Source organism: Brassica napus, chromosome C4 (assembly GCF_020379485.1).
Source record: "Brassica napus cultivar Da-Ae chromosome C4, Da-Ae, whole genome shotgun sequence".
Taxonomy (NCBI): Eukaryota; Viridiplantae; Streptophyta; class Magnoliopsida; order Brassicales; family Brassicaceae; genus Brassica; species Brassica napus.
The window spans coordinates 9,230,796-9,294,288 of NC_063447.1; the positions used below are offsets into that span (position 1 = coordinate 9,230,796).

The window sequence follows — 63,493 nt, forward strand, 5'->3', positions numbered from 1 at the left end:
ATTTAACAAATTCGGTGTAGTTGATGTCAATGGTGGACGAAGGTACAACAAATTCGAGCCTTTCATATTAGCTTCGCAAGCAGACCAAGTCAGCTTCCTTCCATACCCTCGGATGAGAGAATCAAGAATCAATTGGTTTGCCGTTGTCAAAGTTACACCTCGTGGACGAATAATCGGTGGAGAAGAACAACCATTGCAAGAAGAACACATCAATGAAGTCGAGGAACCTGAACAACAAACTGATGACATCCTTCATATTAATCCACATAATCTTGAGTACGAAGATCTTCCCGACGATACGACGGACGAAGCTGTTGAAGACGAGTTTAATGAAAATGATGATGTTTCTAGTGATGACGAGAATGTCAATGATGTATCTGAATGATGATGTAATTTTCTTAAATATGATTTATTTTTAGAGTTAATGCATGTGTTTAGTTTGTTTAATCATGAAAATTAAATTATATAATTTGATTTTGTATAACTCAATTGGGGGTTTGGGGTTTAGAAAGAAGAGATTAAGTTTTAGATGAAGTTAAGGAACTTGGGGTTTGGGGTTTCGGGTGATAGGGATTTGCATACCATCCTCGTAAAAAAAACACGGGCCTTGTTATTTTCTCGTAAATAAAAACACGGACCTTGTTATTTTCTCGTTAATTTACGACGCTTTTACGACGAAAATGAAAACACGGGCCTTGTTATTTCCTCGTAAATTTACGACGATTTTATGACGAAAATGAAAACACGGACCTTGTTATTTCCTCGTTAAATAACGAGGATTTTACGATTACAACTACTTCTATAAATAAGCACACCCCTCCCATTCTAAACTTGCACCCAAAAAAAACTAATCCATAGTTTTAAAAAAACTGAAGACAGTGCACGGTCACCGGAACATTTTTGATCAGTTTCAAATGCTATTTGGAATTGATAAGTATTGTTCTAGTGCCCGTGTCTTCCTTCAGTTTTTTTTTGTAAATTGAAACACTTTTTGTCGTAAAATCGTCATAAATTAAAACACGGGACTTTCTAATTCGTCGTAAAAAAACACGGGCCTTTCTAATTCGTCGTAAAAAAACACGGGCCTTGCTAATTCCTCGTAATATTACGACGATTTTGCGACGAAATTGAAAACACGGGCCTTGTTATTTCTTCGTTAATTTACGAGGACTTTACGAGTACAAATACTTCTATAAATAAGCACATCCCTCCCATTCTAAACTTTCACAAAAAAACTAAAGAATAGTTTGAAAAAACCTGAAGGGCGTGCACTGTCACTAGGACAGTTCTGATCAGTTTCAAATGCTATTTCGGATTGATAAGACTGTTATGGTGCTGGTGCCTTCCTTCAGGTTTTTTTTTTGTAAATTGAAACACTTTTCGTTATAAAATCGTCGTAAATTAAAATACGGGCCTTGCTAATTCGTTGTTAAAAAAACACGGACCTTGCTAATTCCTCGTAAATTTACGTGCGCTTTAAGACGAAAATTAAAAAAGAAAAATTTTTCGTCGTAAAATCGTCGTAAACAAAAACACGGACCTTGCTAATTCGTCGTAAAATAAAACGCGGGCCTCGCTAATTTGTCGTAAATTTACGAGGATTTTACGACGAAATGTAAGTCTGTATATATACCCGAACCGAATCATTTTCTCATTTCGTAGTCATTTCCTCTCCTTCTCCTAGCAATGTATCCCTCTCAACTTTCTCTCTAATTTAGCTTAGGTGGTTAGTTTAGGGAAATTAGTGTTGATTAGGTGGGTAGTGTAGGGAATAATTTGTAGATAGGTTTATGGAATTTGTTGATAATATAGGAAGATGATTTTTAAATGTTAATTAATAATCCCGTTCCAGAGCCATCCCGCACACAAAAAGATGAGGAAGAAGTACAGAGGAGGAGTCAAGACATCTTCGAGAAAATGCATAACAACAACAACAACAACAACCCTTAGTTTTTTTTCATCCTTTTATTGTATTATATTAAATTCTAAACTTAAATATTTATAAAATATTTTCGAATGGATTTATTATTTACGTTTTTAATATTTTTGAAATAATTTAAAAATATTTTTATTTCATTATATTTTTTTGTGAAAAATAAAGAATCGAACAAAATTCGTAGCTAAATTACGTCAATTTAACGAGGAAACTGAATAAATATTACCGAAGAATTTACTACGAAAGGCTTGGAGATTCCTCGTAAACATTACGTGTAAACAACGGCGAAATTTAGCGTCCACTTTACGAGAAAATGTTTACGAGGAAATACTTTACGTGTACTTTACGAGGAAATATATTACGTGTAGTTTACGAGAAAACTGTTTACATGTATTTTACGAGAAAAATGTTTACATGTCTTTTACGACGAATCTACTGATACCACTTTACGACGAATTATTTCCTCGTAATTTTACGATGAATTAGCGAAAAAATATACGTTACGACGAACGATTAACGAGGAAACAGGTTTCCTAGTTATTTCGTCGTAAACCATGTTTTACGACGAATTAACTACGAAAACCGTCTTCGTTATTTATGCGTTTTCTTGAAGTGTACCATGTTGATATCCTAATTTTCTTTAGCAAATTAGCTAAGATACTACTAACTTTTACCAAAATATTTTTAATCAGATAAACAGATAACTAATTTGTTTCATTGATGATAATATAAGAACGCGTCAACACTTTGATATTCTAGTAATGAATTTATTATTTGTAAAAATCCTAGCATTTGATTTTGTTGCGTAGTACCTATGTAACAACAATATGATTCAAGAAGAAGAAATATATATATCTAATAAACAGAAAATCAACAAGAAAAATAATATTCTCTTACTTCTATATAGTTCAGTTTTTCGATTCCATCTCTCTTCGTTCTCAAACTATTTTTATTAATCTTAGTCACCCGCCGTACATTAAGTAATGTTATAAATCAGTAATATATTAATAATTTAAATGTACATAAATTGAAATACGAAAAAGTGAAAGTGTGTCGGAAGAACTAAACAGCACCAAAACGAGGAAACGTCTCCTTCTGCTGAAAACCTAAATTATTGAGAAAGAGAGGAAGAAAGAAGATGATAACGAATTAAAGAAAATCGATGATAACGATAATGATACTCAAGCATGATAAAGAAAGAATGGGTCCATTACCATGACTTTATATCACACCATTCATTTACGATACTCACATAACTACCATCGTAAAAACTAGGACTAAACAAAATGACCGTAAATTTTGATCCATTTAGTTCTTTGTTTCGATTCGGACAGAAAAATATAAATATCCATAACTTCACAAAACAAAACAAATAAAAAAGGAATCAAATTACAAATATTAATATACCCAACGTTTAAGTTCACAAAAAAACCCCACTTCATTATTGATGTGCATTATTGTTGGTAGGGGTGGACATTCGGGTATCCGTTCGGGTTCGAGTCGGGTATTTCGAATTTTCGGGTATTTCGGTAGAGAGGTGTAGAACCCTTTCAGATATTTCTGTACTTCGGATCGGGTTCGGATATTTTTAGTTCGGGTTCGGTTATTTCGGATCGGGTTTGGATATTTAGATTTTGAAAAAACAAAATTAAATTTTCATTTCTCAAATTTCTTGTATTTAAAAATATAACTTTCATTTAACTAATTTTTTTTTAATTTTTAATAGATTAAATAGTTAATAGATTTCGACATAACATTTTGAAACTAAAAAGACATTAATTTGGTTATTTTTAAAAAAAAAAATTGATGTAATTTCTTGTTAATTCTTGAAATAAAAAGCTTGACTTGCATTTTAAGTGAATAGCAAATCATTTTCTTCGTAATTGTATGTATATCATATGAACTTAAGATATGTGTAGTATCAATATAAATATTATATATAAAATGGGATGGGAGATGTAAACTAGAAATATAAGGTTACATATGTTCGGTTATTTTCGGATATCCATTCGGGTTTGGATATTACTCGTTCGGGTTCGTATATCCAATCCAATCTCTCCTAATTTAATACCCGTTCGGATATTCTGCTACTTCGGTTCGGATTTCGGTTCGGATTTTTCGGATCGGGTTCGGGTGCCACTTCGGATATCGGGTAAAGTGCCCACCCCTAATTGTTGGTATATCAACTATTTACTACATTTTTTAAGGTATAGCTTTTACAAAATTTTACGCGAAATCAGAAAAATTGCACTGTAATTGAAAGCTCATCAGTTACTGATACTCTGTTCTCATAATTTATATGTTCTACCATGTTTTTATTCTTTTTGTCAAGGTAGACTAATTAACCTATTGTAAATATACAAACTCTTCCCATTTTAATGGAGTTCACATATTTGGCAAAAAAGTGAAAGCTCAGCATATCCTCTGTGAACAAAAATGCTTATTTCCCAAACTAATTAACATTGTACAACCTTGGATAGTTTTAGACTTTCACGCATCATATGCATTTGAGTCTACCAACGCACTATCCTATTCATTCCTATACAACTTAGCAAGTTCACTATAAAATTAGCAAATATATATAATAAGTTATATATTTTTGGTTTCAAACTCCATTTTTAAAATTAGCAAAAGTATATATTTTCTTTTAATTAAAAGATGCCATACATGAAAGATGTCTGGCATGCGTTTTAGATCGATAAATCGCCAATACGTATTCTCCACTTCGAGATTTCAAGAACTCTGCGTGTACCAACCAGTCTATTTTTTTTTGCTGTGTTTGACGTTGATTTAGTATATTGGTTTGATTATGAGAGAGTAACTAGTCATTGGTTTAATCATTGATCTTCTCCAATAAATTACTCAGTTTATGTATACGTACGATGTTAATAATGTTAAAAGTAACTTTTCAAATATAATAAAAGCGATCAAAATATATTACTAGACAATTTTAATGATGCATGTTAAGATATAAACAGAAGATCCTACAAAATTATCGTAATAATTTATGCTAAAACGCGATTTTATTTGATACTTTTGATTCTTAATATATAACCAATAAAGTTGATTTGACTTTGATGTTTAATTAGACGAGTCAGTTTAACCTAATTGTCACTTTAAGCCTTTGGTTTGATGGGAGTTGAAAAATAGATAAAGTGTTATATCAAAATCAAGTAAATGACCTTTTAGTGATCCCTTAATCTATTATTATTATTATTTTTTTTGTCATCGACTTTTACAGACTCATATTGACTCTGTAAACCAAACTGGGTGATCTACATCCATATGAACAACATACGACAGCTGCATCCTAGCTTTACGGGCTAGATTATCCGCCATAGTGTTTAGCGTTCGTGGAACATGGATGATGTCTGATTTTGTGAAACTCTCCTTCAGGATCTTGTAATCGTCCAAATAATCTGCAAAAGCTGGCCATTCTTCTGGTTCCGAAACCATCTTCACCAATTGAGAACAATCCGTTGCAAATGTGACCTGAAATTGACGTAGGTTCCTCATACATTCCATTGCCCAGAGTAGCGCTTCCATCTCCGCATGAAGAGGAGAGAGACTAGCCCGAACATTCCTCGCCCCCAATAAACCATTAAAACCCACTAGTGTACTAAGCCATCCTTGCCCTGAAAAGATATCATTATCTTTCCAAGAACCATCTATAAAACACCATCTACCCGGAATTCTCGGCAATGACGTAACCATAGATCGTGGTTCTGTTCTCTGCTCGTTTAAAACCTGGGCCTCCGCCCATAATTTAGATTCTGTTTCTGCCAACTTGAGTGTATCTATAGGGTCAATATCCAAATTACTAAACACTTTGTTATTATGCCCTTTCCATATGTACCATAAAATCCAGGCAAACTGATGATCCTCCATTTGTGGTAAAACTCTCCAAAAGAGATGATCTATATTTGTGAAAAGCGACTTTGTTGGAAAAACATCTGGGTTCGACGGTATCTTCGAAAGAGCCCAAACCTGAAGCACTGGAGGACATTAAAAAAAACATGATTTATCGATTCCTCATCGGCTCCACACCTGGCACAACAGATATCTCCTTTAATCCCTCTCCCTTGTAAATTTTTCCTAACTGCTATACTTCCTGAGACGAACTGCCAGAGGAAATGTTTTAACTTTGGTGGGCATTTTATTTTCCAGCAATAAGCCTTTAAGACATTAACCGTGGGCCCAAGCATAGAGAGTGGTCGTGCCCTATCTGGGTAAATCCTCTCCACCTGATATCCTGATTTAACTGTATATTTTCCATTTTTGGTAAAATGCCATCCATCCCGATTTATCCTATGAGTTCTACTCAGTGGCAGGCTTTCTATAAGTTTTGCATCCTGTGGTTCCACCAAAGCCCGAATTGCCTGAGAATTCCAAGTACGCGAAGTGGAGTTAATGAGTGAGTCCACTGTGAGGTCCGGATATAAATTATGTTGATTTTTATTAGCTGATCTCGGGCGAGTGGTTGGGAGCCATGGATCATTCCATACAGATATAGAAGAGCATGTTCCCACCCTTTTGATTAGTCCTTTGCTTACCAGAGATCTAGCAGAGACAATACTCCGCCATCCATAGGATGGAGAATATGAGCGAATCGGTTCCAGGGGTGAAGCATTCCTGTAGTACCGACCTTTAAAAACTCTGGCAAATAACGAGTTTGGTTTCTCTATGAGACGCCAAAGCTGTTTGCCAAGCATCGCTGTATTAAAATCAGTGATGTCTTTAAACCCCAAACCCCCTTCTTCCTTATCAAGACATACTTTGTCCCACGATTTCCAATGCAAACCCCTAGTACTTCCCCCTGGACTCCACCAGAATTGTGCTACCGCACTCGTCAACTTCTTTGCAGTTGCCTTAGGTAGTCGATAACATGACATCACATGATTAGGTAGAGCTGTGACCACTGATTTAATAATCACCTCTTTTCCTCCTTTTGTGAAAAACCGAAAAGCCCATCCGGTAACTCTACAATTTAATCTCTCCTGTACAAAGCTGAAAACTTGTATCTTAGATCCCCCCAAATTTTCAGGCAGCCCCAGATAAGAACCCATTCCGCCTAAATTTTGAATCCCCAGAATATCCCGTAATTCCTGTCTGGTCCCTTCCTCAATCTCATGTCCAAATTGAATTGATGACTTATCGAAATTTATAAGCTGACCAGATACATTTTCATATTCCGTTAAAATCCTAAGAATGGTTCGACATTCTTCTTTTTGAGCCTTACAAAAGAAAAGACTGTCATCCGCAAAAAGCAAATGAGATATTGGCGGACATGCTCTTGCCACCTTCATTCCCGTTAACTGTTTCTCTGCCTCTGCCTTTCGTATAGTTACGATCAAAGCCTTTGTGCAAAGAATAAATAAGTAGGGAGACAGAGGATCCCCCTGACGTAATCCTCTATGTGGAACAATGAGGCCGCGCTGTTGTCCATTTAGTAGAACCCGATATTGAACTGAGGTTATACATTCCATCATTAACTTGATCCAGTGAGAATCAAAACCCATCCTTCGAAGTAAAGCCTTAATAAAATCCCATTCCACTCTATCATATGCCTTACTCATATCCGTTTTTATTGCCATATACTTTCCTTTGCATGCTTTATTAGTTCGCAGCCCATGAAACATTTCCTGCGCTATAAGAATATTATCCGAAATCAACCGTCCAGCTACAAATGCCGATTGAGTTTTTGAGATGAGCCTGGGGAGATATAATTTCAATCTCTGGCATAATACCTTTGATATAATCTTGTATCCCACATTACAAAGACTTATTGGTCTCAATTCCGTCATCCTTGTAGGTCTCTCAGTTTTTGGAATCATACATATATTAGTAATATTTAATCTAGCATCCATTTCTCCGGAAACCAAAAAATCGTTCACCAGCTCCACCAAATCTGCCTTAATAATGTGCCAGGAGTGTTGGAAAAATAATGCTGTCATACCGTCCGGTCCAGGTGCCTTTTCTGGGTGCATCATAAAAAGAGCCTCTTTAACCTCCTCCTCCGTAGCTATTCTCAACAATCGTTGATTTATTTGAGGGGTGATAGTCACAGGAATTTCCATCAGAAAATCATCAAACTCCGATGGTGAAGAAGAGGTAAATAAATCCTCAAAATAACTAACAGCCACCCTTTCTACCCCATTTTCCTCGGTAATCCAATTACCATCTGCATCATGTAACCCAACAATCCTGTTACGTATCCGTCGCTGTTTTGTCAAAGCATGATAGAATTTTGTGTTGAGATCTCCAGATGAGTGCCACATATTCCTACTTTTCTGATGCCAATACTCTTCTTCATCCCTATAAGCCTCTTGTAATTTCCTAGACACTTCCATTATATCTTCTTGAGTCCTTGTGTTATCTGTCTGAACATCTTCCAGAGCTTGCTGTAATTCATTTATTTTTTATTTTCCATAAGGTGGATTGTTTTTCCGCCATTTAGCAATTTCATGACGACAATTACTAATTTTTGCCACAAAACTCTTCCCTGTACCCTCAGTTCTATCTTCCCTAGAATCCGACCATCCCATTGATATTGATTCCATGAAACCATCTCTTCCAACCCATCTCTTATCAAATCGAAATTGCCCTTTTCTTCTAGTAATTCTATCTTCTAAATAAGCTACCACTGGTCGATGATCCGATGCCACCATTTTTAAATATTCTGTATAAGAGCATGGAAATAAAGTATGCCATTCTTTATTTGCCAAAGCACGATCCAGCCGACACCGAACCATCACTGCCCCTTTCCCTTTTCCTCTTCTCCCATGCCATGACATTTTATTACCTCTCGCCGGAAATTCCAGTAGCCCACTATTTCTAATCATATTATTAAAAGGACTAAAAGAATCCGCATTTCTTAAATATCCTCCATCTTTTTCATGGTTTCCTGTGATCTCATTTAGATCTCCAATAACGAACCATGGTTCAAATCGCGAAATTCCATATCTAGTTAAGCGCTCCCATACATGGTCCCTCATTTGTTGATTTGGATCTCCATACACAAAAGTGATATAAGCCGTTTTCCCCATGACCTCTGTTTCCACATCTATCATCCGGTTACTAGAATATAGCACTTTAACTTGATACTCATCGTTATAAAAAAGTGCTAATCCACCACTTCTTCCCATTGGATCCACTGTGACCAAATTATCGAAACCCAAATGGGCCTGAAAATTCTGAACAAACTCTTTCTCTTGTTTCGTTTATGATAAAAAAAGAAAATCAGGTTTATGCTTATGCCTTATTTCCCGTAAATAACTTATTGTCCATTTGCTACCCATTCCTCTACAGTTCCAACTTAGTACTCTCATTAAAATCCGAATTTTATATGCTTCGAAAAGCCAAATTGATGGGAATAATTAGGCCCAAAATTCTCGACCCAAACCTTATCCTTATGTAGAACCTTGTCATACAATAATTCCATACCAATTTTCCAAACTGTACCATGAACAAATTCATGTATTTGCCAATCCAATATCTCCATCGTTCCTAGATAAACAAAATCTAATATACCATTCCCTTTATTGTGCCATACTAAAGGATAATTTTCAGCTTTTATAAATCCCATATATCCATTATTAGAACCGTTGTAACCCCAGCGCCCAATCCTATTATAGCTCGAATACATATAGTTCAGTACACAACGAAAAGTTAATATTGTGAAAGCCATCGAAAAAGTTTTTCCTATCAAATGGACTCCATATATTCCTCTCCGGACGTATAACTGTCCCACTTTATGTACCTTGTTCCCCAGCCCCATCTCATAAGACAAGGTCAAACGTCTCATAACCGTATTTAAAACCATCAACCTCAATCTACATTCTCGGCATAAACCCATTTTCTGCATTGTAAGGACTTTCTGTGTTGGGTTTAATGAGATCCAACAGAGTTAACGCATCCAGAAAATGATTCTGAAATCCTCATCCCGATATCCAAACCAATAAACCATTCCAAAGACCAACAAATTTGTCCCAAACATTGTCGGCAGACCCGCTTTCTGCAGATAACCAACTCGCTTCCTAACTCCCATCCATAGTACGAACGTACTGTTCCACTACCACCACGAGCCAACTCTATGCTATGACTATATATATTCTCATCATATGTTTGATGGAAAATACACATAAAATTTACAAAATTTAATTTTTGAATAATATGAAACACTTCAAATATTATCTTTTGAAAAAAGAAACATGTTTCACTTTTTCTTATTAGAGATATTGAGCTGGCTAAATATTGCTATAAAATTAGAGTACAGATTTTGATACTTTAGAATCATGAAAAAATCAAAATTTGTTTCAACTGATGTTGGTTGATACCAACATAAATATTAATTTAATTTATTTCATTATTGATTCACATTAATTATACGATTTGGTGTTAGTTAATTATTTTGAAATTTATTTTTTTAGGGAACTAGAGACTCATGCTTCTATTGATAAATGTTCTTTTGGCGACTTGTCTTTTGGTAATTTCTGATCTAAGTTATGTCAAGGAGATTATTTTATTCTTCATAATTTCACTTCTGGTGATTAGACCATAAAATATAAAATGCCTCCTCTGCTTTTTAAGATAAATTTCTATAGAACAACCAAAATCATACCTTGCGATGATTTTTCAAAAGAGTTAAAAAATAATTATTTCATGGAATTTAAAGAAATATGGGGACGTCAATATGAAAAGGAATGTTTAGTCGGTGAATTTTCTATATCATATTTTATTTTTATTGATGTAATCAATTTATGATATGTTTGTTCACAAAAGTTCTTCTTTCTAATGTTTTGTGTTTTAGATATTAATGGCGAAGTCGTGAATGTTGAATCTTTAAAATATATCATTGCAACATGTAAATGTTTAATTAAGTTAGAATTAATTACTATTCGTGACACAATGTGAATTTTATTTAGAGTTTAATTTAATATTGTTTTGTTTTTATGACATGACACTTATTTAAATTTTTAATATTTAGTTATACATGTTTAACATGCACATTCTTGGTATGCAAACCAAGTATCATATTTCTTTAAACCAATCCTGAAAATTACAGTGATATGTATTATTGAGTTTTATTCAAGTTCTCTACATAGTTCTACATTGTCAAGAACTGTACTACTAAATTAAAGATTTGTTCCTTCATATTGAGTACGCTTATAGTTAAGCCAAAATTTTTAAAACTAGACTTTTTAATATTAAAAATAACTTGGGATTCAATTTCCAGATAAAAGAATCATGTATAAACAATAAGAAAACTATTTTCACACAGTAAACAATTGAGATTTGGTTAATAAAGACCAAAAACACACAAAAAAAATATTTATATCTAATTAAATACATTAGCATAAAATAAATCTATACCATTATTTATGAAGTGATTTTGCTTATTTGTCATGTTTTCCATGATTTTAGGTCATTTTGCATATTTGTCATGTTTTCATTATTTAAGCTGAGTCATTAATTTATTAATATTTTTTTAGCTAAGTTAATAACTTATTAATTTAAATAATATAAATATGAAATTTGTAACTAGATATATAATTATTTTGATATTGCTTATGCGTGATGATCTCCATGATATTAGTTAATTTTGTTTATTTGTCATATTTTTATTATGTTATAGCTTAGTCAATAATTTTGTTTATTTGTCATGCTTTCCATGATTTTAGGTAATTTTGTTTATTTGTCATATTTTTAGTTATGTTTAAGCTGAGTCATTAAGTTATTAATAGTTTTTTCTGAGTCAATAATTTATTAATTTAAATAATATAACTATGAAATTTGTAACCATATATATAATTATTTGATATTTTTTATATGTCATGTTCTCCATGATTTTAGTTACTTTTGCTTATTTGTCATATTTTTATTAGGTTATAGCATAGTCATTAAATTATTATTAGTTTTTAGCTAAGTAATTAATTTATGAATTGATTTTGCTTATTTGTCATGATTTCAATGATTTTTGGTAATTTTGCTTATTTGTTATGTTTTAATTAGTTTAAGCTGAGTCATTAATTTATTAATATTTTTGAAATGAGTCAATAATTTATTAATTTAAATAATATAACTATGAAATTTGTAACTATATGTATAATTATTTTAATATTGCTTATGTGTCATGATATCCACGATATTAGTTAATTTTGATTATTTGTCATATTTTTATTGTATTATAGCTTATTGAATAATTTTGCTTATTTGTCATGTTTTCCATGATTTTAGGTAATTTTTCTTATTTATCATATTTTAATTAGATTTAAGCTGAATCATTAATTTATTGATATTTTTCTGAGTCAATAATTTATTAATTTAAATAATATAACTATGAAATTTGTAACCATATATATAATTATTTTGATATTTCTTATATGTCATGTTCTCCATGATTTTAGTTACTTTTACTTATTTGTCATATTTTTATTAGGTTATAGCGTAGTCATTAAATTATTATTACTTTTTAGCTGAGTAATTAATTTATTAATTCTGTTTTTAAATCATAGTTGTTACTGGTAATTTTAAATCATATTTGTTACTGGATGTGGAACATAATCTATCTTTTATTATATTTTATAATTTAATGATAATATAGATAATGTGTAAGTGATATGTATCTTAATATATGTTGTATTATAGTTATAGTAGTATGTAAATGCTAATATAAAGAATTATGATGCCGACTTTATCTTAGTATTCATCTTAATAACGTATTATAATTATTTGCCAACTCTATGCTATGATAGTATATATTCTCATCATACGTTTGATGGAAAATACACACAAAATTTACAAAACTTCATTTCACTTTTTATTAGAGTTATTGAATCGGCTAAAAATTACTATAAAATTAGAGTAAAAGTGTTGATACTGTCGAATCATAAAAAAGTCAAAATTTGTTTCAATTGAATTGGTATTGATGTCGTTGTAAATATATTAATTTATTTCATTTTTGATTCACATTAATTATATGATTTGGTGTTAGTCACTTATTTGAAATTTAATTTGTAGGGAACTAGGACGCATGCTTCTATTGAAAAATGTTCTTTTGGCGACTTGTTTTTTGGTAAATTTCTATATATGTTATCACAATGGGATTGTTTTATTTTGCATAATTTCACTTTCAATGATTATACCATAAAATATAAAAAAAACTCCTCTACTTTTTAAGATAAATTTCTACACAAATTGTGATGATTTTTAAAAAGAGTCAACAAATAATGATTTCAAAGAATTTAAAGAAATAGAGAGACGTCAATATGAAAATAAATTTTTAGTCGGTATATTTTATGTATCATATTTTGTTTTTATTGATGTGTTTTATTTATAATATATTTGTTCACGAGTTCTTCTTTTGTGTTTTAGATATTATTTGTGAATGTTGAACCTTTGAAATATCTCAATACAGAAGAAAGATCTTTAACCAAGTTAGAATTGACTATTCATGACACAATGTAAAATTTTCAGAGTTTAATTTAATTAATATTTTTCTATTTTTATGACATGACATGACACCAATTAAAATTTTTAATATTTAGTGATACATGTTAACATACTCATTGGATCTTGGTATGCAAACCAAGTATCTGATTTCTTTATTCAAGTTTTCTCCATTTTTCTATGCGGCCAAGAACAGATACTAATAAAATAAAGATTTTTTTTTCATATTGAGTACATTTGCACGTAAACCAATTTTTTTTAAAAAATAGACTCTTTAATATTTAGAGAAATTGAGATTCAATTTCTAAATAGAAGAATCATGTATAAATAATAAGAAAAAAATTCATACAATAAGCAATTGAAATTTGGTTAAAAAGACAGAAAAAACACAAAATAATATTTATATCTAATTAATTAGATTAACATAAATATAAAAATAATATTAAATTAAAATTATTAAAATATATATTACACACCTAGTATAATAGTAAAAAATATTAATAATATATATTAGCTCACACAAGGTGCGAGCCCACACCTAGGAAATCATAATTGCGACCTTAGTTCTCTATTTATTTCCTAATTCAATATTTTAATATTAAGATCTAAAACATTAATAATATACTTTAGCAGCTTAAATTTATGCGAAATGTGGTCTCACAAGACAATTGAAATGGCCAAAGTTAACGGGTTCATCAAATTGTAGCATTGAATTTAATCTTACTTGAGATTTTTTTTAAAAAAATAGCATACTTTTTTGAAAATAGCATACTTTTTTTTTGAAAATAGCATACTTTAAAGTTTTTTTTTGTTGAACTGAAAGTTTTTGTTTTAAACTTCAAAACAAACGATCATTATATAGAATTTATGCCTTGACAAAAAAAATATAGAATTTATGTAGGAATCTCCAAGAGAGAGTCAAAATCGATATCAAATATGCATAGCATTTTGCTTTATATCCATTTTCTAATTTGAACTTTAGGTTTCTCACTTTTGCAATTCCAACTTAAAAAACCTATTCATTTATCAAACTAACTCATGAAAAAGAAGAGTAAATGGGAGCTGTAGAGTTGACGGATGTACAGTGTTGACATGGACCCCACGCGTGCTGGCTCTTTCTCCTCGAGGTGGGCTCCATTTCCCAATTTAAAAAACTTTATGAGGGAACGCATAGTACCACAGATAGTAGGGCCACACGTGTCCTACATTAGGTCAAGGAAGCAGCCAATCATACTCTTGTTACAAATTTCTACGGCTCTCTCTCCCTCCTCACCTTTATACATTTATTTTCTCCATTTACTCCAAATACTCTATAAAATTCTCCACCATGATATCGTTTTCCTCACCAGCATAAATGTTTTAATGTAATACTCTTTTCGTTCATTTATCTGATATTTAATTGGAATAGATTGGAAACGAAAATCCTTACTATTCTTTAAAGTTTAAGGAAACTCATTTTACATGATTTACATGGTTGAAAGAAAACAACATCGAGTTTTGTGGATTGTGGAGTTCTTTCTTATAAATCCAGTGTCTACTCATTTCAATTCTGTGCTGGCCTACACTGCCACACACTTTTAGTATATATATGTTAAAATTTATTTTATTTTATTTGTGTAGACTATAAAAACTTTATGTATAACTTTAATCTATAATATGATTTATCTAATGTTAAAGTACTTCACGCACTATAAGATTATAGTTTTTTCAGTTAGTGTTATTAGACCCAAAAGGGTCAGAAAGAAAGAATACATTGGGCTCTTCTCACGACAGGCCCATTACGCCTTTGGTTTCTTCAACGGTCACCAAAACAACAAGACAAAACAAAGCTATCAGCCAAGTCAAATGTACGGCACAGCCAGCTAACACCTCCTCTTGCGCAACCGATTTGATGCTCTCCTAGGTGAAGGTGAATGAGCTGTCAAGACAGCTGTGACGTATCCGGATTGTTCTTTCACTTGTATAAAAGAGAAGCTAAGGCTGGAGTTTTAATCAGGTTTTTCAAATGAATAAACTTCAGTAAAAGTTCAGATAAAATAAACATCTTTCTCTCAAGTTCTCTGCTTACCTTTATGGTATCAGAGCACAAACGATGAATGGGAATCAAGACACCGTCGCTGTTACAGCTCTCACTCTCACTCATGTTGTTACCTTGAAGCTCAAAGAAGGAAACTGCCTCCTTTGGAAGCTTCAGTTCGAGCAGTTCCTTTCAAGCCAAACGCTTTTGGGTTATGTCACCGGAGATCAGCCACGTCCTGCTCCGACAATCACTGTTCGCAACGGAGAAGAAGAAACACAGGTGGTGAATCCGGAGTTCAACAAATGGATCCAGAAGGACCAGCTCATCCTTGCGTGGCTTTATGGTACTCTATCTGAAGATGATTTGAAGACAGTCTATGGTCTTCACACCTCTCATGATGTTTGGATGGCGTTAGCAAAGAAGTACAATCGTGTCTTGGCGTCACGAAAGATGGACCTTCACAGAGGTGTTCAGACCATGAAGAAAGGCAATAAAACCATGGCGACTTATCTATCTGAGATAAAGTCTCTCTGTGACCAGTTAGATTCAATAGGATCTCCTCTTACCGAGAATGAGAAGATCTATGGAGTTCTTAACTGTTTAGGCAAAGAATATGAAGCTGTCTGCACCGTGATAGAACACTCCATGGACACGCCTCCAGATCCTTGCCTTGAAGATGTTGTTCACAAGCTCACTGGTTTTAACGACAAGCTGCAGTCCTATGAACAAGTTCCTGAAGTTACACCACATCAAGCTTACTATGTGAACTGAGGAGGATACTCTGGACGTGGTCGAGGACAGAATCGTGGAGGTTACAGAAGACGCGGTTCGTACTCTACGCAAGGAAGAGGGTTCCCACAGCAGTTCGGTCAAACTGCTAACATAAACTCCAGCGGCCACAACAATCAACGCCCCACCTGTCAAATCTGCGGCAAGTACGGTCATGCAGCATACAAGTGTCACTGGAGATTTGATGATAGCTTTGCGATCAACGACCCTCCCCCACAAGCTAACGTTCTCACCACAGCAACAAACCAGAAAACTAGTGGCACAGAATGGTACCCTGACAGCGGATCGTCTCATCATGTGACGAGCTCAGCTCAGCACCTTGATGATGTTCATGACTACAACGGTGGTGACCAAGTCATGGTTGGCAATGGTGACTTCCTGCCCATAACACATGTTGGTTCTGCTTCGATCTCTTCAGGATCAGGTACCCTTCCTCTCCTTGATGTGCTTGTATGTCCTGAAATAACAAAATCACTGCTGTCTGTGTCCAAACTTACCGATGATTATCCATGTGAGTTTACCTTTGATGCTACAACTTTGTGTGTTAAGGACAAGCGAACCAACAACGTGCTCAGTCAGGGAAGCAAAACTAAGAGCTTGTATCGGTTAGATGACTCTCAGTTTTAAGTCTTCTACTCGTCACGACAATAAGCAGCAAGCGATAGAGTGTGGCACATGAGACTAGGACATCCGAATGATCAAGTTCTGAAGCATCTATCTACAACAAAAGCTATCTCCTTCAATAAGTTATCTCAGCATCTGTGTGAAGCATGTCAAGTTGGCAAGACATGCAAACTTCCGTTTTCTAGTTCAGTTTTCCGATCAAGTAGAGTCCTTGAGAGAATACATTGTGATGTTTGGGGTCCTGTACCTGTTGTTTCAGTTCAGGGATTTTGATATTATGTTATGTTCATTGACAATTACTCAAGGTGTTGTTGGTTTTATCCTCTTAAATACAAGTCCGAAGTATTTTCGATCTTCAAAGCTTTTCAACTACAAGTCGAAAATCAATACAACAAGAAGATTGCGATATTTCTGTCTGATGGTGGTGGTGAATTCATAAACAACTCTCTCACCGATCACTTTGCTGCGACGGGGATAAAACACATTGTGTCATGTCCACACACACCTGAACAAAACGGAATAGCTGAACGTCGGCACAGATACATCACAGAGCTGGGACTGTCGATGTTATATCAAGCACATCTGCCTTATGAGTTGTGGGTAGAAGCCTTCTATACAGCTTCCTTTCTTAGTAACCTGCTGCCTTCCTCAGTCAATGACAAGATGGTAAGTCCGTTTGAGCTGTTGAATGGAAAACCTCCTATCTACACTGCACTCTGAGTCTTTGGCTTTGCTTGCTACCCGTATCTTCGACCATATGCAGAGAACAAGTTTGATCCAAAGTCTCTCTTATGTGTCTTTGTCGGCTACAACGAAAAGTACAAAGGCTACCGCTGCTATTACCCACCCACTAGTCGTGTTTACATCAATAGACACGTTCTATTTGATGAAACAAGACTTCCCTATACTGATGTCTACAAACATCTCTTACCGTCTACAACTTCACCACTTAGCTGTGCTTGGCGCCTGCAGTATAAATCAGCCACTCAATCTGCACAGTCTGCTGTTGATGAGCCCACACAACATGAAGATGTTGGACAGACAGTAATTGTCCCGGTTCCAGTGTCACAATCTGCAGCCACACCAACAGTGCATGCTAATGTACAACAGCATTCATCATCTTCTGAAAGCAGCTCAGAATCAGAAGATGATCAACATGACGTTCCAGAAGTTGTAGTTCTTGATCCTCAGCCCGCAAATGCTCACAAGATGACGACCAGAGGCAAAGCTGGTGTGATGAAACCAAACCCACACTATGCTCTGTTCACAGTCAAAGGTCTTCCTCAACCTCCAAGAACAATCGTTGAAGCTTTAAATCATCCAGGGTGGAACGGTTCAATGGGGGAAGAAATAGAAACTTGTCATGAAACTGAAACGTGAAGCCTTGTTCCACTTCCTTCAGGAGTAAAACCGATAGGATCAGGCTGGGTTCACAAAGTAAAGCTCAATGCTGATGGTACACTACTGAAGCTTCGTTCTCGGTTAGTGGCAAGAGGAAATGAGCAGCAAGAAGGGGTCGACTTTCTGGAGACTTACAGTCCAGTCGTAAGAACAACAACAATAAGGATCATTCTTCACTTCGATGTTTTCAACCGATGCGACATGAGACAACTAGATGTAAAGAACGCATTCTTACATGGGGATTTGACTGAAACAGTCTACATGAAGCAGCCTCCAGGATTCGAAGACAAAGCTCACCCTGAATATGTCTGTCTTCTTCAAAAAGTAATTTATGGACTCAAACAAGCACCAAGGGCTTGGTTTGACAAGTTCATCTCGTTTCTTCTTGAGTTTGGCTTCAAATGCAATGTCAAAAACCCATCTTTGCTCGTGTATCAGAAGGAAAAATATGTTATCTTCCTTCTACTCTACGTCGATGATATGGTCTTGACAGGCAACAACAATGACTTGATTCAGCAACTTCTTCAGGCTCTTAAGAAGAAGTTTCGTATGAAAGACATGGGTCCGTTGAGTTACTTCCTCGGCATCCAAGCACACTTCACAGCCACTGGACTGTTTCTGAATCAAGGAAAATATGCTTCGGATCTGTTACAAGCTGCAGGGATGCTTGATTGTGCCCCCAATGCCCACACCTCTCCCTCTGCAACTAGACAGAATCCCAAACCAAGATAAATTCTTCGACAATCCCACCTATTTCAGAAGCCTCGCAGGCAAACTGCAATATCTCACGTTGACTCGACCAGACATTCAGTTCTCAGTAAACTTGGTATGCCAGAAGATGCACAAGCCGACCGTCTCAGACCTCAACTTACTGAAACGTATTCTCAGATATCTTAAAAGGACAATCAACATGGGAGTCTCCTTCGAGTCTGATACGAACTCACAGCTCAGGGCCTACTGTGACAGTGATTGGGCCGGGTGTCAGGACACAAGACGCTCCACAGGAGGCTTCTGCACCTTTCTCGGTTCCAACTTGATATCATGGTCGGCAAAGAAACAAGACTCAGTGGCTCGGTCGTCTACAGAAGCAGAATACAGAAAACTCTCAGACACAGCGGTTGAGCTTGAATGGATACTTGGTATGTTGAACAGCATTGGCGTAAAGCAACACACAGCTGCATAGGTTTACTGCGACAACCTCTCAGCCGTTCAGTTAACAGCGAACCCTGTGCTTCATCGCAAGTCCAAGCATTTTGCTACCCACTACCACTTTGCTCGTGAAAAGGTAGCAGACGGGTCTCTGGTAGTTAAACACATTCCCGCAGCTCAGCAACTGGCAGACGTGTTTACAAAGCCTCTTCCTCAACATAGCTTCTACAACTTGCGATACAAACTCGGTGTTGAGTTTCCACCCACCTCGAGTTTGAGCAGGAGTATTAGACCCAAAGGGTCAGAAAGAAAGAATACATTGGGCTCTTCTCACGACAGGCCCATTACGCCTTTGGCTTCTTCAACGGTCACCAAAACAACAAGACAAAACAAAGCTATCAGCCAAGTCAAACGTACGGCACAACCAGCTACACACCTCCTCTTGCGTAACCGATTTGATGCTCTCCTAGGTGAAGGTGAATGAGCTATCAAGACAGCTGTGACGTATCCAGATTGTTCTTTTCACTTGTATAAAAAAGAAGCTAAGGCTAGAATTGTAATCAGGTTTTTGAAATGTATAAATTTTAATAAAAGTTCAGATAAAATAAACATCTTTCTCTCAAGTTCTCTGCTTACTTTTAAGTGTAAATTTTAAATTTATTCAATATAATGCGAAAATCTATATTTAAAAATATACTTGTGTTTTAGCTTTGCTTGCTTATAATTTTCTTAAATTGTGTAATTTTAGAAAAAAAAAACATCTTATGTTTCTAAACCGACAAAACATAGTACATTATCTTTAGAAATTTCTTAATTTGATTAATTAATCACGATTATTGGTTAAATAACATTGATTAGGCGATTGGGTTTGGTCTTTTAAAGTTTTAATGCCAGCGATATGCATGTATCTCCGAGACTCCGACTTTTGTTTTTGTCGGTTTGGTTTATAAGGACAACGTGTCAATTCTTGGTACCACCCGACGTTGTCCCGCATTTTATAAACCAGTGGCCCAAGATCACCTGGACCCATCATCGTATGTAACTACGCATCTACGCTTTTTCTATAAACCGTTGTCTGGTTTTGATCGGAAGGTGGAGATTCGTCCCGACACGCGCGTAGAGTATTAATGTTTTATGAAGTTGCGTGTTAGGAGAGGGAAGTGGCGTTCGACGTAAGGCCTACGCAGCTTCAAAGAGAACAACAACAAAATATGAGTGATCACTGTGACATCACAAGAGGCAATGACAAAAAAAACAATACGTTGGCTTCTCTTCTCTCGCTCGTGTATAAGAATATTTGTATCTGCATTAGTTAATTATGATGGAGATAATTTTAATAAAGACTATAAAGACTTTTCACCAAAGTGTGCCTAACATCATATTACGTGTATATACCAAAAACATGCAAAACTGGAACTAGCCCATAAGCCGACCAAAGAGTCAGTGGACTATTAAATCATTACAAGAAAAGTCCAAATTTTGTGATCAGGTAACCAAGGGGAGAACGACACGTCAGGTAACATGAATCATGATGAGATACTGTATTGTTTATATTTTTCTGTTTGAAGCTAACTATTGGTTATAATTTTTTAGTAAGAATGGAGGAGTAAAATGAATAATTTATCGAATTAACAACTACTCCCCCTTTCTTTATAATCGGCATTCTATTTTTGGTATATTATGTGCGTTTCGCATATTATTCACGAACATTAAAGTATCACGGTCAAACATCAAAGGATAACTTCGATCATTTCACAAACTGTAAAAGCCAAAAAATCCACCATCACTTGTTGTTGTCAAATAAGATTTCAAAAAGAAATATCTCGTAGGAAAAGGGTTGCACAGCGTTACACATTCTTGCGAATTCATAAAGTCTCTAGCAAAGAACCTTTAATTTCTACTCAAACCCATGACCACCAGAAATTCTTAGGAAAACTGAAGTTTATCATAAGGAGCATATATACTTATACGAAAACATTGGGAAAACTTTTTGAATGTTTGTACATATATCTTATCTGTTCTACTAAACATGCAAGTATAATAAATATTAATATAGTACAGAAGAACCTATAGCAAGGGTTCAATCCCATGGGGAATATTGGGTTTTACCGATTTTGAAGAGTAAAGTGATCTCGCCGTGATTGCTATCATGTCATAACCAAATTATGTTACATATGAGTAGTTCCAAAGTTGTGTAAGTGATAGTGTTTTTTCATATAGAGAATAATTAAAAGTAGGATAAGAGTTACGCCTTGTGCACGGTGAATTTATATGAAAATTGTTTGAGAAATATCGTATGGAAAAATAAAATTTATATTCTTGATCGAATTAATATTTTTGGCCATTAAACCATTTAATTTTTTTTTTGTTAATTACATAACTTGTTTACTGATGAGCTGATCCCATTTTAAAAAAAAAATTAGGTAAATTTTTTTTTTACTTATCATATAAGAACCTTACGTTTAGGCCGAATAATCTCATGCCTACTATTTGGTTACAATGAAACTATGTCGGCTCGGTTTTGTATCATGATTTAGCAATTTAAAAGTTAATTATGGTTATGAGAAGTTTACGTTCACGTGCCAATCCTATTTATTTTCAATATTTTTATTATTTTTGTGTCGTTTTTTTTTTATTTTGGTTATTGTTCGATATAAATATTGATTTTTGAGTTTATTCTCATTTCGTTATTTTGTTTTGGCCTGAGATTTAGAAAATGTTTGAGATTTAAAATTATTAAAGAGATATATACTTAGGTTAATATATGCGCCTTGTGTAGAATAAATATTTTATATTTATTATTTATTTTATATTTTTCTGCATATTATGAAATAATAAAATAATAATTTTATATTAAATAACTAAGAAATCAGTTATTATTATGTAGTAAATTGGTGTGCGCATATAAATCAAATGACTCTGAGTCTTCGAGAGGTCTACCGTCTACCGCATTCACAAACCGTCCTCCGCTCCACCTCTTCTATGGGTCCGCGGATTGCTGCTTGGGGTGAAAACCGAAAAAGAATCTGCGTTTTACAGATTGTTAGTAAATATTTATTATTTAAAATCACTAATTGTCATATATATCATAATCACATTATGTAACTCTGTAGGTTTTATTTAAAAAATATATATATAATAATTTCAATTTGATAAATGAATGGTCCATGATGAATATACTATATAATATAACATTCCCTAGCATTCCAATTACGTGACAACTCAGCATGACACTTTTTAATTAGTACAAACTACAAACTACAAACTACAAGTTATAACTTATTTTACTTTTTAGATGTTTGTCTGTTAATATACACGGGACTAAAATAAACTTTAAAGTAAGAAAACTAGAAAATGCAAAACGTGAATGGGGAGTGGTAGGGGATATGGGGCCTTTAGCAATGACTTTTTTGAAGAGCAAGTTGTTAGCTTTTTTCGTATATTTATGTTCTTGTTCCAATTATGAGATTCCAACTTTTACAATATTACAACATAGAATGGTATCCTACATGTCTGTTTTTAATTATTATTAGTTTCATTTTACCAAATTCTATTTTAGTAACTTCACATTACAATGAAATGCAATGTCGATTGCAATAAAAATATCCTCATCATCTTTCCCCTATCTTTTCAATTTATGGGGAGTTAAGGTTGACAGAAAACAACACAATACATGAGAAAGTGAGTAGCATGTACTGAACAAGCTAAACTAGAAATCTATATACATGAAACTAAAGTTATAGTCCATATTGCTGTACCCTGCGCTTCCAATGTTTATAAACTGCTAAAAGTCTTCCATCTTGTGGTTAGTTCCTGAGAAAAATTAAGTCTACAGTGTCGTGAAAAATAAACTTGTTCTACTGGATCTCTCGTCTTATCTTCTGGGTGAAACAATATAAAACATGTCTCTTACAAAAGTGTACACATGTTTTTTGTGCAAACAGTGAGAAACATTATAAATGATTTGGAATCAAACTCAAATTTGATGAAACATGGATTGTGCTGATGTCTTGTTAGCGAAAACGCCGTTAAGCACACGTTGGTCAGTCACTCTAAGTGCAGAGTTAAAAAAATTGGTGACAAAGTCATTCCAGGCCCATCTCCACCCTTTCTTTGCAGAAGCACAATTTATCCCATACAATCGAATTACACACGGCTTGTTGATGGCCCAACAAGTAACTAAATGAGTCACTTTTAAAATCAATTAAAACATATTGGGCCGTAGTTGGGCTATTTTGCATCCACTGCGTCCCGTAACAGTAAGGCGTTGTGAACCTCTAGGGCTTCCGATACCCTAATATCTCTTTGGTATATTAATACATCTCACGAACAATCTCTCTTCTCATCCCTTCTTCTTCTTTGTACTTCTCCATCAATAGCATTTATTCTCTTATAGCTTTTTTTTCTCGTACTTGTCTTCGAGTCTTGTAGATGTCATGATTGATGTACGTGACGGGGTTTCTCTCCGAAATCTTACTCTTACTGGAGCAATCTGAATACTGTGATTGCATAATCCACTAGTAAACGTCACAGAGCGAATTTGTAAACCGAGGACGTCGTAGGAGCTTCGCGGCTTCTCCGTCTGAGGTGTCTGGCTCTCATATTCTGTGTCTCTGCGGAGCGGCGTCGCTGCTTTAACCGTTTGAGCCGGCCATGAGATCTATATTTCGTTGCTTATTTTACAATTGAATTAGGGTTTAAAGCCGATGAGGACATCAGATTATAAAAGAACACCATCTTTCGGGACTGATTACTTATTGATGATTCTTCTGCAATTCTGAGGCTTTTTATTATTATTAATTAATTAGATTAGTTTTTTTTTTTGTTGGCAGTGATGATTGAGAATGTCATGCACCACTCTGATTTCGTGCTGATAACTATCTCTACCCATATTATATCTGAGCCTTGTTATAGAAATTATATTCGATTTTTGGTAGGGTTTAGAAGATAACCAGATGATGGTCATTATTAATGATTTGACCTTGATGCGGACTGTAATTCTTTGATGATATCTTTTTGGTTCCTGATGGTTATTACCCTTTTGTGTCTTATCTTATTAAATTATATTTTTTTACGTTTTATTCAATTTGTTTTGTTCACAATGGTTGATTTCGAAGTTTATATATTGTCACTGATTTTGTTTGTTTGTAGGCTATGGTGTTTGTTGACTTTTGGCTTCGGATATCCCTTGAGGTTATTACGCTCCCTTGTAGAGAATCTGCAGTTACCTGATTCTGTTGACCTTTGTATGTATAAAAGAGATCCAGTGTAATTGTACTCGGTTCTGACAACCTTTGTAACATATTGACTTTTAATTGTTAGACCGCACCAAAATTTTAAAGGACTCTTCCAAATTGTTTCTCTCTTTCAGATATAATTCGTTTGCCTTTAGCAACAAATTTCACTTCATGCTGAGTTTAACAGTGTTCTGTCTTTCTGAACTTGGTTAATTTATTCTTGGATTTGTATGTTTTGTCATATTTTAGATCAATTGAAGTGATCTATGGAAACTGTTGGTTTTGCATATATTCTTGTTTGATGATCTCTTTTAACATAAGTATGTTCTTTTGTGGTACGCTGCGTTTCATTTCTTTGTTTTGTTTTTTAAATTTTAGTCGTTCGCAGTGACGCTGTGTCCCGCAAATGAACAGAGCTTAGAAAATAACAAAAGACCAAAGCAAAGTTAGACAAAGTTTACGTTGAAAACTGCAGGCTCATTCATATCGTTCCATATACAATCAACTCCATTTGATATAAAGTCTTTAACCAATAGCCCACCAAAACCGAGTTTTGGAATTTATATTTTCAGGGAAAGCGCAAGGTCCAGGCCATGCTTCACCTAATGCGACCAAACATAAAATTTTAGCAATTTGCTGCATATACATCAAGATTACATGACAAGACAATATAAAAATCATATCACCAAAGTGAAACTCACCAAAGCGACCCTTTAGAAGCATTGTACACTTCTTCATCACGTACATTTTGGTTTTGTTTCTTTGTTTAGATCTTATAACCACAACCCGGGCACAAATCTGTTTTTGATTACTTATCAACACGTATAGTTTTTTTTTTCTCTCAACAAATCTGTTTCAGATAATTCTTTTGTTTAGTAAGACTGAATTTGTAATTGCGTATACTTTTGTGTAAAAAAGAACACTACTTTAAAAATGTAAAATAGAATATACAATTGCGTCATCTTCTGTGATTATATATTGAATGTGAAACAAAATATTAACATGACTAAAAAATCTATTTCAAGCAATAGTAGTGTAGATGTGGGATGTGTCCCTTGTCAAGACAAATTCTTTAAGATTGTCTCCAAAATGACCCGTGATCTCTTTATGTGCCACACCACAAGATGTGTTACAAGAATTGTTTATAAAACTATACATTTAAGTATTGATTAATCCCCCACAAGCAGCTTGCTACTTAAATATTTTCAACTATACTAGTTTCTTGGCTGCTACCCCTACCGTTTACCATCCTCTTTAATAATATTTTTAACAATGCTAGTTTCTTGGCTGCTACCTACCGTTTACCATTGTAATTACTCGCTCTTAAGAAGTAATTAGAATTATAGGTACGTACGTATTTGACCAAATAAAATGGGATTTGACAGGAATAGAAGAATACGTAGTTGATGTAAAGAACAAGCTAGTCATGGCACGAGGTGACTTCAAGCCACGTTTGGTTTCTCATCAACAAGCCAACAACGTCGCCTCTCAAACGCTGTCCCGAAACGCCAAACACTTTTTTAGACCTCTAAATCTTTTTCTTTGCTCAATTTTCTCCATGTGTTTATGTCCACAGACGTTTTAATTTATAACTTACTGACCAAAACTCACTACACTAATTAATAGTAGTAGAATTACAAAGTAATTAAAATTTTGTTGCAAACAAGAAAGCTTGATTTATTGAGAAGTGAATGTAAAAGAATAGCCTTGGAGTTAGAGGCAAGTGGTGATCAATAAACATTTGTCATTTATAATTCAAACAACAAAGTGGAGAGTACATTTCATACCCACTGCCCATCTAGGTATAACCAGCTCTTCATAGTCACCAACATTTGTCTAAACCGTACGAACCAAAACGTGAACCAACAAACAATATCAAAAACAGAAACCTTACATAAGCAATTGTAAACCTACAAACCTATCAACAAAGTATCAACTAATTGTTTAAGAAATTACAACCGGTTTACAAGAAGGAAATAACAAAGCTAAAACTGGAATTAATTAATAGAGAATATATCTACTTTCCTACTAGCTTTCTCACTTATTGTTTCAAACTAATTAGGTGCTTAAAATATTCTATTAGATTAGTGTCCTTATGCCGCATCAATTTAGTTTCACTAAAGGTAGAAAGCTAGCTTGAAATGTTCTATCTTTGTACTAATTTATGTATCTTGTAAGCATAGCATTAATAGTACCAAAAATTAAATCTTTATAGGTTATTCCTTTGAAGTGCAACTGTACAACTCTTTTGATCACATCCCTTCAAACAATAAAGCCAAAGAAAGTAGCCTAATCAAAATGAAATATGCAGATAAAGGTAGATAATATAGATTTTACCTGAAGAGTTTTATAAGTAATTGATCGCAACCACCTATTTATATACTGATCCAATATCATTTCATGAATCTTCAACAATGTTACACGTTCTCATATAACTTCTTCCTTTAACTATCATAATTATTCTTATGATTTCCCTTTTTACTCAACAAATCTATGATTTTCCGATAATTATTTTGTTTTCTAAGATTGTGAATCTACAATTGCATAGATTTTTTTTTGTACAAACTAAATCTACTTCAAAAATTATTAAAATGTAAAATAGAATATAGAGCCAATGTGTTTTATAAGTATGATGAGAAATTTCTTAGGTTTCTTTCTTTTAGTTCGAGTGTGAAGTGCTAAACTAACATCCATAGTAAAACATACTAAACAAAATATATTAACATGGATAACAAGATCAGTTTCAAGTCATAGTGATAAACACAGAGGTGGGATGTGTCCATTATCAAAACAAAGTGTCCAAGATGACCGGTGAGCTCTCTAAGTACCTCACCACAAGATACGGTTCATGAATTATTGTGTTCATGAAGTATTGTGTTTATGAATCCTTGATCTCCTTGATCTCCTCGGTCTTAATCAGCCTGGGACCAAGATTCAACCCTGAAGTCAAGCCTTCCATGCCATATAAATCATATACTATTTTTTGAATGATATAAATCATATTTTAGGCTGTTAGTCTCATCAGATTATATCTCGTATGCTTCACATATGCGTTTGAAGTTCTCTTCGGCAACCTCCTTCAACTGAATAGACGTTTGATCAACCAATAAACGCAAAGACTACAATGAGATTCGAACAAAGAGGTACACAAATTTGTGACATCTTATTTTTAAAGTTTGTTCACTTGAGCCCCATTTTTTAAGCCAATTGGTATGTTAATGGGCCTTATAATTTTTTGACGTCACTAACGGATCTTATATCAACATCGGACTTTGGTATTGTTGAGAGACAATCCTAGTGACATCATGGTTAGTGGTTACTAGGGATGTCAAACAGGTTGATCCGTCTCATCCCGTCCCGTATCGCAGCGGGCTCGTCTTCGAGCGGGTCACGGCGGGTCAGGTCCGCGCGGGCTGCAGTCCTCAAAATGACTGACCAAACCCGTACCGCAAAACATGTAGGCCTTTGCGGATCGGCCCGCGAGACATAGAATTACAAACGGACATATGGTTCCTGAACGCTTCAAGACATGATTCAGAACGCTTTATCAGTTTCATGACGCATCACTAAGTGAGTTTAGTCGAGGATTGAACTGAATAAAGCAATACACTTGTTAGTTGAAGATTTTGTTGGATCAAAACACTAGTTTATTTATTTTTGTTAGACTCCAAACATTTTAAAAATAAACAATATTAGTTGCTGAATCAAAATATTATAACTCATAAGTTCATAACAAATGATTTAGTTTTCAGAAACCAAAATTAAATAAAACCAATACCAAATCAAAGATGCTAATCCCAAAAATAAATAAATAAAAAACACCAATCACACTTCTTGTTTTTCATCTTTATCACCAACAAGCGACAAAAAGATGAAAATTTCTCTTCTTCACCATCAACTTCATCTTCTGCAAATAAGAATAATAAAGATATATTGAAACCTAAAACTCCAAAATGTATGATATTGTGAACAAATACATATAGGCAAAACTATGAAGAACCCATGGCGGGAACTAGATCTTCTTATTCGGCGGAAAGTGAGTTTTCAAACTTCTTATAATAACCGAAGAAGCTCCACCGGTGCAGATCGAAGGTGCTTGGGAGACCGGAAGCATCATCGACCCTGAAACCACCATCACCGGAGCTTCATAACGTCGAATCGCCTTCTTTTTCTTTCTCTCTCTCTCTCTCAATGTTTTAGGCGAAAGCAGAATGGGGACTTAGGGTTGCGGGTCTTCAAAATCCCGCAGGTTAAGCTCATCCCGCTTTCGATCCGTCCCGCTTTCGACCCGTCCCGCTTTGAACCCGTCCCGCGAGGCCCACAATTTTACGGGCTTACCAAATGGAGGCCCAATCCCGCCCCGCAGCAAGCCTTTACGGGCCAGGTCCGCGGTCCAGGTCCTTGATTGCCATCCCTAGTGGTTACTACTACGTATCCATCATGCGGATGGAACATGAAAAGTATAAAATTTGAAGATCGTTCACCTATTTATGCATCTACCTTGTGAGTTATGGCCCTAAGTTTATTCGTGGAGAGTTAAGGAGGTGTATTGAATCTGAAATTTGAAGTATTTTGATTTTTAATGAGTTTATAGATGATTGCAAGATAATTAGAGAATTTAGTGTGATTTTGTTAAAACGTTCTAGAATCTCATCTAAAACAGTGAGATTTAGATTTTTATTTTTATTTTTATTTTTATAACTAAGGAACATTGGATTTTAAAGTGCTTTAAAATCTACGTTTCAATAACAGTGAATTTGTTATTTTAATACAAATCACTTGAAATTCTTAGCTCAATACACTTCCTTTATTGTTTGCAGTACCCAAAATCAACAAGTGACTACGCTTATAGATTTGTAGATAGGCAAAAGAATAATAGAAGATTTGAATACTAAAAAAGAGACATATATGAACCATATCAAATCAACGCGTATCGTGCTTATAATTAAAGAGCGTACCTATTTGCAATTGCAACTGCAAAGACGTATACATACATGTTGACTTTGGAATAAGTTGATAATTTGTTATGTCTTTTTTTTTTTTTGGACTCCACAATAAACCATTTGACTGATAAACCTCCTCCACCCCATATCCATATCAGCGAACCACTACAGATATACAATTAGTCAATTATTAAAACATTAACATCAACGTTCCAAATCATTTGACTGATAACACCCCCACCCCCGAGTTTAAAGAATTTTGGGTACTTTGGTCGAAGAAAAAAAAAAGGAATTTTATTAGAGTTAAATGACTATGTTCTAAGAGATTTAATAGAATAAACGTTCTTAACGATGTCTTAACGATTTACTAATTGTATATTTTGGATAACTTGATCAATGAAAATGAGAGATTTTTGTGTTTGACTAAATATCAAAAAAGCAAAGGTTGAATCTAGTTTTTGGAATTACATTTGCTTTATTATAAAATTAAAATTATTTGTTTGTGAGCTGAAACTTTTCTGGTTTAACTTCAAAATTAAGGTTATCTTGTCATATCAGCTTTAGTACAAACGTAAGTAAACAAAAATAACTCACCTTGGTGGACTGACACGGTTTCAACACACAAGAAGACTCGCATGATTGTTAGTCGGTCAACGTTCCATTCTGAGATCCTTTTCTAGTTTCCTCCCTCTTTCTTTTTCATCCATTTTCCTTCAATTTTTTTAATCAAAGAATATACCCTTAACACTAAAAAGGGATAATACGCCTACATACGCAACATGTAATCTTCTGTAATAGTATATTAAATAATATAAAATATAAATAGTTATTATATAATGAAATGCATATTTATATTATTATATAAGTCAGTCAATGAAAGATATCCACGATTAGAACTCTAAATCCAATCGTTTTAGAATAGTCTTGTTGCCTCGGAGTGGACTACCGTTTCTGTTCATGTTACTATCATATTTGAGTTACACCATTCATTTTGAGGTTAACATTAAAATCCGAGGTACTCTTTACAACCCAGTGAATAGTGTCAAATAATTAGTTAACTTCATCCACAAGTAATCATATCCATACTTATTCATCCTTCTCTGTTTCGCTCAAGTCAATCAAAATATTTTTGACCCTACTTCGAAGCAACAAGCATAGTACTTTATTTATTTTGTACACAACAAATGTTTTGAGTTGTTTCTCGACAGAATTGACTTTGAAATATAGTTTTTAATAGGGAAATTGGGGCACATATACATAAGAAAAAGAAGAATTAAGTTTATACACATAGCGGCTATCATATATTACATATTGTTATGGAAAGTTCTAAAAATATCTCTCCATGCGCGTGTAAACTTGAACGAGTGCCTCCTCTAGTGCCTCCTCTCTTAATTTTGGAAATTAAAAAAGTTGTTTTTATTTTTCAAACTCTTGCCGGCAATGAAGAAGATGGATTTGAAGAGAGTGCGTGGAAATCTGAGTTCGAGAACAGTAAAATTGAAATTAGCGATGAACGGTTCGGTCGTGCGACATAAGTAGAATATTGAAAGTTAGGGTTCTGATGGTTCTTTCAATTTCACGGCGGCGCGATTGAGTTTCCAAAGCTAATAAATCAAGGTAAGTTTGGTTTGATTTCATATAGTCTTATTTTTGAACCGATCTCGTCCTATATTGATAAAATTTAAATTCGTAACACCTTTGCTTTTTCATATTTGGTCAGTTTTCGGTGTTTTCTTCGTTTTTTCCAACAGAAGGTTCTGGGTTAGGAGTTGGGAAGACAGTGATGTGTGATGGATGATAGGACTATACTATATGAGATACATTCATAGTATAGTTACCCAGAAGAATTTAAAATAATGTGACTTATAAACGTATGTGCTTCTATGATTGTGTTGGATGGTGTGAATGCTCTGCCTATAATAAATAGAAAATGTTAGATGTCACTTGTATAGCTATGGTTGTGTCTTTTTACTCGTATTGGCTATAGTAGACATGCATACTATAATACTCTCCTTATTCAATTATGTATGCCTATTCTATATGATACAATGTAATAGTATAATTTATTATATGTATTTACGTGCTTGATTATGTCGTATTGTCCATAGTAAATGAGAAATGTTAATTGAAATAGTTGGTTGCGGCATTATGAAGTCTGTTGTGCATGCTCTGTCTATAGTATATGAGAACTATTAGTACTATATGTTACTAGTATTTTTTTAAAGTTTTAGATATGATGCACAATTTATTTAGTAGAATGATGTCTATACCAGAAGCCTAATTGAAATGGTAAAGACTACAGTTTGTTTTATGTAATTGGTATATTATAGATTAAGTACTAATGTGTTATTGGGCATATATTCTTGTTGTGTGGTTGACGTACATGATTTACATTTCACAGAGTTATCTATGGCGTAATGTTGTGCTACTGGAATGTAAAGCCACACGAAGCCTGAATCAGTAGGCCTCACTCACAGGTGAGTCACTTGCAGCGAATACATATGTAGTTGCAGCCTTCTCAACCTTCAACCCCGACTAATTCCCGTAATGACCTATTGGACGGAACCCCTATGTTGTGTTTTCTCTACTCATGGGTTACTAACCAGTTATTGATTTTACTAAGCTTTGCGACTAATATTCCATTTTTTACTGCGGCGGACATCTCAATTTGTGTACTCTTTCAGAAATTATGTATGGTCCATCCTATTACTTTGACGCACCGCTATATTATTATGGTTTTACATTTGATTGTTGCTTATGTTTCCACAAATGCCTAAACACATTATTCTTTGAAAAATGTTGGATGACATGTTTAGGTTACAACAACCACAATATTATAATGTTTGCCATATAGTATAGATTACACATGCACTTCACCACCGTTTGTTTATTGTCGGGGTCTCCTAAAGCACCTTTCTCCATCCATTTACATATTGGATCCGCTTCCCTTACTCACAACAATTACAATGCACCACTTGGAATTTATGTAACAACACACAGGGGAATATCTTTAATAATAAAGTCAAATTTTCTGCCTGCTTAGGCTATCCACGTCCTTTTTCAGAGTGGGGGAAATGATGACACGTGTCGATCCGGTATGGACACGGTGTTGTTCACGCGAACTGCAAAGGAGTGCGCGTGGTCTCGCTCCCGTTTGAGTCGCACACGTTTTATTTATCTTTGGGCTATGGTTTCATGTGTTTTTAAAAGAGCCCACTCTTAGGCCCAGGTGATCAGGGTCGTTTACAGCCGCGTAGATTTAGGGTTATTCTCTGTTCTTCTTCTTCTTCAGACGAGCCAACTTCTCGCGTGTTTCGACATTTCGATGTTTTTTTTTTCCCCCACCGTACCTTGACACAACCCGCTCCCTTTCCTACCCGTAACGTCTCATATCTTCTTTAATCTGTAATTTATTTTGCGTTTTCTCTTCATTAATCCACTCCTCTTTCATTGAGTTTTCGGCGAGACTTTTCGTTACCTCTAAAACTGCCTGGATCTGCAGCTAGACATACTCCTTCTTGATTCTCAGGTGACTAATTCAGCTCTGCTTTTTGTTCGTAGTGGAATTGTTTTTGCCGGTTAACTTCTATCGCAACTTTGCGGTAATGAATCCAATTTATAATTGTCAGTTTGTGTTTTTTATTCTCTGTTATTGATTTTCATGAGTCTTTTGTCAGCTTTTGATGATTTTTGTGAATTTTTTGAATCAATCTCTTCAGTCATAAGCTTTTTCCATTTTTAGTGTTATAGTTCTTCACGAGAAGAGAGATCGATTTTTTTTTTGGTTCTAATCTTCTTTTTTTCTGTTTCTGAAATTTTAATTTAAAATTGAATTAATTTGACTGACGGTTACATGGCAGATTGATATGTGAGTTTGATATTATCCAAAGTCTCAGTTTTTTTTTTTTTACTTTGTGGTCTTCTTCTTCTTTTTTGAACCAGAACTTTGTCTTCTTCTTCTTCTTTTTTTTTTTTTTTTTTACTTTGCCTTCTTATGTTTGTGTGTTTATAAGTTCTTGGTTGATCTGTTCGATTGGGGTTTGTTGTTATTTTCAGTCTGTAATCTGTATATTTCTTTATTTCCTATGGTCTATGATACTAAGTGTTTCTAACTACCAGCAGGAACCAAATCTCCGTGAAGAAGCAGCTTCAGCACTATATTGTCTACCGGAGATGAAAATAGTGAGTCTCTTAGCTCTTACCTTTGGATATCTCTTAAAAAGTTTTTGATAAGTTCTCTTAAATAAAAAAATTACTGGCAGTTACGTGAAGGCAAGCTTTTGAATCACAAGCCAAAGACCAAATACCGATTCAGTAAGACATTCTGTATTTCTCTGTTCTTGACCTTTAAGCATATACAAACTTCACCATAAAATCTAACTATTTTGTAACTCACTATGACATCCATCAATTAAAACGAAGCCAGTTACAGATTCATCGCATTAAACATCTTCTCAACTCCTTCAGCCACGATCTATTCTTCAATGTAAAGTTATCGTCTGCGAGGCATTGATCTGCGGGTATAAAAAGGTAAGCCTTCTTCTTCTCAAAACCATTTTCTCGATCTGTTGAACTAACAAAGCAAACTTATTTTCTGAGAAATGGGCCAAATGGCTAACTCGAAAGTTCTTCTTTCTGATTTGAAGTGCGGTAGATGTTTCCTCCACCGTCGACGCCAGGTTGCTGCGATTGTGGGAGGCCAGGAATGTGAAGCAAAATCTGAAACCGAAGAAGATGAAGAACTGAGATCGTTTGTAAAAAAATTGCAGTAAGTCCTTTTCAGATCTTCAATTGTTTTTCATTGGTATTTTTTTCACATTTGGTCAATTCTCTTTTGAGCTTCTAATATAAAACAAATATTGTATTATTGTTGTCAATGTGAGGTTCTTAACTCAAAGTTTAATTGCGTACGTGTGTGGTATGTCACTAGAGCAAGATGGAGTGTGACAGAGCAAGCGATGGAGGATAACGACAAGCGGCGAAGAGTAACACAGCACTCGGCGGTGAGCAACGCAGCACTCGGCGGAGAGAAACGAAGAAAGCGGCGGAGAGTAACGGAGAAAGTAGTGGAAGAGCAACAGAGCAATGAACAAGAGGCATTGAGATGGATCAAGTGACGAAAAGAGTGAGATGGACAGACATGAAACAAGCGACAAATAGTGTGACAAGAGATAGGAAATGCAATTGCTGCAGTTCAATCTGGCACAAGGGAGGTTCATAGGCTCTCGGACAGGGTAAATTAATCACTCTCTTAGCAAACATATAACAAAGGTACATGTCCAATTGTGCTTATTTCTTTCAAAGTAGAACCTCATGAAAGAAAGTTGACACCTATTGAAGATATCAAAGCTCTAAACATGAAAACATAAGTAATTTCAAATTCTAACAACATATCAAATCTGGAATCTTCTTTGTATTTGTTCAAAGTTTGTTATATGAATCCTTCTTTGCATGTCTCTCCACATGTTCAGTGCATATATCTGTTTGATAGGGTCAAACTAATCAACTATTTAAGGTCTGAATGTATCATGGTACAATTGTCGTTTCCTTGGCTTCAGACAAGAAATAGCAAACAAACACACTGTGTGCATAGCTTGGCGATTGAATTGGACTAAATGGAAAGACTTTGGCCAGTGGAAGACCGAGGAACTATCAAAAGAAAAATTTGTAATGATACGAGCGCTCATACATTGCATTTGTAAATAATAATATTTTTAGCTTAAGCACGTATTAGATGTAGCTCTGTACCTTTCAGTTTGTTTGTTTTTTACTTAAAAGTAATTTTTCTCTTTATATATCACAGTTAGTGTACCAAATATTGATGGAAGTTTGGTGTTTGTTGGTTACAAAATTATAGACCATGCTAGGTATAATAGATATAAAGCAAGGATGCAAGTAATGGTTGTTTTTCTACCATCTGAATTGATTACAGTTAAAATATTTATTGTTTTGGAAATGAACGACATAATAATTTTTGTATTGCAGCTGAGTTTTAAAATTACAGCAAATAGAGATTCTAAGATGTCATCCCCATCTGCAGAAACTAATAATGTCCAAAACATCCAATGATAGTTTTCTCCAATTTAAAAAATAGAGCATTTACACTGAAAAAAAAAGTCTCTCTGGAATATTGAACTTTTGAGATTCTAGCGTAATATATGTATAATTCAAAAATAAATCATAACTTAGATCGTATGTTATGTGTGATCATGATAATTTTGTACTTATTGACTATAAAATGCATATTATTCATGAATGGTTAACGGTAACAACTGTATTTGGGACATGAAAAAAAATACAATAGTGTTGTACTTAATAGAAAACGACAATAATTTCACAAATAATCCATTTATAATTAAGCATGAAAAAACAAAAAACACACTCATTAATTCAAATAATAACTCAGAATATATATAAAAGCTATCATCTAACCATTCAATTTATCCAAAATTCTTTAAAAAAAGAACTTTAACCATTCATAATATAAGTTGTATAGCAAAATTAACAAACACCATATAATATCATACACAAATTCATCAACAAATAATAATCACAATATAACAAAATTTGTTATACTTTGGTGATAACTTTTTTGAATCAACAACAAATTTTGAGCTAAAATTATGATTATCATTGTTCAAAATTGATTATATATATATATATATTATAAATGGGGGCATTTACATCAAAACAGACTTTGGTCGAAGTGGAACAAAAATTTGAAAACAAATCAAATATTCGACCCCGGCGCGTAGCGCCGGAATACCCCTAGTAAACATATAATATGACCATACTACATTGAATATAATATAGTCTTCTCTCTCTCTCCTTCTTTAATACACTGTGAAAAAATTTCATATATACAAAAGTCTGTGGTTGTGTCGAATATACAAAAGCCTGTGGTTTTGTCGAGTATTCCATACTATGTCATAATCATGTATAATATAGTCACGTAGTGGATGAAACCCAACATTGTAACTAGTTAATTCATTTGTGTGACTGACTATACTATTTGGTATGTAGTATAATATGATAGCTTTAATTTTGGAGTGTCGCGCTTAGAAAGAGATTTCAGTCATACTTGTGTGTAAATTGTCTCATCCGCCGAATACAACCGTAGAATGACTATATTCTTAATTTTTTCTCTGTTATGAATATTGAGCAAATCACCTTTTTTTAATAAGAAACATAAACAATGAACTAGGATTTGATGAAAAAAAACAATGAACTAGGATGATGATAGCACACCACTTGCGAAGAGGACGAAGACGGCTCAGTCCACGTGGTCCACAATTGACCATTTCCACAATACTAGCTGCCAACAATTTTGTAGAATATAAAATGCGGTTACTTGCAAAATCACCTGTTATTTTATTAAAACAAAGTTAAGCAAACCGTAATTCAACATCTTCTTGTGTGCGTTACAGACTAAACAGCGTGTCACATCTCTCTAGTCCAAAAAATGTGACTAAAGATATATGCAAGATGCTTTTGTTTTACTCTTAAAATCTGGAATCAAAATCAATATATTTCAGTGTGAAATAAATATTTCTTTTGTAAACGAAGATAGGATGAGATCAAGGTGAAGATAAACGGTGATATGAATTTGCAACTGAAAATTGAAAGTTCAAAAACTATTTGATGTAAATTTTTGTTTATAGTTTACTCTAATACTAATTTATTATTCTGCTACAAATTATAAAATTATTATATTAACAATTAGCAATCGATTATTTAATATTTCTTACGAGCATTTTCTGACAAGTCTAGTTGCACCTAGGCCTAGGACTTTTATCCGAGATCCGGATTCGATCCGAGATTTGATCCGGATCCGATCCGAAAATCCGGATATCCGGAGAGGCCGAATCCGGATCCGGATAATAAAATGTTGGATCCGTTAAAGCCGGATTCGGATTCGGATATCTTGATTTTTTAGTCCAGATATCCGGATCCGTAAGTTTTATTAATAACTATTTCAAAAATAATAATATCTATATATAAAAACTAACTTTATTTAATATATTTTCATTTTTATAATAGTATATATAAATTTTGTAATATTATACATAGAAATAATTAAAAACATTATATATTTTTATTTTTAAATTATTTTTAATATTTTATATATATTATTATTAATATTTTATTTTTTTTAAGGATCCAAATCCGGATATCCGCCGGATATTATAATTTTTAGAAGGATATCCGACACCCGGATATCCGAAAACCCCGGATCCGGATAATAAAATTATGGATCTGCCGGATAAGGATCCGGATCCGGATACCTTAAAATTGCCCGGATATCTGATCCGTCTCAGGCCTACTTGCACCAAAGAACAGATCTTGTTTATATGATGATAAACAATTATTTTTAGAATTTGAACCTAATAATTTTTAATGTACAATGATAATTAATTTTTAATATTATTTATTTATTGTTAAGATCAACATGTGTAATAATTTGTATATCTCTTAGTATGGCACAACAATTTTCTTCTTATAATGAAAAATAAAAATATCAGTATAAGAAGAAAAAAAAAACATATCATTACAATAACTTCTCAGTTCTCATTGACCACTTGTCATTATACCTCTTGAACCCTTCACAGGCTCCCAGAAACCTTCCTCTATCTTTCCATACATTTTTTTTTCTCTTTCCATACATTGTTTGGGTATATATACGCGTATGCATTTACAAGTTTCCTTAGAGAAACAAAAATCAAATTCTGAATAATTCTTTTGCTTATATTTGTTCCAGTTCGGACATTGTTCAGACAAATCGGAGATGGATTTGCAGAGAGGTTTAATGTTATTATGTTGTGTCCTAACCGTTCTGGTAATCGAAACGACAGCATATCGAGAGAGACAGCTGCTTCAACCGCAGGAAACGGCGATAGACACTGAAAACGCTTTGGTGGCGGTACAGGATCGGGGTTTGAAAACGCGGCGGCCGGAGCATAAGAACGCCTACGCAACGATGATGTACATGGGAACGCCAAGGGACTATGAGTTTTATGTTGCGACACGCGTTTTGATCAGATCGCTGAGAAGTCTCCACGTGGACGCTGACCTTGTTGTTATCGCTTCCCTCGACGTTCCTCTCCGATGGGTTCAAACCTTGTAAGTATTCTTCTCTTTCCTCTGTTTCGTGCGTCCACTGATTCTGCTGACCATCATCTGACGTCTTCGTTGACAAAACCTATTACGCTGGAATATACATTTTCTATATTATTATTTTTTATATAATTTTCCATTTCTTGACAATATCGAAAGTTATCAGTTTTCACTATAAACTAGATTTTGACCCGCGCTTAAAAAGCGCGGGTTTTTCTTTGGATTTTAAACAAAATTTTTGAATTAGTATTTTAAAATTGTTTTCTAATATCATGTTAAAAAGTCATATTATATTCAAGAGAAATTTTCTTAAAATTATATAATTTACCAATTAGTTTATTTAAGATTTTGTATACATGATCTTATATAACTCTCTCTTAGACCTAGACATTTACCAGACCCGGAAATTAAACCGAAATATAGGTGCTATTTGGTTTTCGATCCATGGTAAAGTACATATTTTTCTGGACCCGCGGATCTTTGTTCGAGTCCGGATCCTACCCGAGGGTTGATTAGTACCCGAAGTACTTGAAATGTTTTGTGTAAATTAGGTATATTTGGATATTTTGAGGTATTACATATACTTTTTAATTTTGGGTTCATTTTTTCGATTACGGGTTTCGGGCAAAATTCCATATTTAAAAAACATATTTCGGGTATTGAAAAAATTTCGGTATTTTTCGGTTCCTCTGGTCAGATTTTAGGTAAATTTATGGGTCTTTTAGGTATTTAGATATTTTTTTGTATTTGTTTGAGTTTTCAGGTTTTTTGGTGTTTTGGTATTTTTTAGGTTTTCAGGTACTTCAAATTTTTCGGGTCTTAAATACCCAAACCAATCCATTCCCATTTTTTAACACATCCAGTCCCGTTACATATCCAAAAATTATAGGTGTTTTAAAGGTATTTGAATTATGAACCCGAACATATCGGAACCCGAAAGAACCGACCTGGACACATACCAGAAATTTTCAAATACCTAGTTATGTCCAGATTTTTAGGATCAGAAGAACTCAGACCCGAAAGAAACCGATTTGTATCCGACTCGAATGCCCTAACCTACTCTTTGATTATTTTTGTGTGCATTTTATAAGACCTTAAGATTTATTTAGCAGATTTTTTTGGCTAATTTAATAGTATAGATTTGTAAGGTTTTTAATAATTTTTAAATTTATCTTAAATAACATTTTTTATTATAATTTTTTTATAGAGAATAATTTAATGTAAAATATATAATTTTGTTTTTAACAGGTGGTTACTTAAGTTTTTTTTATTAAATTTGACTTTGTAAAATATTTGGAACTATATAATGTAAGATGACATAGTATAATATAACGTATGATATATGTTAACTTTTAAATAAGTTTCAAAATATATTAATTGGTTTAGAAGTCGATAGTATAGGAATGATATTGTTTTGGTTCGTGGGTTAGTCGACCAAAATAGTTGTATTGTTAGCAAATTGTCCAAGTAAGATTACCGTAATATTTGATAAATAATATGGTTAACTCACTAAAGGAAAGGAGTAAAAGTTGGTATATACGGTGTAATGTTATAGACTAACATTTTGTTACAAAAATATAAGGTAAGACCAAAAAAATAGGTAAGCCTAGTGAAAGAGTCCAAACAACCTTTCATAAGTAGATTTTTTAGAACTCCTTCCCTTTTAATAGTATTGATGGCTTTGTGCGTGAAGCAGCAGGTTTGATGGTTTTTTCTTGATTTAAAAATGAGATATTTTGGAATCACCTAATAATATATTTATTTTTTCGTAGAAATTAATATAAGCTTGGAAAATAACGGATCGAGAACATAAGATAAATAGGTTTTGTACGCCTTTTACTCTTGTCTTGGACATGGTGGTTGATTTATTTTCTTGTTGATCGTATTCACGAATTCAAATAACATTTAAACATTGTGGAACCGTTCTTAATTTTTTGTTCCTTACTGTTTTTTTTGTAATGAATTAAGCATATAAGTTGGAGAGAATCAAACTTTGAGTAGATATATGTTGTTGAGACTTATAGACCCACGCTTTTAAGTCCATTTTATTATATCCTCTCCATATATGAGTCGATACTACGCGCTGCTATTATCTTACATTTTCTTACTTTAAGCCGAACTTGTTAGGTGTTATAATTCTTTTATCTGTTTCATCTTTTATGCTTTTTGTATTAAGTATTTTCAAATTCTTTAGGAAAATATTTCTCAATTCTTGAAACAAACCATAGTATCTTAGTAAGAACCTTTAATCAACAATTTATTCATCCATAAAAGTTGAAACATGCGTAGAAGAACTGGGAGTTAAAACGATCGAAAACAATAAAAACTTGTTACATTGAATGAAAGGATTTATAACGAGAGTTGTTTGACTGTCGTATCCTGATTGAAAAACCTTTTGGAAACAGGAAGAGCTGCGTACATGTTCTTGGTCAAACTCTGTATACGTTATTAATTTATTGCCGGCCAATCTGTTGTTTAGATAGATCATACAATAACGTCTACATGTCAATCTCATAAGCTATAATAATTTCTTTTAACAATGCAATGACTTTACATGCTTTTACACAAATAATACAATACATAGATAATTAGATATATATACGCTCAAAATCATGCATGCACATATTAATTGTTGAAACCGAACGTGTGTGTCATTGTGTGTGGATACTAACGTGTGTGTGTGTGTGTGTGTTAACAGGGAAGCGGAAGATGGAGCTAAAGTGGTGAGAGTTGAAAATTTGGATAATCCGTACAGGAAACAAACTAACTTCAACAGTAGATTCAAGCTTACTCTCAACAAGCTCTACGCTTGGGCTTTGTCTGATTACGACCGTGTGGTCATGCTCGATGCCGACAACCTCTTTCTTAAAAAGACCGACGAGCTGTTCCAGTGCGGACGCTTTTGTGCTGTCTTCATAAACCCTTGCATCTTCCACACTGGCCTCTTTGTCTTGCAACCGTCTGTGGAAGTGTTCAAGGACATGGTCCATGAGCTACAAGTTGGAAGAGAGAATCGTGATGGAGCTGATCAAGGCTTTCTTGTTAGTTACTTCTCTGATCTTCTTGACCAGCCTCTCTTTCGTCCTCCGAGTAATGGCTCTGTGCTCAGTGGCCATTTGAGACTTCCGTTAGGCTACCAAATGGACGCTTCTTATTTCTGTAAGTCACATTCTTTTCAGTCCCAAATGATATGTTCTTGTCAATAATTCTATTGTCTCCGCGTATTTTAATAGCTGAGAGGTTTGATTTTTTTTTTATAAGTACATCTTTTGATATAGAATTTTTAATTTTTTTAATAAATTAGATTTAAAAAGACCCCAAATATTATATATATATATATATATAGTTTTTTCATCACAAATTATACTGAGTTTTTATTTATATAAATTTTTAAATAAACATAAAATTTAAGATGTTAAAATATTTTGGCCCCATGGTCCATAAAATGTTGAAAAGTCCTTGATAATAAAACATATTTAGGTTAATGTAATAACATTATGATCTTTTACTCTCAGATCTTAAACTAAGATGGAACATACCCTGTGGACCAAACAGTGTGATTACATTCCCAGGAGCTGTTTGGTTAAAGCCATGGTACTGGTGGTCATGGCCTGTTCTTCCACTAGGTCTCTCATGGCACGAGCAGCGTCGCGCCACTCTAGGGTACTCAGCAGAGATGACTTTGGTCATTATCCAAGCAGTGTTCTACCTTGGAATCATAGTAGTCGCACGACTAGCTCGTCCTACCATAACTAAGCTATGTTATCGCCGCTCTGACCGCAACTTAACAACGATTCAAGCAGGATTCAAGTTCATAGCACTTCTCTCTGTAGTCGCAGCCTACGTCTTCCCGTTCTTCACCATCCCTCACACCGTACACCCACTCATCGGCTGGTTCCTCTACTTGATGGCCTCTTTTGCTCTCTCTTCCATTCCAATCAACACTCTTCTCCTCCCAACGCTCCCTGTTCTCACTCCATGGTTCGGCATTTTTGGGACGCTGCTTGTCATGGCCTTCCCTTGGTACCCTGATGGAGTAGTGAGGGCCTTGTCTGTTTTCGGATACGCATTTTGTTGCGCACCTTTTGTGTGGGTTGCATTTCTCAAGATCACGTCGCATCTCCAGGTTCTGATTGAGAAAGAGGTGTTGTTTCCGCGGTTGGGAGAGTCAGGGACCACTTCTGGGTTCAGCAAATTGTATTAGGAGTGTTTATTTTGACGTATATTGGTTATGTATATAATGGATTATTATTGTTTCATTCACATAAGAGCATGATTAACCTGGGGTTCTTAGAATGGGTTATTAGCGGAAGTTAAGAAACTGTTTCTTAACTTTTAACTAAAAAAAACTAAGAACCGGTTCTTAAATAAGGACTTTAAGAACTGTTTCTTAACTTTTAACTAAAAAAGCTAAGAACCGTTTTCTTAACTACCGCTAAGAACTCTACTCTAAAAACCCCACTCTAAGAACCCCGGGTTAATCATGGTCTTACATCTTATATCAACTCAATCTGACCTTATTTCTTTAACCTGGTCAAAATTTTCAATTTTGCTCTTTGAACCTCGTTTGGTCTGGACTAAATCATTCTCTTGGGTTCAGCACACAAAGAAAACAAAGTTAATGAACTGAGTATAGAAAAGTAGGATGGTTAGCCTACATCACAAAATCCACTAGAACTTGAGGTAACAACGACTGAGCAAGGACACTGTTTCTCTCAGTTCTTTATGTCCCTCAGTACTGATTTTTCCTCTCTCGTTACAGAAGCACGCTTATTCTTTAACTCCAGCCTCCCTAGACTCCTTAATTAATGCTCTATAATGTTTCACTTTGGCCATCGTTTTAGTAGTGTAATAACTTCATATAGCCGCTTGGGTTGTATTGTGAAGCGAGCTGTGATGTACTACAGAGTACAGACTGCGAGTGTGGTTTATATTTGACAACTACCATCTTTGTGGCTGCAAGAGGTACAAAAGAATAATCATCGACAACGAATCTGAGTACTATGACTACTCCATACATTCTTCAGTAACCTAATTCTCATTACGAACTGATCAAAGAGGAGTACTTGAGATCATGTATGTTTAAGAACTATCTTAATATTATATACTAGGGCCGGCCCGCCCTACGGACGGAATGAAAATTAACAAATAATTTAATTAATTAGAGTAAATATTTAATATAAATTGTTATTATTTAGAAATATACATAATAGTTAAATTTGTGCATGTTATTGTCTATGAAGACTAAGGTGATGATTGTTTCAATAGTTTTTAGTTTTAGATTTTGGTTTTTAGATTTTAGTTTTTGGTTTTTAGATTTTGGTTTTTAGTTTTCAGCTTTTGGTTTTTGGTTTTTGGTTTTTAGATTTAGATTTTGGTTTTTGGATTTGCTGTATTTTTTAACAAATTTCAAAAATTAACTAATACATTACTTTAAAATAATATAATAAAATAGAAATAAATATTTAGATTGAAATTTATCAAAATACTGTGATTATTATTTTAAAATAAAATACAATAACATATTTTAATTATTATATTTTTATAAAAAATATATTATAGTAAAATATAAATCATAATATATATATAAAATTACACAAAAATAAAAATATTAAATTTTGAAACTACTTAGAAATTTTTCTTATATAAATTATTTTTAATTTTTGAAACTTGAATAGAAATAGTTTTTCTTATATAAATATTATAAATGATACAAAAATAAAAATACATAAAATTTTGAAACTAATCATAAATTTTCTTATATAAACTATTTAAATTTTCTTAAAGTTGAATGGCAATTTAATTTTATAATTCAGGATTATGCAATATATTTTATTAATAAAACATATTATGTTTTTATAATTTTTTGTTATTTTTAATGTGACTAATAATTATTAAAATAATTCAATTGTTTTATTTATAGAAACTAATAACTAAGTTTTAAAATTAAATAATATTATTTATAAAATATATAAATTTATTTATAGATATGAAACACAAATTAAAATATTTCACATTATTGTTTAAATGATATCTAATGTACAAAATATTTTATGATAATTTTAATTTTTATGAAAATATTATTTATTAATTATTAATTAATTATAATGTAGTAGTTTCTACAAAAAAAATCAAAATTCGTTTTTCTTCATAAAAGCTCACAAAAGTTGGTTTTTGGTTTTTCTTCATAAATTAATTAAATTTTTCAAAAACTAGTTTCCCTAAATTTTAGGGAATCTATTTATTGAAAATCTTGATTGACAACTCAAATAGTTTTTATAAAAACAAAAACTAAAACCAAAAACTTGATTGGATGAAAAATGGTTTCTACAAAAGCAAAAACCAAAAACTAAAGCAAAAACCACAAACAATCAACCTCTAAATAAACCATGTTATCTGAAAAATTAGTTATGATTTTTTTAAAATTAATACTACTGATTATTTTTTCAAATATGATTTTCTTTTTTCTTGTTAAAAGGTTCAAGATGATTTTCTTTTGGTAAGTAATCTATGTTTTAATTATATATTAAAAATTGGATGTGGCATTACATCATTTCTTGTGATTTCTGTAGTTGAATGATCATAAAAAACCCATGAGGTTTTTTTTTTCATTGTTAGTAGAAAAGAAACAAACTTGTAAATAAATTTACATAACTTTTTATTTAATTTTATATACTTTAGTGGATTATCTTATGGTTTACTAAATTTAGTTTTTACAGTAGATTATTGTTAAAATTTTGTATGAGTTAAAATGTATAATTGATTATAAAACTATTTATGTATATTAGATATGGTCTGTTTAGTTTCTGGTTTGTTTTGATCGGTCACTGATCTGATCTTAAACTTGTTTGGCTACCTTATTCAGTTTGTAAACTGGCTGTGTGACTTTTGTTTATCTCTATGACTTTTATAATTGCCAGGATTACGAATGAGTATCATCTTTATGTAGTGATATGTACCACTTGTTTTGGATTAGTAATAGAATTCCTTGACATTGGCAATGACATATTATAAGGTCGAATAAACTAAACTCAAATGCTCATCGGAATACAAGATTTAACACGCCAAGTTACTGAATCCCAAAGTAGAACAAAACATAAGAGTTCTTTTATTTAACTAAAATACTGAAAAGTGCTTATGCCATCAAAAATAAAATTCAAAAGCTTTGAAGGTTTTGTTTTAAGACCTTGGCTTCTCCTTCTTGTCCTTGTAGAGAGCAGAGAGTAAAACACCAGAAACCTTGACGACCTTGTACCTTACTCCTGGAATATCTCCCACAGCATGACTCTTACGCCCAAATCCAGAGATCAAAACCTCGTCCTGCAAACAACATAACACAAAACATGAATTCAACCTTTGACAAAACTAATCATCAATGGTTACAAAATGCTTTATTCATTCTGCTTGCATTTGGCTCAATGAGGTTCAAACATCGTTGGGGACAAAAGCAGCAACCTTCCTTCCATTCTCGACAAGTTGTACTCTAGCACACTTACATATACCAGAGTTTGGCTGCTTAGCCTCCATTCCTCTGCATAATCAAACATACATATAATTGCTCATCATCAACAATTTCCACACCAAAAACAAAACAGATAAAGAAGCATATTCTATGTCTTACATGAGCTCAAGGACGATTCCTTTGGCGTGAGAAGCTCCGGCCAAAGGCTTATATTTCCTAGGTCAGCCTTCTTGTAGCTCTTGTCTGACAACCTCTGTTTTTTCCTATGCACTTTTTGAAAACATGCAGATCCCATACCTCTTGGCTTTCTGTATCATATCATCACCGGATACAACAATAAAAAGGCCAGAAAGAACATCAAAACTCCATCTCAGATTCATCATGGCTACAACACAAAATAACCAATTCAAGCTTAGAGCATAAAATAGAAAGCTTTCATAAACGTACAACACAATCCAGTTATCTAACACACTAAATCTCCATACTGACAAACAAAATTAGCAGGTAGCAGCATAGTGTGAACCTTAAATATCCAAAATCCAACATATAAAACAAACTAATTAACAACACAATAAGAATACAACTACCATGCATGGAACTGAATCCACCTTTTAAAGATTTATCTTCTGCTAAAACACTACACAGAGAGCAAAAACAACTGGAAAATCTTAAAAAAAAAACGAATTACACAAGAGTAAACATTCTCAGAGGAAAATCCATCTTAGCGCAGAAATATCACCGGATCAGTACATGAATCCGGACAACACAACTTTCTTCCGGCCACCGGAACATCGGTTCACTGTTTGTTCATCTCTTTTAACCGGTTCGATCTTTCTGGGAAGAACCACAAATATGGCTGGTGTAGATCGAAGATTATCGGATCTAGACGTTCTCTCCAACATCGAACCAGAATCTATGAGGAGGACAGAGGAGGCTGCCATCTTTAAAAATTTATTTCACTGTTCCAAGAGATCGAGAATATGATTTTGAGAGGAGAAAGAGATATCTATTTATACTCACAAATAGAACGCCTTTCAGAAGCAACACTCGAATTGAAAGTAGAATCGTGGTTGCTGAATTAAAGAAGGTGTTTAATGCGGTGGATCTGTAACAAACTCGATTAAGAGAAGAGCATACGGCCGTTCGAAGAGAAACGAAGAACACAGATGTGTTCGACACACCAAGGATTAGGGTTTGCGCAAAGCGTGAGACGAAGCCCAAGTGAAGCCTAGATGGAAGCCAAAACATGACACATTACGTTTCATTAATGGGACACGTGTCAGATGCAGGATGCACGAATTAGTGTCATCCCACGTGGACATCCTAGGAGAATGAAACTCTATTTTATATAAATAGATTTTCGATGTAGACTTCTAATTTATCATATAAATTTATGTTTCAGTCACATAAACGTGTGTTAAATTTGATATATCTATTTACTTGACTGACTAGTGTATCTATATAATATAAGGGGTGCATTCAATTGAACAACGAATTAATATTTATCTAAATCCTTCCCATTCCTAAGGCTGGCCAAAAAAACCGAATCCGAAGAACCGAACCGAATCCGATCCGAAAAAATAGTAGCGAACCCGAATCGAAATTGATAAATATCCAAACAGGTTCAAAATTTTGGTGTCTAGAGAACCGAAACCGAATCCGATCCAAACAAAAGTACTTCGGGTACCCGAATGTATCCGAAATAGATTTATATACCTAAATATATTAATTATTTTTAGATTTACCCGAATGTATCCGAAATAGATTTATATACCTAAATATATTAATTATTTTTAGATTTAATGTATATTAAAAACATCCAAAATATATAAGATATTTTTAAGTTGTTTAAAATACTTGAAAAATATACAAATATTCAAAAATAAATATCTAAATTAAAATAGATAAAATATACTCCAAACACCAAAAATACTATAAATATCTATTGATTCTCTATCAAAATATTCAAACCAAATCAATTTATATGTTAATTTTAGGTATTTTAACATATGTTATTCAAATTTATATGCAATATCTTATTTTATTTATTGATTTTGAGAAATTTAAAGTATATAATGAATTTTAAAATTTTAAAAATCATTTAAATGTGTTATCCAAATCCGAAAAATATCTGCAAAGATCCGAACCGAACCCGAACCAAAATTTAAAAATACCCGAATATGACTGAAATCTTTGACCCCGAAAACCCGTAACCCGAATAAACCCAAACCGAACTTAAATGGGTACCCGAATGCCCACTCCTATCATTCCCTTTTTCTAAAATTTTGAAGACAACTTTTCAATGTCATTTTATATATAAAACTTGCCATAGCTAATTTCAATGTCATTTTATATATAAAACTTTCCATTGCTTATCATTAAATTAACTCTAAAATAAAACCATACATATATATACACTCTTGTTTTTTCCATCGATATGTGAGACCTAGACTATGAAAGATCAATGCACCGAGGTTAAAATTGGACGCATTTAAAACTTTTAGTCCAAAATGTTTTGCTCCGAATATTTTGTGACCGCCTCAATCCGACTGATATTTTATTTGGGCCCCTTACCTTTTATAGACCACATACTGGAATTTTGTAGAGCTGTGTAATTTGTATAGCACCTTCACCTTTGGGATGGCACCAAATATTATAGTATTAAAAGACTTACAAATTCCACTTTCGTCTTGTTCCTACGTAATGGCGAATTGGCGATGATACGTTCATAACATAGCACGTGCTCAGCAGCCCACCATTTTTAACTTCATCTGTAGATTCTCCTTCCTTTTTTACTTATTTTGTTTATGATATTTCTGATTGTTTCTACTGTAAAGAGAAACATTTCTATCTTCATTCCCATTTGTTTTTTTCTGTTAAAGGCATTTGTTTTTTTTTCTAAGCTAATGATTACTGTTGAACATCTAGAGATAGCCTAGTGAAGATGGATAAATGATTTTATCACCGGGCTTCACATAAAGTACCACTTTTATTGTCGAACTTTAGACGAGCGTGAATAACCAGTAGCTGGAGAAAAAAAAAACTCCAGTTTTGCAAAATCTAGTTCTAGACATCTAAGAGCATGTTTATTACAGATCTCTTAGGTTGGATTTCTTATCGTAATATAAGATACGGTCTCTTAGCTTTTAACTAGAAAAGCTAAGAGACGTCTCTTAAATAAGAGATATAAGAGACGTCTCTTAAATAAGAGATATAAGAGACGTCTCTTAGCTTTTTTAGTTAAAAGCTAAAAGACCGTATCGCTAAAAAATTCAACCTAAAAGACCTACAATAAACATGCTCTAAGTCAAAGTCACCTTGGATTCTCCAGCTTGTGTACGTCGTCGTGGGATATATCACATCTATATGTTTTAATCATGAATGTTTTCCAAGCATATATAACAAAATGACTTTTCATAAAATCACTCACCCTACTAAGGCACTTTCTTCTTTGTTCAAAAAAAAAAAAAAAAAAAAAAGTACTTTCGTCCATCATGTTTCAACTTGATTAGTAATATATACACAACATATATATGAAAAAAAAACTCTGAAAGAGAATATTATCGAATATGATAATGTTAATGTTTTTTTCTTTCTACTACACAGTTTTTCGATCAGAAGAAGACTAGGATAAGTCCAACTTTCATAAGTGTGAAACCCGTCCTTTTTACTAATATTGATATGGCCTAAAAAAAATTTTCCATCAGATTTTGAATTAGAAATACAATATTACCAACATCTACGTTTAAACCACTAGGCTATAGCGTATAATAATGCTATATATTTTTGTAAAAATATAAGAAATTCATTTTTCTAATAAAACTAATATTTTCTATATTCTTTTATAAATAGAAGAACTCTATTATAAACTATTAAAATATAAATATTTTAGAGAAAAATATAAAAAATGTGAAAGAGGATTGAAGGTGTTCTTAAAAGTTAGAACATGTGTTCCTTTGAAAGAGGGTTTAGTTTCATTAATAATCGTAGTTTTAACTTTTAACATATAGAATCTGCAGTTTGTAATTCACTAATCTATATTGTAATTTATTGTTTCTGCCTAGAGTTCAAATATTCGTACAAAAAATATATATATTTTTATATCCATGGAACACACTCATAAGACCTAGAACATGTAAACAAGTTGTTTTGGCCATTTGGCAGAGAGTTTCAGCTGGAATTTTTGTTTTGGGTTCAATTTTTTATGGTCACTTTGTCATGCCATTTAGATGGATTAATTGTGTATCCGGATGCAAAACCTCGCAAGATTAATCTTTGTGCCTAGAAAGTATTTGAGATCTCTACAGTTACAAAAAATACCTCAACTTTTACTAAAAAACGTTAATTTCAACGTAAATCAACAATTCAATCCTTCATTTTTAAAGTCATCATAAGAAAACTCTAACGAGAAAATTTCATAAAAATACATTAACTAAATTTTGTTAAGTTATTTTTAAACACAATTTTTTTCACTTTCTATTTTAATACCTTAACTATTTATTTTGACCATTTTAATACACAAACTTTTGAAACAGTGCTCATTCAATACACAATGTATTAGTTTCAATCAAAAATATTAATTAGTTTTAAATAAAATTTAAAAATCTCTAAAATTCATAAAACAATCTTAAAAATTCTATTTTTTAGTTAGAAATATTAAATTATGTAATAAATTTTTAAGTTTTAAATATCAAATTTAGTATTTTTTTTGAAATAGGAAACAAATTTATTTCTGTCCCTTCAAAATAATGTTTTTCTAAATTTAAAATTTTCTCTATAATTTAGTTACTTATTTCTATATTAACTTAAAATAAAATTAGAAATTTTAAAGATTTTTCTTAGATTTTGGATATTTTAAAATTTTGTGTTTGAAACTTGTTAATATTTCTGATTAAATTAAACAAAGGTGTTTGAGCTCGTATAAATGACTTCTTTATTGACAAAACATAACTTTTTTTTTGTAACACTAACAGAACTTTTTCTTTCCACATATAAATGTAATAAAAAATACACCAGTTCACGAAGATTTGTGGTCGTACCTGAAATAGTCTTTATAACTAGGTAGTAATCCGCGCCGTGTGCGAAGTGAAATAATTGATTAAATTACTTATTTTTTACATTGTAATAAGAGATTTGTCATACAGCTTTTTCAAGGAATGACATTCGGATATTCGTTCGGATTGAGATGATCTATTCAGATTTCAAATGTTTAGAGTTAGAAATTTAAATATGATTCAAATATTCACAAATTTTGATTTGAATTTGGTTTGGATTTGGTTCGAAACATTGAAGGTCCGGTTCATGTTCGAGTTCAGATAGATATTTTAATTATGTAATGTTTAAAAAAAAATCCAAATATACTTAATCCTCAAAATTCAAAAATAAAAATAATATAAAAGATAAAAATTTGAATAATGTAAGACTAAACACTTAAATTTACATAAAATGGTTTAATTTTAAATATTTAGATGGAGAAAAATAATATAATTTTAGTATTTTGAACATATTTTGTTATTTTAGATATTTTCATATTAATGAATATCTAATAGATATAAAATTTAAAATAACTAATATATTTAAGTATATAATTGTGTGTTTAAATATTTTTGGTATCCAAAATATTTCAGTTTAGATCGGATTTGAGTCTGGTTATCCATATATTAAACTTTTAGATCCATTTGAGTACTTAATCAGTTTTAGTTTGTGTTTAGTATTACTTTCAAATCAAGTTCGGTTCGGTTCTTCGGATCCAAATATTTTACTCAGACTTACTTTCTTCTATTAATAAAAATAAAAATAAATAAATGTAAAACTAATATGTTGGGCTTATTTTACATACGTAATTATTAGACCATACTTTAAGAACACCAGTAAAAATGGTTGGACGTCGTGTCATTGGGCATGTTACAAAGTTGACGGTGTCTATAAAAAATAACATGTACTTTCTTATAGAAAATTATTGGTAAATATAATAAAAATATGATACAATCAGGTTAAATAGGTTAGAGTTGCGTCGAAAATAGTGTGATCTCTTCACTCGGTACATAAATTTTGTTTTTCAATCGATTTCGTGAATTTTCTTTTCTTTTAAAGCTTTTCTGATTTTTGTTTTTTTCTAACAATCTGATTATGTTTCTAATTCTTGGTTTAATATATATGAAAATCTATAAAGAAAAATAATATTTGGCTAAACTAAAGATCAAAATTTGTATGTGGAAGGTTTCACCTCAGTTTTCTTAATTCATAACCAATCACAATTATTTGTTGTTTTCGTATGCATAAACCTCAACCATGGAAAAGTTATGCAAGATACCAAAACTTTAAATTTCTAAAACCATTCTCATTTCGACATTTTATTTGATGTGAATCTTAATGATTTTGTAATTTATTTCTTTCAACAATGTTATTATTCAGTTATTGCCCGAAGAGAACTTCAATTCACTAATCCAAAGGTTTAAAATACAAAAACTGAAAATGAGCTCGTTAAAAAAAAATTAGTATGTGAACACATTAAATAGTCTGCGATAGAGTTAAAAAAATTAGTGTGTGAGCACATTAATTGCTAAATGACTGTGAAGCTGACACATAAGCATTCTAAAATTAAAATGATTGTGAAAATGACGCGTGTCAATGTCTGTGTGGACACATTTATTGCAAATGCTTCTCTTTTAATATATAAGAGATTTCTAAACATTTGAAATAAGGAGTGTACTAGACTTTGACCCATGCGTCCGCGCGGATATATCTTTTCAAAAATATGTTCTATTTGTTTTTCATGTCAATAATATAAGGGCTAAGCAAAATACCCGAATATGAAGAACCGAACCGATCTCGATCCGAAAAAGTAGTACCAAAGTCAAACCGAAATTGATTAAATATCAAAATTATTCAAAATTTTGGTTTTTGGAGAACCGAATCCGATCCGAACCGAAGTATTCCGGGTACCCGAATGTATCCGAAATAGATTTATATACTTATGTATATTAATTATTTTTAGATTTAATGTGTATAAAACATCTAGAATATATATGATACTTTTAAGCTGGTTTAAATACTTGAAAATATATACAAATAATCAATAGTAAATATATGAAATAGTAAAAGTATACTTAAAACACCAAAAATAATTAAAATAATTATTGATTCTCTATCCAAATATTTGAACTAAAATATGTGAAGTTTAGGTACTCTAAAATATGTTATTCAAATTTATATTTAATAAATTTTTTGCTTATATGTTTTGAGAAATTTAAAGTATATAAATATATAATGAATTTTAAAATTTTAAAAGCAATTTAAATGGGTTATCCGAACTCGAACCAAACCCACAAAAATCCGAAGCGAACCTCGACTGAAATTTAGAAATATTAGAATGAGGCTGAAATCTCCGACCTTGGAAACCCGAAACCCAAACAGACCTGAACCAACCCCGATTAGGTACCAGATAGATAGTTTCTCATAATATAATGGACTTCTAAATTTTCTTAAAAATATAAGCCTATTAATTTTTTTTTCTTCTTAATATACTGCTATCCATGTTTCTAAACAAACTTATTTTTTAAAATTACAATCTATGTTTCCAAACAAACCTCTTTTTTTAAAATGTAATCCATGTTTCCAAACAATTTTTTTTAAAACTACAATCTATGTTTCCAAATAAACTTTTTTAAAAAAATTGCTATACACGTTTCCAAACAAACCTAATTTATACTTGAGTTTTAATAACATAAATAGATGGATATCACAACTAAAATGATCTTGTGAAAGCATAGCTTTAAATCAATTAGAGAAAAGGAACTTTAAGTTTCTGTTAAAAACTCAGAATTTAACAATAACTAGATCTCGATCCGTGCAACCGCGCAGATTTTTGTTTTCATTTATTTTTATATAAATATTTTGTTTTCAATACTAAATTGGTATATATTATAATATATATGTGTCTATCAATTTTTAAAACATAATAAGTTTACGGTATATTTTTTCATTGAATAAATTGTTTCAAACTTGCACATGAATTTGTATCTTCTTCTATATATATATTTTTGGATTATTATTTCATTATTAAAATCATAACTATATATGTAAAGATTAGTAAAATATTTTTTTATTGTCATATTCAAAGATATTGTAACATTTCACAAATTTAGAAAGCTTTTTAAAAAAATAAACTTTTCGCTTCATAGATTTATATTATCGAGCAAATAATTAAACATTTTATTTTTTTTAATTTTTAAAATAAACTATATAGTTTAAAATTTGTTTTCATTGGTTTAAGGTAGTAAATATTAATCATTGTTAGATAATATGATTTTTGTTATTCAAAAAAAATCTTTATAATTTTAAAAGCTAACATCGACAAATATTTAAATATTTAAAATATGGAGGTATAGTATTACAACACTAAATTATATCTATTTAATTTATACTATCTATAAATCCAATGGATCATCTATTGTTTAAATCCAATTATTGATAGCCCAATAAAAATTTCTGGTACGCCTAAAATTTAAATGATAAGATTTGAAATTAAATGTAACATGACTTTCTAGGAATATGTTCATTACGTCTATTTTTTAAAAAATCACACATGAATTGAGTCATGACTTCTATTTTAATAGTATATATTATAAACTCAAAGTGAACATTTTTTTTGTTACAAAATCACATAATTACTTAAATTGAAGATATTTTTGTTTCCAAAGTAATATGCCTTTCTAGGAATATGTCTATTACGTCTTTTTAAAAAAAAATCACACATGAATTGAGTCATGACTTCTATTTTAATAGTATATATTATAAACTCAAAGTGAACATTTTTTTTGTTACAAAATCACATAATTACTTAAATTGAAGATATTTTTGTTTCCACAATTAAATACCTTAGAGAAATGTTTTCGTGCTATTTGTTTGGAATAAATCTAGCTTAACAATCGGAAAAAACTCTTAAGTGGATCCAAAACAAAGTTTGGATATTTCCAAGAGTAAGATTCCAGATAGATGTTTTAAATTAACGAAAAAGTTAAATTCTCGGATATTATGGCTTTGACTGATGATCACCAGATGAATGGAAAAAAATGAGCAAAGCAAAAAATAAATTTTCATTCGAATAACTGAAAACATAAAAAAATAAGAAATTTTATTTGTTTTGTTCCTCATCATAATTGCAGTGGACAATTTTTTTTTATAAATCATTCATTTACGAGGGATTTAGAGGAAAAGAACGAAACTTATCTATTAATAATTTAACCAAAAATTCAACCGAACTGGTATAAATTTTAAAAAACAAATAATTCAACATAATTTTATTTTTCAGCTATTATAAAGTGACACTGTTAACCCAAAAAAACAGAGGCCTAATAGAAACAAAAAAGTATAGCCTTTCGATGAAAATCAGTCCCAACAAAAAGGACATTAAATTCATGGCGTTAAATCGAATAATGGTCATTTGTCACTCATTTCTTTTCCAACTTTATGAGGGCCAATAAGCTTACGACAAATAAGAGATAATCGGAATAATTAGAAAACTTTAAATGACACAAAGAAAAGGAGAAACCTAAAAGGGAATTAGAGTGTATAACTATAAAGAAAATAGAAACTAAGATTTTAACCATAACATATGTTAAGCTACGATATAGAGCTCATATTTATGTATAATGTCCAAAAAATCAGAAACTGCGCGTGAGAAAGGGTTGGGCCCACTAGTTTTATCGGTTTTACTCAGCGAGTAAACTGAACAGTTTCCTCTCTCCTTCTAACCCAACGAAAGCGACACCCTTAACGTTTTAGAGAGTGGCAACATTTGGGAGAATTGCGATTCGATTTTGGGCTGAGAAGTCGTTCCTAACGCTACGACGGTGGCCGATTTCTGTTGGGGAATCGTCAGATTGAATCGAGGTTAGTCTGATTTTTGCGATATAATCGCACCACCGTACTTTCTTTTCGTGAAATCTCCCAATGCTTTTTTGAAATTGATAAACACAGCGTCACTCGATTGCAGATCTGGGCGACAGAGGTGCGACCCTGAAGCGTTGGAAGGTAATACTGAAACCGTTTCACTGTCTAATTTTCATTTCTGTCATGATGTCATGCTCAACTATCGCTGTTGCGAGTATCTTCCTCTGAAAAGAACCTTCTGTTTCTGTATCGACAATGTGTCAGTGTTTGAGTGGTAATTAGTGTTTGGTCACATAGTCTATTCGATAAAACTAAGTAGTATATCGGTTGATATTCGTTTTATATTTGTCTCCTCGCTTTGTGTCTGCAACTGCATTGTGTAAAAGTCCTTTTTGATGTGAAACTGAAGTAGACCCTCCGGAATGTTGTTCTGCATGTGTGTACTTGATATCTTGCATATTTTCATTATCTTATCCATTCATCCATGTGCATTTTGATCATATAGACTAGGATTTAGCCATGTCTAGGTTACATTTTGCATACATGAGTCTTTATCAGGTGTTGGAGTGCCACATGGAGTTCTTGGGGACATTTGGATGCATTTGGAGCTCAAAGGAGGTGAAATATGTGATCATTGGACGAGCAGAGCAGGGGAGCGAGGTTCTGCAGCGACGTCATGAGGTCGCTCCAAAGCACCTCTCAGAGCGACCTAGCTGGAGCGACCCCGTGAAGTCGCTCGCCATATTCATCCCGTTGGAAGCCCATAGCGACTTGCCCAGAGCGACGCCCCGAGGTCGCTCGCGTCTCTATGGCGAGACGACACGAAGCGAAGCCCGGAGCGACCTCTCAGAGCGACCCACTGAGGTCGCTCCCGGAGGCCGGAGCGACTTGTCGGAGCGACATGCCGAGGTCGCTCCGCGTCTATTGTTGGGTCGATTTCTATTTACTTAAGGGCCTTTTGGTCATTTCATTATGCACGTTTTACATTTCTAAAACCTATGTTTTAAACATCTTTGGTAGCCACCAGGCAGATTATCTTTTGATCTATTGAGAAATACACAAAAACTCTCTTGAGAAGTTTATCTCTTGGATTTTGATTGTTATGTTCTTGTGTTCTTGTTGATTTCTTATCTATTTCTCTACATGATTAATCTGAAATCCAATATGGGTTTAAGAGGAATCATGGAGATTAGTGAGTAATCACCTTTTGAATTCATGGGTTAGGGAGATTAAGGGTGATTAGGTTAGTTCTAGGATGTTTTAGTGTAGATCATTCTTGTTCCTTGCTATTAGAGTATTCATAATGCATCTTCTGAGTTGGCCACTCAAAAGTTGATCAATAGGCATTTCCCACCCAAAAGGTGTTTGATGAAATGCCTGAGACAACTCTCCTAGGCTTTTAGTATACTTTGCCAAAGACATTTGTTGTTAAAGGTGCTAAAATAGCTAATAGACTTGTTAGTAATGATTGCTTTCATATTATTCAACCAAAGACATTTGATGTTTGAGATATGTTAGCAAATGAGCATTCATCTAGACATAGAGCTTGCTTAGAATTGTGTCTAGGCTTAAGGTCGATAGTTTGATTGATCATTTGTCATCCTTAGTTCGAAACTTGATCACCCAAGGTCTAATCCCTATGCCCATGAGTTTTCTTTTCCCTTAGTCAAGAAAGTATCATTCTGTTATTGCTTTTTAGTTTTAGTCATAGCTTAAAACTCATCTAAATCATTGGTTGCACTTAGATTAAGTGAGTACTTGCATTCTCATTGCTTTGATATCCCTCAGAACTGGTTCGACATTCACTATACTACAATATTTGTCTTAGGAGCCTTGAAAACTCCTAACATCAAATTGGCGCCGTTGCCAAATTCTGAGTAGATTTAAACATTGAGATTTAGTCACTTGCTTGAGACTAAGTCATTTTTTATTTTCTTTTGTTACTGATTCTCCTTCTTCACCTCCCTTTACTTTACAGGTGTATGAACTTGAGGAGCAAGGGTCCATCAAACCTAGTTCCAAGAGCCGCAGACATCAGAGCTTTAGAGAGAGAGTGTGCTAGAAAGAGACGAGAAGAAGAGCAACAGTCTCACTTGCAGAGATTGGATACTTATATGGCAGACATACCTCAAAATGATGCCAACAACGTTCCACACAACCAACAGCGAGCAGCTCGACCCATTGGCACTTACGACCGCCCCAACACACATGGTCATAGATTCGGAATCCGAGCACCAGCTGTGGCAGCCAACAACTTTGAGGTCAAGTCAGGACTCCTCAACGTGATCGAGAACAACAAGTATCATGGCTTGGCTCTAGAGGACCCATTTGATCACTTGGATAGGTTCGACAGCTACTGTGGGTTGTCAAAAACCAATGGTGTGTCTGAGGACGCCTTGAAGCTGAAGTTATTCCCTTTCTCTTTAGGGGATAAGGCACGTCAGTGGGAGAAGTCTCTACCCAGCGACTCTATCACTACTTGGGATGAGTGCAAGAGAGCATTCTTGGAGAAATTCTTCTCATCCTCAAGAACTGCTAAGCTGAGAAATGAGATCTTCAGTTTCCAACAGAAGAACTTGGAAGGATTCAGTGAAGCCTGGGAGAGATTCAAGGGCTACCAAGCTCAACGCCCACACCATGGTTTCTCTAAGGAGAGCTTGCTGAGCACATTCTACCGTGGTGCTCTTCCTAAGTACAGGGCCAGACTGGATACAGCTAGCAATGGGTTCTTCTTGGGGAGAACTGAGGAAGATGCAGAGGAGCTGGTTGACAACATGGTAAAGAGTGATGCAGTCTACAGTGGAGACCACGACAGAGGCAGTCGAACAGATGATAAGCAGACAAGGAAGAAGTTGAAAGCTCTACAGGATAAGATAGACATCCTCCTTGCTGATAAAGCCACACAAGAGCAGCTGCACTTTGTTGGTAACCCAAGCCAAGAGACACCACCTGTTGTCCATGAGGTTGAGGGTTTGGAAGGTCAGGAAGAGCTGTGTTTCATTAACAACAATGGTAGCTGGTACAAAAAAGAGCCCAACTTTCACTACAACAACTACCAACAAAAATCCTATCCCAACAACCAACAGAGTGGTTATCCGCCTAGAAACAACCAGCAAGGCAGCTATCAGCCTCAGGAAAACCCCTCGTCTGGTTCCTCTGCTCCTCAAGAGAGCAGCAATGACACCCTGCTGAAACAAATCTTGGAGTCTCAGACTAGAAGTGAGAAGCATGTTGGTTATGAGTTGAAGAACCTTCATTCCAAGATTGATGGGAGCTACAATGAGCTCAACAACAAGTTCTCACATCTTGCTTCTACAGTCAAGAATTTAGAGAATCAGTTTGCTTCCATGAACACTCACCAGACTCGCCAGCAAGGATCTCTACCTGGAAAATCTGACTAAAACCCCAAGGAGGCCAAAGCTATCACACTTAGGAGTGGTAAGCAGTTACCTCCTACAACCCTCACCAGGGATGCTGAGAAACTAGGTGAGGAGGTGGCCATCAACTTAGATGATGAAGTGGTGATTGTTGATGAGAAAATCAATGATGAAATCTTGGAGAAGATTGTGGAAGCCAAAGGTAGAGGAAAAGTTGGGGAAGAGAAGAAAACAGTGAAAGATGGTGAAGTTCTTGCTCCAGCAAGTGAGAATTCTTTTGTTCCTCCTCCCTATGAACCCAAACTACCATTCCCTGGTAGATTCAAGAGGCAGCTGCTAGAGAAGTACAAGGCTTTGTTTGAGAAGCAAATGAGTGAAGCTCAGGTTGTAATGCCCATCATCGATGCTTTCATGTTGATTCCTCAATACAACAAGTTCCTGAAAGATGTTGTAGCTGCAAAGAAGAAGGAAATGGAAAGCATGATGATTCTTACCCATGAGTGCAATGTCATCATCCAGAGGCTTGATGTTCTAGAGAAGTTAGAGGATCCAGGATGCTTCACACTTCCTTGTGCTCTTAGACCTATGGTATTTGAGAAATGTTTCTGCGATTTGGGAGCTAGTGTCAGCGTGATGCCATTGTCTGTTGCAAAGAAGCTTGGATTCACTCAATACAAGAAGTGTAGACTCTCTCTGGTGTTAGCTGATCGTTCAGTGCAGTACCCTGTGGGCATCTTAGAGGACCTCCCTGTGAAGATTGGAAGGTATGAGATACCTACAGATTTTGTGGTGCTTGAGATGGGTGAGGAGGCTCAAGACCCATTGATTCTTGGAAGACCATTCTTAGCTACAACAGGAGCAATTGTTAAGGTGAAAGAGGGCACAATTGATCTCCATTTGGGTAAAGGGCATGTTCTCCACTTTGACATCAAGGAGAAAATGAAGAAACCAAATGTGTTCGGGCAAGCCTTCTACATTGAAGAGATGGACACTCTTGCTGATGAGCACCTTGAAGAGTTACCACCTGAGGACGACGAGGAGGGAACATCTCCCTCTACTCATTCTCATTAGAAGGTAACCCACTACTTTCCCTTGTATATACCGTTTCGTTTTTGCATATTAGTTTTCTCCTTTTGGGTATCTCTCTCTCCTTGACAACACAGAGACTGTGTCATTTAAGTTTGGGGGAGGTACCAAGTATTTGATCACGTTTGCTTTGATGATTTTGATTCTCATGCATTGCATTATACATATATATTTGCATTAAAAAAAAATTCATTTAGTTTGCATCATTTGCATTTCTAGGAGAGTCTAGAGCATATAGATTGCATTTACTTACATTGGGAGCAATGATTTGAAATGCCTTGTAAAGAACATTACTTTGCACCTGAGTAGCTTATGCACCTCTCAAAAACACTTGTATGCTTCGAGCCTTGAAGACTCTTCCTGAAACTTGTTGATTGTTGAAACTCGGTCTTTGAAGCCAACTACAACCTTATTTGAACTGAACGAACTTAATGCTTCTTGCTCATGGTCCCTTGTGTACTGAGTCATGGCTATACACACTTGAGTTGTCACATCCTTTATGACAATCTTATTTTGACAAACTCTAGTGGTAGACCACTCCCAAAACCTTTCCCTCCTTTTAAGCTTTCATTGTTTGATGAGTGAGGTCTTCTTCGGAAAGTCTTACATGTGCATAATGTTGAGAGTATCGGGAACAACAATGCTTGATCTTTATTCTTGCTAGATTGGGCACTCTATTGTCTAGCTATAGGGGGGGGGGGGGGTGAGAGTTGTGATTATGATTTGGGAATAATGAAAAAGGAAAAGAAATGACTCTTTGTGTTTAAGTGAATTGTCTTATTGGGATAAGTAGATAAACCTCTAGCTCAAGTTATGAAAGTCTTGGCCCCACCTAAAAAAAAAAAAAAAAAAAAAAAAAGAGTAAAGAAAGAAAAAGGGGGCTAGCAAAGTTGTTAGGAGCTACGAAATGTTTTGAGGTTGTAGAAAATCCCTTGTAGATTTCAAAGAGAAGGAGTTAAATTTCTTAGGATCTTTTGGTGAGAGATGTGAGTTGGGTTTGACATTTGGGAATGATTGTGTAATTGTATGTTTGGGAAAAGGGTAGAACAATGGAGATTGAGCATTGTATGCATGAGTTGATCCCTTTCTTAGATATATTATGTGCAATGTCAAGGCTACTTGTTTCGCGAGTGAACCACCTTAAAGATCATATATTTTGAATCTCTTGACTCACCTGAATAAAAGCCTTCCCTTACCCAACCAAATGACTTGGACCAACTGACCATTTGCAAGAATTCACCTGATGTTTTGTGCTTAATGAATGTGAGAGTTGGTTGATTTAAATGTGTGGATGCTTGATGATGAGTGTAAGAGCAAAAAGAGTTGAGATAGGCGTAGAGAAGCTAGAGTGTAATAAGAGAGTGTGCTCATGCTGGATTAGATGTTGAATTGAGTGCTAGTTGTGTTTCTTTTGGCTATGAGCTCCCACCTTCAAACCTCTCTCCCTATGAGTTCTAGAAAGTTCACTTGTGGACAAGTAAAAGAACAAGTTTGGGGGAGTTGATATCTTGCATATTTCCATTATCTTATCCATTCATCCATGTGCATTATGATCATATAGACTAGGATTTAGCCATGTCTAGGTTACATTTTGCATACATGAGTCTTTATCAGGTGTTGGAGTGCCACATGAAGTTCTTGGGGACATTTGGATGCATTTGGAGCTCAAAGGAGGTGAAATATGTGATCATTGGACGAGCAGAGCAGGGGAGCGAGGTTCTGCAGCGACGTCATGAGGTCGCTCCAAAGCACCTCTCAGAGCGACCTAGCTGGAGCGACCCCGTGAAGTCGCTCGCCATATTCATCCCGTTGGAAGCCCATAGCGACTTGCCCAGAGCGACGCCCCGAGGTCGCTCGCGTCTCTATGGCGAGACGACACGAAGCGAAGCCCGGAGCGACCTCTCAGAGCGACCCATTGAGGTCGCTCCCGGAGGCCAGAGCGACTTGTCGGAGCGACATGCCCAGGTCGCTCCGCGTCTATTGTTGGGTCGATTTCTATTTACTTAAGGACCTTTTTGTCATTTCATTATGCACGTTTTACATTTCTAAAACCTATGTTTTAAACATCTTTGGTAGCCACCAGGCAGATTATCTTTTGATCTATTGAGAAATACACAAAAACTCTCTTGAGAAGTTTATCTCTTGGATTTTGATTGTTATGTTCTTGTGTTCTTGTTGATTTCTTATCTATTTCTCTACATGATTAATCTGAAATCCAATATGGGTTTAAGAGGAATCATGGAGATTAGTGAGTAATCACCTTTTGAATTCATGGGTTAGGGAGGTTAAGGGTGATTAGGTTAGTTCTAGGATGTTTTAGTGTAGATCATTCTTGTTCCTTGCTAGTAGAGTATTCATAATGCATCTTCTGAGTTGGCCACTCAAAAGTTGATCAATAGGCATTTCCCACCCAAAAGGTGTTTGATGAAATGCCTGAGACAACTCTCCTAGGCTTTTAGTATACTTTGCCAAAGACATTTGTTGTTAAAGGTGCTAAAATAGCTAATAGACTTGTTAGTAATGATTGCTTTCATATTATTCAACCAAAGACATTTGATGTTTGAGATATGTTAGCAAATGAGCATTCATCTAGACATAGAGCTTGCTTAGAATTGTGTCTAGGCTTAAGGTCGATAGTTTGATTGATCATTTGTCATCCTTAGTTCGAAACTTGATCACCCAAGGTCTAATCCCTATGCCCATGAGTTCTCTTTTCCCTTAGTCAAGAAAGTATCATTCTGTTATTGCTTTTTAGTTTTAGTCATAGCTTAAAACTCATCTAAATCATTGGTTGCACTTAGATTAAGTGAGTACTTGCATTCTCAGTGCTTTGATATCCCTCAGAACTGGTTCGACAATCACTATACTACAACATTTGTCTTAGGAGCCTTGAAAACTCCTAACATCAAATTGGCGCCGTTGCCAAATTCTGAGTAGATTTAAACATTGAGATTTAGTCACTTGCTTGAGACTAAGTCATTTTTATTTTCTTTTGTTACTGATTCCTTCTTCA

General features: G+C 33.8%; 1 protein-coding gene, 1 long non-coding RNA gene and 3 other non-coding genes across 11 annotated transcripts; 4 read left to right on the plus strand and 1 right to left on the minus strand.

The window, feature by feature from the left end:
• The first annotated feature begins 24,067 nt into the window (after positions 1-24,067).
• LOC125586513 lies at positions 24,068-24,153 on the plus strand. Its single transcript, XR_007323044.1, has one exon. It is a non-coding gene; the product is annotated as a small nucleolar RNA SNORD96 family (small nucleolar RNA).
• A 40-nt stretch (positions 24,154-24,193) lies between these two features.
• On the plus strand, positions 24,194-24,273 carry LOC125586757. The gene has a single exon (XR_007323292.1). It is a non-coding gene; the product is annotated as a small nucleolar RNA Z221/R21b (small nucleolar RNA).
• Positions 24,274-32,764: 8,491 nt separating this feature from the next.
• On the plus strand, positions 32,765-35,363 carry LOC106396954. Of its 6 annotated transcripts, none has more exons than XR_001279606.3 (7): positions 32,775-33,076; positions 33,670-33,729; positions 33,810-33,861; positions 33,970-34,077; positions 34,194-34,315; positions 34,478-34,818; positions 35,106-35,363. It is a non-coding gene; the product is annotated as an uncharacterized LOC106396954 (long non-coding RNA). The 6 variants fall into 6 exon arrangements; XR_007322415.1 differs by having other exon boundaries at positions 33,974-34,077; XR_001279607.3 differs by having other exon boundaries at positions 32,776-33,076; positions 34,478-34,781.
• Positions 35,364-38,025: 2,662 nt separating this feature from the next.
• On the plus strand, positions 38,026-42,950 carry LOC106390637 (putative glucuronosyltransferase PGSIP8). Of its 2 annotated transcripts, XM_013831146.3 has the most exons (4): positions 38,026-38,219; positions 38,306-38,667; positions 41,360-41,820; positions 42,177-42,950. In XM_013831146.3, the coding sequence occupies exons 2-4, from the start codon at positions 38,333-38,335 to the stop codon at positions 42,863-42,865; spliced, it is 1,485 nt and encodes a 494-aa protein (XP_013686600.2). In that variant the 5' UTR covers positions 38,026-38,219; positions 38,306-38,332; the 3' UTR covers positions 42,866-42,950. The 2 variants fall into 2 exon arrangements, with proteins under 2 accessions (XP_013686600.2, XP_048610588.1); XM_048754631.1 differs by having other exon boundaries at positions 38,097-38,667.
• Positions 42,951-58,554: 15,604 nt separating this feature from the next.
• LOC125586666 lies at positions 58,555-58,661 on the minus strand. The gene has a single exon (XR_007323202.1). It is a non-coding gene; the product is annotated as a small nucleolar RNA R71 (small nucleolar RNA).
• Between the last annotated feature and the right edge of the window lie 4,832 nt (positions 58,662-63,493).

Excerpts from the sequence above, each read along its gene's own strand:
- LOC106390637 (XM_013831146.3), top strand. The coding sequence starts at position 38,333 with ATGGATTTGCAGAGAGGTTTAATGTTATTATGTTGTGTCCTAACCGTT. Across the intron at positions 38,668-41,359 it reads CTCCGATGGGTTCAAACCTT|GGAAGCGGAAGATGGAGCTA; the intron begins GTAAGTATTCTT and ends GTGTGTTAACAG. Across the intron at positions 41,821-42,176 it reads AATGGACGCTTCTTATTTCT|ATCTTAAACTAAGATGGAAC; the intron begins GTAAGTCACATT and ends TTTTACTCTCAG.